Here is a 61,000-nt window from a genome sequence, read left to right on the forward strand (position 1 = left end):
TGTTGCTATTCCTTTCTTCGATCTCCTGTTGAGTTTGTAGGTGTTCAGAATGTTTTGATCCCTATCCAGCTGAATTCCTGAGAGGAGACGAAATCCAGGTCTCCTACTCCTCCGCCATCTTGCTCCGCCCACCCATATCAGTTGTTTGAGTTTCTTAAAATGCTTTGTCTTCTTTGTTTAAACCAAGTTCTGGTTCAAACTGAAAGCATAGCCTCTTTGGGTTGTCAGACCCCTGCCCACTCAATTATAGATGAAACACACTTGCACTCATTTTGAATCTTATAATGGAATTCTTTGCTCATGGAGAATCGAAAATGCTACATATGAATAGAGAGGCAAGGAACAGTAGACAGATACGCATATTGCACAAGCCCCCTCTTCACATACATGCTGCCTCGTCCCACTGGACTTACAAAATGCAAGTTCAAAAAAAAATTACCAAGAATGTCAAGATGGGAGTAGAGGAGGCTTTGCACTAAGCATGGGTTCTTTCTGAGCCCAGGGCCCCGTACTACTTACTGCATTGGTCACACACCTGTGAAGCTGATCCTGCCTGGGGCTGACCTGAGGTCCTGTGCCTCCCTTTTCTTAGAAGCTCCTTCTGGCACTGACAACTCTGTTGATAGGTTCTCATTTCTTTTCTAAACTATTTAGTCTTGTTATCAGTCTCTTTCTGGCTCTATCTTGGTCTTCTTTGCTCCTTTAAAATAAAATGAATAGAATGATTCTCCACCTTCTCCCCTTCTCTCCACATTTGCCTCCAAAAGAAAAATAACAATTTCAGCAATAGGAAATAAGGCAGAGGCTGGGAGCCATATTGTGCTCTGTGAGCAGGAACCTGAGTCTGAAGAAATCTATGAAGCAGAGTAGATGGTTTCTGTTGTAGAGATGACAAGTACAATGAAGTCTTGGGAAAACAAAATTGGCTAAGAAAAGACTGGGATGTGACTTTAATCCTACAGAATATTGGAAAGGGGCTGGATAGAAATTAAATGATTTTAAAGTTTTGTTTTTGTTTTTATTTTAAGAAATGCCTGAGAAGGGCAGAGGTCTAAAGAACTGATGATCAGATTGTCCAGAAGTGCTTTAAGAATTAAAACTCTCACTTGAGGCAAAGGAGATAGTCATTCTGCTTAATTGCATCATCTAGGACAGTAGTTTAAAAAAAATTTTTTTTAAAGATTTATTTATTTATTTGAGAGAGCGAGAATGAGAGAGAGAGAGAGTACATGAGAGGGGGGAGGGTTAGAGGGAGAAGCAGGCTCCTCACCAAGCAGGGAGCCCGATGCCGGACTCGATCCAGGGACTCTAGGATCATGACCTGAGCCGAAGGCAGTCGCTCAACCAACTGAGCCACCCAGGCGCCCTAAAAAAAATTTTTTTTTAATGCCACCCATGGTAAGAAATAGACTATAATATCCCAATCACACGAACATATATATATATATAACCAAAACAAGAAGTTCCATGAAACAATATATTTACCATGTATAAAGTATTCTGACATTTTCTATTTCTTTTTTTTTTTTGGAATGCGGTTGTGACTCACTAAGTTGATTGCACAACCTAATAATCATCTCAACCTACAGTCTGAAACACACTAATCTAGGGGAAATTAGTCTAGAGGGTTTTTACCAAGGAGATTGAGAGCAAGACCCACATTAGTGGTTCCTGGCTGGCTCAGTCGGTAAAGCATGAACTCTTGATCTCAGGATCATGAGTTCAAGCCCCATGTTGGATGTAGAGCTTACTTTTAAAAAAAAAGGGGGGTGCCTGGGTGGCTCAGTTGTTAGGTGTCCAGGGTCCTGGGATCTAGCCCCACATTGGGCTCTCTGCTCAGCGGGAAGCCTGCTTCTCCCTCTCCCTCTCCCCCTGCTTGTGTTCCTCTCTCGCTGTCTCTCTGTCAAAATAAATAAATAAAATCTTTTTAAAAAAAGTGCTAGGTGGTCTCTTTAACCATAAAATATAGCTCTAGGGGCGCCTGGGTGGCTCAGTCGTTGGGCTTCTGCCTTCGGCTCAGGTCATGATTCCAGGTCCTGGGATCGAGCCCCGCATCGGGCTCCCTGCTCGGCAGGAAGCCTGCTTCTCCCTCTCCCACTCCCCCTGCTTGTATTCCTTCTCTCGCTGTGTCTCTCTCTGTCAAATAAATAAATAAAATCTTTAAAAAAAAATATAGCTCTAACACTATAAAATTTGTAACTTCCCCTACTTTCATTTATTACCTGGGGGTTTCCCCTGTTAGGTAGAAAATGACTATCATTTTGGTATTGAACTGATGGATTTCTAAAAAGATTCTTGGTATTTTGTGGTTCTTTTCTGATACAGAACAAAACTTTAGATGAATGAAAGCAGATTCATTTCACTTTCCCTGCTTCAGTTACCCCAGGCTCATGTGAAATTTAACAAGGTGGGTGATTTCTGTTATACTGTGTGCAACAAGTTGAGGGAGTGTGTATGTGTTTAATTCCAAAACCATTACATTGTAGGTTGTCAGAAAGTCATTGATTTTGAGTATTGGCCATTATTTGTTTTTTTTTATTTGAGGCAACATTTAAAACTGCTAAAATTTTTAAAATTTAAACTGCTAAAATTTTGTATAAAATTTTTTTGCCGGGTTGTTTTTGAAGTTCCAGGGTGGTTGGTTGCTACAACTTCAGGTGTCACTTTCAGTTATGTCTATGTGCAGAAGGAAATCATCTCTTCATGTGATTTTCTTTCTTTTTTTTTTTTTTAAAGATTTTATTTATTTATTTATTTGAGAGAGAGAGAGAAACAGCATGAGAGGGGATAGGGTCAGAGGGAGAAGCAGGCTCTCCGCCGAGCCGGGAGCCCAATGTGGGACTCGATCCCAGAACTCCGGGATCATGACCTGAGCCCAAGGCAGTTGCTTAACCAACTGAGCCACCCAGGCGCCCCTCTTCATGTGATTTTCTTAAGACCGAGAAACCTATCCCAGCACCCCAGCAGATTTCCTTTCAGGTTTCACTGACCAGAATTGTGTTATGGGATCGATCCTAAACCAGTCACTGCAAAGGGACAGGAAAATTGTTAGTTAGATTAAGCAGGGCCTTCCTCTGGGGCTCTGAGCCTCCTGGAGGAGGGATGCATTCCTGAACAAAAATGGGGTTCTGTTAACAGAGAAGAAGGGGGGAATGGATGTTAAATAGAAAACTACCAGTAATTGTTACAGGGAAGGAAAATTAATGAATAAAATGCAATCACAAATTGTGGAGGAACTACATAGAAGTTAGCTTTTGCTGCATAACAAAACATTTCAAATTTTATTTAACTCATGGTTCTATTTTGGCTGAGCTTGGCTGAGAGGTTCTTCTGGTCTTGACTGGATTCACTCCTGTCTGGTCAGCTGCAAATCAGCTTGGTAGCTCTGTTCCTAAGGTTTGACTGGTTGTTGGCTGAGGCACAAGGGCCAGGTGTCTTTCATTATCCAGCAAGCAATCCTTGGCTTGTTCCTGTGGTAGACTGGCAAAGTTCCAAGAACTAGAACAGATGCTTGCAAATATTTTTGAGGCCTAGGCTTGGAACTGGCACATCACTTCTGCATTCTTTCCATCAAATCAGATAAGAAGGCCAGGAGGGTGAAGAAATAGATTCCATCTCTTGATGTGAGAAGCTGCAAAGTCATGGGCACAGGGAGAAGAAGAACTTGTGCTATTTTTGCAATCTGCTATAGGTGATAAGATAGGCAACGGGAAAGCCACTCAGATCTCCCTTCAAGAAAGAACTTGGAAAGTTTGAAATCACCAGTATGTCTCTTTCTGAGCTGACATTCTTATACCAGTGTGATTGTTACTGATGATTTCCTGATTGTGTCTGTTTTAGGCATCAAAGGTTCGGAGGCTGTGATGCTGGTGTTTTAAAACAATAATGTTAAAGAGACATAAAATCATGGCATATTCAATGCAAGGAATTTTAGAGATTAGTCCAAGTCCTTCATTTTTTTTCACTTTTATAAAATTAGATTTTTTATTAAAATAATATAGGCACATAGTTTAAAAAGTGAAACAGGGTAAAAAGGCTTTAAAAGCAAAAAAACAAAAAACAAAAAACACAGTAGTTTTCTGCTCAATGTTCTATTCCACAGACGCAAGCACTATGTTTTTAGTTGTTTCTTCTTGTGTTTACCTTATCATTCTAATATGCAATTGCTGTTCTCTTTTGATTCGTTCATTCATTTTAATATATATTGAATATGAGGAAGATTTTAGCTGTCCATACCTCTTCTTCCTCTTCTCTCATCTTCTTAGTGTAGTTAAATAATAATTTTTATTTAATCCACATTTGGAGTTTTTATTAAAATAGTATAGTAGGCTGAATAATGCCCTCCCGAAATAGTCAGGTCCTCATCCCTGGGACCTGTGAATGTTACTTTATATGGAAAAAGAGGCTTTACAGGTACGATTGTTGAGGCTATTGAGATGGGGAGATTTTTCTGGATTATCCTGGTGGATCTTAAATGCAATCACAAATATCCATATAAGAGGAAGGCAGAGTGATATTTGACAGAGAAGAAGGCAATGTGAGGACTGGAGCAGGGTGCTACATTGTTGACTTTGAAGGTGGAAGAAGGAGGCTCTAAGCTAAGGAATGGAGCTCTAATATCTGAAAAAGACAAGGAAATGGAATTTATTCTAGAGCCTCTGGAAAAACTGTGGCCCTGTTGACATTTTGTTTGTGGCCAGTTGAAACTGATGTCTGACTTCTGACCTCTACAACAGTAAAAGAATGTGTGTTCTTTTAAGCCACTAAATTTGTGGCAATTTCTTACAGCAGCCATAGGGAACAATACATTCATGTATATATTGTTTTGTGCTATGTCACTTTATTGTACAATTTTATTTCTATTGGCCTAAATAATGGCCTCTTTTTCCATTTTAGTTTGACTATCTGACTGAGGCTAAGTCTTCATCCATCCACCACACCAGCTCCGTAAAACACCTCTCTGTATAATTTTTCATGTCAAAAGTATCAAATAGTAATCTATTCCATTTTTCCCCCTGAAAAAACAAATCCCTCTACAGGCTCACTGGATTATAGCTCTCTGCATATGTCCTGGGACTTCTTTTTGCCATCACCTTTGAAATTCTCTTTATCACTCCCCTTAGTTGACTATCCGGTACTCTGAATCTCATTTCATGTCTTCTTCTTTATTGTCTTTTTTTTAAAATTAAGTAGGCTCTATGCCCAGCATGGAGCCCAACATGGGGCTTGAACTCATGACCCTGAGATCAAGACCTGAGCTGAGATCAAGAGTCAGATGTCTAACCAACTGAGCCACCAGGTGCCCTCTTTATTGGTTTTTATTGGGAGGAGCACATCCAGTAATTTCCTGAGAATAAGGAGGTATTTTTTTTTTTTGAAACTTTGCAGGTCTGAAAATATCTATTCTATCCTTTACTTCAGTGGAATTTTGACTGGATATTGAATTTGAGACAGGAAATAATTTATGCTCAGAAAATTTTGAAGGCATTTTTCCTTTGTCTTCTGGCTTTCACTGTTGCTGTACCAAGGTCAATTCACTTTGGCTCCCAATCCTTGTATGTAACTTTCTCTTTTAGCTTTATGGAATCTATTTAGTTTCAGTATTCTGAAAATTCATAAGGATGAGCCTTGGTGGGTATTGATTTGTATTGCTGGGCATTCAATGAGCCGCTTCTTTCTGGAGACCCATGTCCTTCAGTTCAGGAATTTTTTTTTTAAGTTTCTTTTTTTATTTATGTTTTTAGTAATTGTGATACCCAAGGTGGGGCTCAAACTCAGGATCCCGAGATCAAGAGTTGCATGTTCTTTCAACTGAGCCAGCCAGGCGCCCCAGGAAATTTTTAAAAATAGTATTTTTTTGACAATTTATTGTCCAGTGTTTTCTTTATTCTCCCAGGAATTCCCATATTGAACCTCCTGTATTGATCTTCTAATTGTATTCTCTCCTGATTTCCATTTCTTTCTTTTTGCTTTCTTCTCTGAGATAGTTCCTTAACATTATCTTACAACAAAACTAAAAACTGTCCTTCAGTTCTCATATTTTTAAATTTCATGGGTTCTTTCTTGTTCTTTGATTTTCTACTTTTATAGTATTCTATTTTTATTTTAATGGTACAATCTCTCTATTTCTCTCTCTCTCTCTCTCTCTGTCTGTCTTTGGATAACACCATAGGGTTTTATTAATTTTTTTCTGCATCTTGTATTGTTTTTGTATTTACTGAATTCCTCCCCTGATTCTTTACTTTGGTCACTCTCTCTTTTTTTTAAATTTAAATTAAATTAATTAACATATAATGTATTATTTGTTTCAGGGGTACAGGTCTGTGATTCATCAGTCTTATAATAATACCCAGTGCTCATTACAATACATACACTCCAGTGTCCATCACCCAGTTACCCCATCCCCCCACTCTTGTCCCCAGTCACTCTCTTTCTTGATAGTGGTTTTCCTCAAATGTCTGGTGATCCTTAGTGGCATGTTCTATTTATAAGCAAAAAATATGGGGAAAGCTGTTAAATGGAATGTTTCACTACAGTAGGATTAGGCAGCCTATCAGTTTTGTCAACAAAGATTTCAAGATAACGGTATCTCTGGAGTGTTCAGTTTTTCCTGAGAAGGATCTCCCAGTCTTCTACCTGGGGGATATGAGCCTTGAAGGCAGTATTGTGGAGCTAGGAGCAGGAAGGCTTTCATGTAATTCCTCTATCCCATTCCAGGATGGCCCACTTGCTCATAGGCACTTTTACATAAATTTTTTTGATGCTATTATAAACTGTACTGATTTTATTTTTTTATTTTTTCAATATATATATATATATATATATTTTTTTGGACAGAGAGTCACAGCAAGAGAGGGAACACAAGCAGGGGGAGTGGGAGAGGGAGAAGCAGACTTCCCACGGAGCAGGGAGCCCGATGCGGGGCTCGATCCCAGGACCCTGGGACCATGACCTGAGCTGAAGGCAGATGCTTAACGACTGAGCCACCCAGGCGCCCCAAATGGTACTGATTTTAAAAACGGTTTTATTGAAATATAATTCACATACCATACAATTTACCTACTTAAGATATAATTCAATGGTTTTTAGTATATTCAATATACAAGCAACTATCACTACAGTCAATTTTAGATCACCTCCATCACCTCAAGAAGTCTGGGGGAGGGGAATACGGAAATTGTTTAACAGGCATAGAGTTTCAGTTTTGCAAGATAAAAAAATTCTAGAGATCTGTTGCAACAAGGTGCATATAGATAACACTACTGTCCTGTATACTTAAAAAATGGCTAAGTTGGTAAAAAAGAGAGAGAAACTGTATTCTTTAGTTATCTATCATCCCTATCTCCACATCCCCACCCACCCCAGTCCCAAGCAAACACTAATCTACTTTGAGTCTCTATAGATTTCTCTATCCTGAATATTTCATACAGATGGGTCATATAATATATGACCTTTGTGGCTTTTTTCACTTAATATAATGTTTTCGAGGTACATCCATATTGTAGCATATATCAGTACTTCACTTTTTCATGGCTGAATAATGTTCTGTTGTATGCATATACCACATTTGTTTATCCATTCATCCATTATTGGACATTCCACTGTTTCCACCTTTTGGCTATAATGAATAATGCTGCTATAAACATTTATGTACAAGTTTTTATATGAACATTTCTGCTGCTTTAAGCCACTTAGTTGTTCGTAATTTGTTTTGACAGCTCTAGGAAACTAATATAAGATCCTTTGTCCATTTTAAAATTGCTTTTTAAAAAAAATTTTTAAAAAATTTTTTGAGCTGAAAGAATTCCTTATGTATTTTGGATATGACTCCTTTATCAGATATATAATTTGCAAATATTTTCTCCCATTCTGTGAGTTGTCTTTTTTTTTTTTTAAGATTTTATTTATTTATTTGAGAGAGAGAGAGAGAGCATAAGCTAGGGGAGGAGCCCCAGGAGAGGGACAAGCAGACTCCCCACTGAGTGGGGAGCCCAAGGCCGGCCTCCATCCCAGGACCCCAAGATCATGACCTGAGCCAAAGTTAGATGCTTAACCGACTGAGCCACCCAGGGGCCCTTAGTTCTGTCCTCTTTAGTTACAAAGAACTATTGTATGTAGAAATAATGGAGTTTGGTGAATAGAAGGCTGGCTTTTATAGTCTGGAGAAAAGATATTAAACCCACTGCTTCTAATTCTTTGTCCAATGTTAGAACTAGACTATTCACCAGCAAAATGGAGAAAAGTCTGAAATCCCACATAACAAAGACTGAGATAATTAATAAACAGCAACTTTAGTTCATAAAAAATAATTTCTAAGCTAGCCAGCTCTCAAACCATTAAATAAAATTGTTGTGTAAGATAATGTGTAACTAATTATCAGGTAGATCATGGAAAGATTCCTGAAGAAAATATTTTGGGGTGCCTGGGTGGCTTAGTTGGTTAAGCATCTGCCTTTGGCTCAGGTCATGATCCCAGGATTGAGCCCCGCATCAAGCTCCCTGCTCAGCATGGAGTCTGCTTCTCCCTCTCCCTCTGCACCTCCCTCCACTGATGCTCTCTCTCTCTCTCTCACTTGCTCACTTTCTCTCCCTCAAATAAATAAATAAAATCTTAAAAAAATATTTTGAGACAACTGGGAGGTTGTATAAGTTGCCAAGTGAATATTATAGGTAGGTAAAACAAGTTGTGTAAGCACAAAAAGATTGAAAAGTATGAGTTGTTCAGACAATCAAATGCATAGTAAGGGTATGTAAAAAAAACCAAACCTGATGTTTCTTCTATGTTTCTCCTTCATTCTCACACTACTACCATACTCACAACACTTCTGACACCAAATGTGTGGGGTTTTTTCCCCCCCACACCAAACAATTCTGTGACACGAGCTGGGTGTCCTACAATTTAACTCAATCCTAATACTACCTGGAGATAGCATCAGATCCCACAGGTTAAGTCCCATGAGACTCAGTCCCATGAGACTGCCCCCCACTTCAGATGCCAATTGCAAGTAATACGTCCAGGTTACCCACAACTTCTGTCTGACATAGCTAAAACTGGAGGTTCCCATGACCTCCTCTCCCTTGGATTCAATTATTTGCTCACAGAAGTCTGGGAAACACTTACTTACGTTTACCAGTTTGTTAAAGGATATGATAAAGGATACAGATTAACAGCCAGATGGAGAGATACAAAGGACAAAGTCTGGGAGGGTCCCAGGTGCAGGAGCTTCTGTCCTTATGGAGTTGGGGTGCATCACCCTCCTTACTATTGGCGTTTTATGGAGGTTTCCTCACATAGGCATGATCCAGTATTAACTCCATTTCCAGTCCTTCTTCCTTCTCTGGAGAATGGGGGGTGGGGCTGAAAATTCCAAGCCTCTAATCATGGCTCGGTCTTTCTGGCGATCAGCCCCCAACTAGGAGTCTACCCAGAGCCACCTCATTAGAATAAAAAATGCTCCTAGTGCTCTTATCACTTGGGAATTTACAAGGGTTTCAGTGTCCTGTGTCAGGAACTAGGGGCAGAGACCAATATATTTATTTTTATTTCTATGAAGACAGAGGTAATAATGCTAAATGCCAACATTTTATTAAGCTATATTCTGGCTACTATTTAGTACTTTTCATGCAAGAGCCTTCATAACAACCATATGATGCAGATACTATTATTATCCCATTTTACAGATGGGGAAAATGAAAAATGGGAGTGTTAGGTTAACTAGCCTAAGATTATATAGTTAATAACTGACAGAGATGGGCTCTGAACCCAGGCAGTGTATCTGCCCCTCATGAAGTGATATTATCATAAATGGTCTTTCTATTTTGAAGGTTCTAGGACTCTTTAGGTAGAAAGTTGGAGACATCGATAGAAACATCTTCTATCTCTTCACCTTTGGCTTGGCTATCTAAAAGGAATATCTGAAATAATATAAATGGTCACAGTTTATGGAACCAGAGTGGAGGCCAGAGGATTGTTACAAACTTTTTGATCCTCCTTTGGAAGGACAGACCTGCTGATGACTGATGCCCTAAACTCATATATTTCAATCAGGGCAGAGACTGTTGGGGAGGGGATATCCTACCTTTCTATCTAAGAAGATAATTAAAGCTGTGAAAGGAGAATGAGTATTGGTGTCAATCAGTAGTTGATGCCAGTTCTTTTGGCTATTGTTTTTTATTTCCTATGAACCTCTACTGCAAATGCATATAGAAAAAAAAAAGACATTTAAAACCCCTATAATTAACTGCTGCCACTCTATCCTGTTTTATATACACTAATTCATTTTATCCTCTCAGCAACCCTATAAGATAGGTACAATTAATTATTATTCTTATTTTGCAAATGGAGACATTAAAGCACAAAGTTATAAAGTTATTATAATATCTTGCTTACAGTTTTACAGAAAATAAATGGGGGAGTTAAGTGAAGCTGAAAAGAACTACAATAAAGTTGTCAGTAAGTACTAAACGGCTGGTTAAAAATTAGTACTTTTGAGATACCACGTAGGAGAAAGAAGCCTGGATTTGGATCAGGACTTGGATTCGGGCTCCAACATTTTGTGCTGTGTAAAGATTGGGAGCTGGTCACTCTGGGCAATTTCCTCGCATACCTCCTAAGGGTTTTGCCAAGACCTAGTGAAGTGATTATTGTAAAGCGCACTGTAATCTCTAAAATGTTACACAAATGGGAGAAACATCTACTGGCACCGATTTTGAAAATCTGGGATCTGGACAGTCAATCCCGAAAGGTAAATCCTCTTGACTCTCCTCCCGGAAGCCGGCGCAGGGCAGTCTGGGACTTGTAGTCTTGTACTGGCTCTGGCTTGACTTTCTCCCTTAGTTGGGGAGGCTGGTGTAAGCCCCGGAAGTACTCGCTACCTGAGAGGCGTGCTGGTTAGGAAGTGGGGTCAGAGGGCGCGGGGGCAGAAGGCGTTTCTGCCGCTGGCCTAGTCGCTATGTAGTGGAGGGGCTGGCGTCCTCCTGCATGTTCTGGAAGGTTCTTGTGCTCAACTAGGGCAGTAGCCGCAGGACTTTTAGTCGCCGGCTTCGGGTCCCTGCCGGCTGAGCGGAGTCGCCGCCATGTTTGGCTGCTTGGTGGCAGGGAGGCTGGTGAGGATGGGGCCGGGTGGTATCAGGAAGGGGGCAGGACACCCGAGGGCGAGGCCTCGGGAAGGGGAGGGTGCTCGGGTGCAGGAGATGTGGGGAACACCCCCCCAAGTGTACTTTCCAGCTAAATGTGAGGGTGGAGATTGGGTGCTGGGGTGTTCGTTCTCTGCCCTCGGCTCTTTTCAGTCATTTGAATAGTAGCCACGTTAGCTACTATTTATCGAGTGTGCATTATTTGTGTGCCTGGCAGTGCACGCCTTTTGTCTATTTCAGATAATTTTCAGCCTTCTAGGTAGCTTTTATTTAGCACCTCAAATTTAACCCTCCTAACTCGTGAGGTGGTTATTTTAATTTTTATTTTGTAGTTGATGAACTTAAGCTCAGTCGTCAGTTTAAATACTTGCCTGAGCTCATACAGTAACTTAGAGGTAAACCTGGCATTTGAATCGAGTCTGTAACACACTATTTCCGAAAGGTTAAGGTGCTGGGGCAGTGTGTACCTTTGGGGTCCTTTTGGAAGGACCCCGGTAAAAAATATGCTTAAAGTAATTGGAAGTTGGCTGATAGAAACGCCTAAACTTAAGTGTGAGTCATGGCCGAGATACCCCAGAAGGGTATGAGCTGCGAAAATCTTTATTGGTCAAAAGAGATAATAACCTGCCTTGCCAGATACTAGAGTTAAATGAGATCAGCACCTGGAATTGTTCAGGAATAATTTAGAGGATGAATCTTGCTTGCCTCTTTAGAAACCACCCAGAAGTCCTTTTTAGACTTAACTCCTTTCACCCAGAGTTCTTTTTCTTTTATCTACTTGCTTTGTTAAATTTTGCAGCCCATTTGTTGAATTAAATTGTTAATCAGCTTTTGGTAATGTATTCTGTACACAGTTGTAAGAAACCACAAAGACTGGGAGGCCACTTTGGTGATGGTGGTAATTGGTAATATTGGTGAGATAACTTTGAATTGCCCCTGCTGTTCGCAGGGAAAATGAAAGGACCAGCCTGGGCAAAAGTGTGGGACTTGGATGAGTGAGTGTCATTAATGAATGACATTTAAAATGTGTGTGTGTTTTATTTTATTTTTAGTTATTTATTTTTAAGTAATCTCTATGCCCAACGTGGGGATCGAACTTACCACCCTGAGATCAAGAGTCATACTTTACGACTGGGCCAGCCAGGTGCCCCTGTGTGTTTTTTAAAGAAAAGGCCACATGGATTCCATGTATCTCATGTTGTCAACTAGCATGGAAATTTAATTATAACAATACCTGTGTCTACTTACCTAACATCTAACCTCTGTGATAGATATCTAGTAGAGTTTCTTAAAGATAAGACTTTTAGGAGGTGTCTGACTCTGTTAACCAGAGAACATGTTCATCAAAATGAAGGGCAAGTAGACCTGGAGACATCCAAAACTTCATTATTCTCTAACTAGAAAAGTCCACTTACCAAAGTTATGAACTCAGTTTCATTCCTTGAAGGTTTTTTCTTAAAGAGTTATCTTTTTCCCTAAGGTTAAGGATTAGTGTGTCATAATACAGATTTATAAGATGTCTGGTGCTTGGTAGAGTTGATGTTTAACATATTTATTTTGCCTTATGGTTGTTTCATGGCTTGTGAATACCATCATTTTAATATGTTTTTTAAGATTATGTGCATGCCCAAAACTGGTGAAATTGAATTTAATACTAATACAGGCAGTTTGGTTTTATATTTATGTTTTTCTTTTGTTTTATTCTCTTTAAACTGGACAGTTTTTAATGAGGTTGGAAAACTTCAGAAGAGAGAATTAGAACTTGATTTTAAGAACATTCATTCTTGGTCTCTTGGGAATAAATTTAGGACAATTCATATACATAGCTATGAATTTTTTAAGTTTCTTTGTAGTAGTAGCTAGGATATTATAAAAGAAAAAAGTAAGCATTTTAGTAACAACAGCAACTATTAGCAAAGGAAAAGAAGTTGCATTCTAGGTAATAAGATTTGACCATTTAAAGTCTTAAAATACTGGTAGTAATTCAGATTTGGTGTTTTGGTGAATAGAGGGGCAATAGCAATTAAAAAGAAAACCAAAAAACTGTGCATCATGTAAACTCTTGACAGCCTTTTGACCTGAGTGCCCTCAGAATTAATACTTCTTTTTGCTAATGGATGTGATATAGCAATTATCATTAATTTTCTGAAAGTGGATAAAAGGAATTTTCTCTTTGGAAGTCGATTTCTCAAACTTCAAAATAAGATAAGATCTCATTCTAGAAACTGACATTCAATTCTAGAACAGAAAATTAGATTATGAAATGAGTCAAGAGGAGACTTTTACAGGTTCCCACTTTGCACATTCAAGGTAGGATTTTTGCTTTTTATATACAGTTGATTCTCGTTATTCACAGTAGTTCGGATCTATGAAGTCAGTGTGAACACTCAATTCCTCAGTTGGTAAATACTGAATCATTGCCCTTAGGGGAAATACAGAGTTAGGTTTTTTCAAGCCTCTGATGACAGTTTTTATCAGCCTATCATTACATAACTGTGTTGTCTGTATGTTTCTGTTTAAAGACTCTTATTTAATTATGTGTTGTTGATTCATAAACATTGAACTTAACAGCCAATAACACCGTAACTCATTTCTGAATGAAACTTATATTTTCTCAGTAAGGCACATAACAACCGTTTCAGACTTAGGAATATGATCCAGCATTTCAGCTTGGCCATTTTAAACATCAGAATCACCAACAAAAAGCACAAAATACAAACAAACACGGCAGTGAATTGACTGGAAAAAACACATTTATGTACAGCATGACAGCTGAAAGAAAGAAGGCATAGCTAACTTTTCTCCACCTCAGCTGGGAACCTGTGCATTAGGCAACTCAAAATTTTTGCTGCTCTGCGCATGAACATGTCCATGAATGACCACCAGAGTGCAATGAATATTGATTTTGTGCTTACAAATAAATTTTAGTGACTAAGCAAATTAATAAATATGGAATCTGCAAACAATGAAGATTAATTCTTTCTGGACTGCTTACCCATTTTAATTTCCTCTACTTTGCATACTGAGGATAAGGCTTTGGTGGTGTGGTATTTTGCACAACCTTTCATTTTTTTTAACATTCTGAAGCTGTAGTGATTTACTTATATAAGTAAATTCCTTTCAGGGCACTTCTGAAATAATTTAGTTCTATTTTTTTAAAGGTTGCATTCATTAAATGATCATTTTAAGGCTGAATATATATATATTTGGATTTTCTTTTTAAATTTAACACTGCTATATTTGGAAATTCCATATAGACTATCAGATTAACCCAAGGTTATACTGGGTATAATGAGTATAATTGACTATACTTGATAACAGCTTACAGGAATACGTAAGGGTTATAGAAGCTCATCAAACTATTGAACTAAGTCGAGTTTCTTATTTTCTAGGTCCAAACAGCTGCACAGCAAGTGGCAGAGGATAAATTTGTTTTTGACTTGCCTGATTATGAAAGTATCAACCATGTTGTGGTTTTTATGCTGGGAACAATCCCATTTCCTGAGGGAATGGGAGGATCTGTCTACTTTTCCTATCCTGACTCAAATGGAATGCCTGTATGGCAACTCCTAGGATTTGTCACAAATGGGAAACCAAGTGCCATCTTCAAAATTTCAGGTCTTAAATCTGGTAAGAAATAATATTAAAATGATTACATAATTAAGCTGTTTTCTTAATAGCATGACATAGGATATGGCTCTTTTTTTTTTTTTTTAACTTTCCATTATGTTTTGCTGGTTTCTAAAGTGATATATTATTAAAAAAATTCAGATGATAAACTGATACATTTGAAAAGTAATAAGCGAAAGATCTCCTCAGCTTCTCACATTTCCACCTTCTGTCCCTGGAAAGAGCCATTTACTTTTGTGTACAGGTTTTGTATACTTTTATAAAGGGATTTTATTGGGTGTTCTAACAAATAGTGACAAGGAATCTTCTCAGAATTTGTAATATGCACTTCTGTGTATTAAATAAACAGATAAAGCAAGTAGATTTGTATAGGAATTAAAATGAGAGTCCTTTTTTTTTTAAATGAAGGTTTTTGAACTCTCAGATTTGATTACCCCTCCAGTGTTTTTGAACTCTTAGATTTGATTATCCCTCCAATGTTTTTTTCTTAGTTGTATTGACAGTGCAGGCATCAGACCTTACAGGGGCATAATCATTGCATTGATGGTTTCAAGTATTTTGTGGAGAAATGTGAGAACAAAACCAGGTGCCGTTTACTCCCATTGAATCTCTGGTTTCCTTGAAAATCTACATGAAAACACATAATAATGTATCTACTATGAGGATTTAAAAATAATGATTAAGTTCTTACTTAACTGGAGATAACTCATATTCTTATAAAGGATGATAGTTTGTAGACCACTGATTTGAAGGGTGAAATGTAATCGTGGATGTTTGTACAAGATGCTGAGAGAGAATAGAAAGGGGAGCAACTAACTCTCAAGTGGGTTGAGAAGGTTTCCTGAAGGAGGTGATATTGGACCTCTTGGGGAGTAGTTAATTAGGCCTGTGAGAGGCCTGTTGGGCATTCTTTTCTGGGTGGAGGTAGTATGTGTACAATGAAGAAATTTTGAAAGCATGGTGTGCATAGGATGGTACAAGGGTAGGTTAGGCAGGCATGGATCAGGAAAAGCTTTATGTGCCATACTGACTCATTTGAATTTAAGTCAGCAATTTTTAATGTACTTATCTAAGTGATCTCACAGACCTCTTGGTGGTATTATAAAAAATAAGTGTAACATAATGTAAATACTCAAAAGTTTGCATGTACTTTAAAGCCCGTCCGTGTATCCCTCCCCATAAAGAACTGCTCTTATAGGTGTAGAAGAGCCAGTAAACAATTTTGGGTAGGGGAGGTGATATGAACAAGCTTTGTTTTTAGCCTGAGGGCTGTGTGAAGAATGAACTGGAGCAGTTCTGGCTGGATGATGGACTGTTAGGCGCAGTTAATAAATGGAATTCTAGAAGAAGAAACGGGAGAGAATTTAAAGCTAAATTCTGTTTAGAATTGATGAGAAATACTAATCTCTAGATTTAAGAAGCAGGACAAATCCCTGTGGTCCTTATCAACTGGGGTTCCATGAGATAAATTATCCCAATCCCTAAGACAGTGACTCTTTTTTTTTTCAAGATTTAATTTATTTATTTGAGAGAGAGAAAGTGAGCAAGAGAGAGTGAGCACAAGCTGGGGGAGAGTCGGGGAGAGGGAGAAGACTCCCCACTGAGCAGGGAGCCTGATATGGGGCTCCTAGGACTACGGGATCGTGACTTGAGCTGGATCATGACCTGAGCCGAGGGCAGACACTCAACCAGCTGAGCCACCCAGGTGCCCCAAGACAGTGAATTTTTTTTTTTTTTTTAAAGATTTTATTTATTTATCAGAGAGCACAAGCAGGGAGAGTGGCAGGCAGAGGGGGAAACAAGCTCCCTGCTGAGCAGGGAGCCCGATGCGGGACTTGATCCCAGGACCCTGGATTCATGACCTGTGCCGAAAGCAGACGCTTAACCATCTGAGCCACCCAGGCGCCCCCCAAGACAGTGATTCTTAAACCATGGGTAGAGTCCAGTTCCCCAGGTGTTTTGCATGCTCAAGTTTGAGAACCACTACCCTAGGTCATCCACTAAATGTAGTGAATTAATGTCTCATACCTTTAGCATGGAGTTAGTTTTGAATAATCTTTGGGAGAATTAAGAAAATAGTCATTCTCAAATCACTTTTTTATGTGACCGTGCCTAAAAATAAATAATCTATAAGTAGAAGGAATATAAATGGACAGTTCCGTACATTCTAGTTAAATTTCTGGGCATTTAATGTAAAGAGAAAGTAGTAAAGGAACCAGAGAGAAAGACAAGTCAGTTATAACTGGATGGCAGTTAGTTTAGCATACTTACTATCATGAGGATGAATAGAGGCCAAAACCAATAGATTAATATCTTCAAAGTGCCAAGGAAAAATAAAATAACTCTCAAAACTGTTATTCTAAAGTGATGGAGAAATAAATATATTTTGCAGATGGAGATGGAAAGTTTACTACTACTCATAGACCATTACTAAAAGAACTACTGAAGGTAGCTGTACTTTATAAGAGGAAATTGAACCCAGGTTGTAGAAGAGCACGCAAGATGCAAAGTTAAAGAATTGGTAAACATGGGACACCTGGATGGCTCAGTTGATTAAGCATCTTCCTTCAGCTCAGGTCATGATCCCAGGGTTCTAGGAGTGAGCCCCGCATCGGGCTCCCTGCTCCCCGGGGAGCCTGCTTTTCCCTCTCCCCCTTCTTGTGCTGTCTCTTGTCAAGTCAATCAATCAATCAATCAATCTTAAAAAAAAGAAAAGAATTGGTAAACATGTAGCCTAATCTGGCAACCTGATTGTATAAAACAATACAATAAATAACTTAAATGCACAAGAATTAAAGATTGTCCTAGAAAGTAATGCATAAGACAGGAGGGGTACTGATTAAAGCTTTCTGAGGTCTTATTCTTTAGAAAGAGAATAATAATACTAATTCTACTTTCAGGTAATCTTGTTAAAAGTTTAAGGAAAAGTTAAAGAAAGGAAAAGTAAAGTCATAGTATATAGGCATAGTATATTAAAAATAAAATAAGATGGTGAAAATAATTTCAACTCTATCAGTTATCAGGAGAAATGTAAACAGAGTACACTTGCCAGAGAAAACATGGAGACTCCAGGATAGGATTTCTTTTAAAGAGAGCAAATAAATAATTACATTGCTGCTAATGATTAATGGGTCTAAAACATTTTAACACAAGCAACCAAAACAAAACTGTCATACTTACTGGCTTGGGAGATAACAGGATCACGAAGGTGGTTTTCCCAGGGTGAGGCTTATCCATTGTACTCTGGATGTTCTGACCCCTGCGATTTCCCCAAATGTGGGAAACTCGACTGCATAATTTGTGGTAGGGGGGGACTGCATTTGTGCTTTCCCCTACAAAAAAAAAAAATAGCTGTCATAGGTATATTAATTTTATGAAAATTTAGACTAAGACAAAAACATTATTAGGGATTAAGAAATTCATTCAGTAGGAATGAAATAATCCATTAGGAAAACTAAAATATTTCTAGGAAAAGATAAGTCATGAATTTGTGTGTATGTATAACTTCAATATATATTTTAAAAATTGACATTTAGAATGATAAATGCTGTTAATATTTTAGTTACCTCTTGATAATATACTAAGTAAATATTAGTAAAATGGAAGATTCGAATAAAAGAGTTAACAAGTTTGAGCCAATGGACAGTTATAGAACCCTGCACCTAATTGTTAGATCATATACATTTTTAAAATTATTTTTTAAGATTTTTGTTTGTTTGACAGCGCACACACAAGCAGGGGAAGCAGCAGGCAGAGGGAGAGGGAGAAGCAGGCTCCCCTGCTGAGCAGGGAACCCAGCACGGGACCCAATCCAGGACCCTGGGATCATGACCTGAGCTGAAGGTAGACGCTCAACCAACGGAGCCACCCAGGCGCCCTAGATCATATACATTTTTAAGTACATAGAACATTTATGAAATTTGACCACGTACCAAGTCATGAAGCAAGTTGCAGTAAATGGCAGATAATCAGTATGCAGCCTACAGTGCTATGTAATTACACGTCAAAAGATAAAACACTGTTATGTGTAGGAATCCTCCCTTCAACATGTAGCTGTCAGGCCCAGAGGGTTTTACAAAATTCAACTAAACCTTTATGAAACAGACTGTTCATATCTTATATAAACTTTTAGAGAATAAAAGAAGATCGTTACCCAGTTTATATTTCTAACCAAAAAGGACAAGGACAACATAAGAAATGTGACCTATTTATTTAGGATTTTTATATCAATGTGCATAAAATAGTTACAAAGTAAATTCAACAAGGTATCTTATTTTTTATTACTTTTCATTATACATAAAGTCCAAGTATACACCCAAAACGACCAACTCATGGATAATGTTATTTTTTAAGATTTTATTTATTCATTTTTAAAGATTTTATTTATTTGAGAGTGAGAGAGAAAGAGCAGAGGGTGGGGGTAAGGGCAGAGGGAGTGGGAGAAGGAGGGAGCCTGATGCGGGGCTCCATCCCAGGACCTTGAGATTATGACCTGAGCTGAAGGCAGAGGCTTAACTGACTGAGCCACCCAGGCACCTCTATTTATTTATTTTAGAGAGAGCGAGCGTACGCACAAGTGGGGGAAGGGGCAGAGGGAGAGAGAGAATCCCAAGGAGACTTTGAGCTATTGTGGAGCCCAAGGCAGGGCTCGCGACCCTGAGATCATGACCTGAGCTGAAATCAAGAGTCAGGTGCTTAACCGACTGAGCCACCCAGGCGCCCCAGTGTTACTTCCTTTTTTTTTTTTTAAAGATTTTATTTTATTTATTTGACAGAGAGAGAGAGAGACAGCTAGAGAGGGAGCACAAGCAGGGGGAGTGGGAAAGGGAGAAGCAGGCTCCCGGCCGAGCAGAGAGCCTGATGTGGGGCTCTATCCGAGGACTCTGGGATCATGACCTGAGCCGAAGGCAGACGCTTAACGGCTGAGCCACCCAGGCGCCCCCCAGTGTTACTTCTTTTGTATTCCCACTCACTTCTCCGTTCTTGTATTATTTGGAAATAGATTCCAGAATCATAACATGTAATTTATAAATACATTAGTATGTGTCTTTAAAAGACAAGGTCTTTTTTTTCTCTCTGCTTTTTTAAATGTAACTATAATGTTGTTATCACATCTAAAAACAAACAATAATTCCTTAGTAGGGAATTGAATGTCTAATTAGCGTTCAGATTTCCAGTGATCTGAGAAGTTTTTTGTTTATATAGTTTATTTTATTTTATTTATTTATTTTTTTGTTTGTTTATAGATTTTAAAGTTGTATTTTCAGTCAACATTGTACATTGCAACTGGTTGATGTCCCAAGTATCTTTCATAAAAATTAAAGGTAAAAATGTATTCTCTGTCCTCTATTTCCAGTAAATTAGTTGGACTTAGAGATATGATCAGACTTCGTTTGAGTTTATTTTGAAAAAAAATTTGGTGGGATTATTATAGACAATGGTATATTCTTTGATCAGGAAGTATATATATGGTTATCTCTTTTTGTGAAATTAGCAGCCGTATATATGCCATACCTACATTTGTTGATTCAGTAGGGGTTCAAATGATCACATTCTAATTGTTTCACTTATTAGCTATAAAGAGACCCTCGAATACACTATTTGGTTACCCAGAGGTAGGGTCATAGGAAAGGCATAACAGTGCTTAATTGTTCCTCTTCATATACCAATGTTCAAAAAATGAGTTGATTCCCTAACATTCTCCTAAAGTCATAAATTTCTTTTAAAGGATTATAAAATCATGGTGGTGTGTGTGTATATATTTGTTTTATGTTTGATGTGTTCTAACCATTGGTATACCCTCAGAATCCATTGGACCTAATTAAAAAAATTTTTTTTAAGATTTTAATTTTTTTTAATTTTTAAAAAAATTGTATTTATTTGAGAGAGAGAAGGGGAGAACACAGAGGGAGAATGAGAGGGAGAAGCAGAGGTCCTGCTAATCAGAGAGACCCACACGGAGCTCCATCCCAGGACTCTGAGATCATGACCTGAGCCGAAGGCAGACGCTTAACTCATTGAGCCACCCAGGCGTCCCTGAGATTTTTTTTTAAAGTAATCTCTGCATCCAACATGGGACTTGAACTTACAACCCCAACATCAAGAGTCGCATGCTCCACCTACTGAGCCACCCAGGTGCCCCCTAATTTTAATTTTTCATTTTCTTTTTTAGGCAAGTGCTAATATTTCGTAGTTTTTATCGTTTCTTAAGAAATCTTATAAAGAACAGAGAAAATTTACTTTTTCTTAACAATTTTAATAATTTATTGAGATATAATTGACATACAATAAATTGCACGTATTTAAAGGGTGCAGTTTGATGAATTTTGATACATGCATACACAGCTGTGACATACCACACTGAACATATTACCCCTGAAGTTTCCTAGTGCTCCTTTGTAATCCTTCCTCTTGTCTCCTAGTTTGTTTCACTAAAAAATAGTTTGTATTTCTAGAGTTTTATATAAATTAAAGCATGCAGTATGCTTTTTTGCCTAGCTTCTTTTATTCAGCTGAGTTATTTTTAGAGTCATCCATGTTGTAGTATATATCAGTAGTTTGTTCCTTTTTATTTCTGGGTAGTATTCCATTGTATGAATGTGCCACTATTTGTTCATCCATTCACCTGTTGATGGATATTTGGATTGTTTAAGGGTTTTCATTCATAAAAATAAAACTGATATATAAACATTTGTATATAAGTCTTTGTGTGGACACATGCCCTCCTTTCTCTTGGGTAAATGTCTAGGAGTGGAATGGCTGGATTATATGGTAGTTGTATGTTTAACTTTTTAAAAAATTGCCAATCTATTTTCCAACACGGTTGTTCCATTTTACATTCAGCCAGCCGTGTATGAATGTTCTAGTTTCTCCACATCCTTGCCAGCGCTTGGTTTGGTCAGTTTTAGGCAGTCTAATAGGTGTGTAGAGGTATACACTGTGTTTTAAATTTGCATTTCCCTAGTGACTATGGATGTTGAGCACTTTTTCATGTACTTATTTGCATATCTATATATGTTTCTTGTTGAAATGTCTGTTTAAGTCTTTTGTCTGTTTTTTTTACTGGGTGGTTTTTATTACTGAGTTTTGAGAGTTCTGTATATCTATATTCTTTTTTTTTTTTTTTTTTTTAAGATTTTGTTTATTTGACAGAGACAGCCAGAGAGGGAACACAAGCAGGGGGAGCAGGAGAGGGAGAGGGAGAAGCAGGCTTCCCCGCAGAGCAGGGAGCCTGATGTGGGGCTCGATCAAGGACCCTGGGATCATGACCTGAGCTGAAGGCAGATGCTTAACGACTGAGCCACCTAGGTGCCCCGAGAGTTCTGTATATATTCTCGATACAAGTTCTTTATTAGATATGTGATTTGAAAATGTTTTTTCCCCAGTCTTTGACTTGTCTTTTCTCTTAACAGTGTCTTTGATAGAGCAGAAGGTTTTAATTTTGATAAAGTCCAGTTTTTCAATTTGTTCTTTTATGGATTGTGCTTTTGGTACTGAGCCTAAGAATAAGAAATCTTTGCCTAATCCAAGGTCAACAAGGTTTTCTCTTCGTATTTTAGTTTTAGATTTTATACTTCTATCTGGGATCCAGTTTGAATTAATTTTGTATTTAGTGCAAGGTATAGATTGAAGTTCAGTTTTTTTTTTCAAATGGATAGCCAACTGTTCTAGCACCATTTGTTGAAAAGACAAAAGTAATGGCACATTTTTCTGCATCCATTATCAAGCATGTTCACTTTGATATTCATTTGGGGGCTCCCAAAGTGCTCCATTTTAAAATACGAACATACATAAATGAATATTTATATATTGATTTAAAATGACAAAGAAATGGAAATAGATACTATTATTTTTTTTTAAACAATAAATTACTAGTTTGAAGACATGCTAGAAGATTAGATGGATACTGGTAAATATTTAACAATATAGGAAGAGGAGCAGCTAATTGAGGGGAAGAGAGGTGATGTTTTTGGTTTGGGTTTCAGGAGCCTCTGGGACATGATAGCAGTGCCTCAAATATAAAGTGGTAGGTTTTGTTTGTATAGCAATAGGCTAGTAGCCAGCTAACTGTTAACCGTTTGCATAGTTGGAAAGTGCAGGTCTGTTTTGTACGCAGACTCATATGCATTGATTAAGGTCAGCCAGTAGACCAGGACCCATTGTTTGTTTTGGAGACATACCAATTATATTGTCAATTTAATGCCCACCTTTTTCTCTCTTCTCTTTGCCCCAACTTTGCCAACATTTTGTATTTCTTTTTATTTGTGATCATCACTGTATTCCTTGCAGGACATGGCTTTGGGAATAGTGAGGCGTGTTTTCTTTTATCCTTTTTGCATTGCCTTTGGCTGTCTTCCCTTTTCTCTTGTGTTAACCAACACGTTGGAGCTTGGGGTGAGGGTGGCATTTGGGGTCATAAGAACCCAGACATTTCCTTATTGTGTTATTTCATCGAATTTGGAGAATATTCAACAGTCAAAAATGGGTTAATCCAATTGCTATAACTGGGACAGTAATAACTCAGTGAGATATGTTTTCTGTTTTGGAGTTAGGTAAAATAGTCTAAAACTCAATCCCAGAGTAATACCTGATTCAGTACAAGAAAATGGATCCATTATGATAATAAGATTAGTCCTTTATTCTCCTGCCTTTTTAAAAATAAATGATCTGTCATCATTTCCATTATAACATGGCTATTGATAATTTTATCCATTAAAACATTTTCAGGGCAGTATTTATGATGGATAAAGCACAACGTTTTACTAAAGAAAAATAAAGCAGCTTAAATGTTTAGAGATTTAGTGCATATCAACATTAAGCAAATGATAAAATGCTGTTAAATATTTTTGGTTTTTTACTAGTAAGTTTGGAAAAGCACTTTTTGGATGTCTAAAGTATCAGGATTATTATTTTTTATTATTATTTTTATATTAACATATAATGTATTATTTGTTTAACGGGTACCAGTCTGTGATTCATCAGTCTTACACAACACCCATTGCTCACCATAGCACATACCTTCCCCAGTGTCCATCACCCAGCCACCCCCATCCCCCCCACCCCCCACCACTCCAGCAACCCTCAGTTTGTTTCCTGAGATTGAGTCTCTTATGGTTTGTCTCCCTCTCTGGTTTCTTCTTGTTTCATTGTTTCCTCTCTTCCCCTATGATCCTCTGTCTTGTTTCTTAAATTCCACATTATCAGTGAGATCCTATGATAATTATCTTTCTCTGATTGACTTATTTCGCTTAGCATAATCCGCTCTAGTTCCATCCATGTCGTAGCAAATGGCAAGATTTCGTTTTTTTTCAATGGCTGAGTAATATTCCATTGTATGTGTGTGTATATATATATATACACACACACACACATATATACACCCCACATCTTCTTTATCCATTCATCTGTCGATGGACATCTGGGCTCTTTTCCATATTTTGAAAAGCCATGAATTCTATGTGCTGTATTCCCCTAGTGCTGGGGTTTTGCCATTCTCATTGATGGGTAAACATGGTCTTGGCTGGATGTTCTTGCTGATCTTCTGGGGGAGGGGCCTGTTGGGTTGATTCTCAAATGTCTTTGCCCCTGGTGGAATTACATTGCCCTTGCCAGGGGCCAGGCTAAGTAATCTGCTTGGGTTTGCTGTATGTGGCTTTTGTTCCCTGCAGGCTTTCCAAGCAGCTTTAAAGGATGAGAATGAAATTGGCAGCCTCCCAATCTCTGACCCTGGAGCCAAAAGCTTGGGGCCCCACTGCTCAGTGCTCCCTCAGAGAAAAGCAGTCAATCACTCCTGTCTCCTCGGTCTCTGGCCGCACTCCGTGTTCACCCGGCCTGTGACCGAGTGTTTCTATCTCAGGCACACGACCCCATTTGGAGTCTCAAACCGAGCAGATTCCTGTGGTGTGCTGCCGTGCCTCCCGGGGGAGGAAGGGGAGTCTCCCTGGATCTGCTGCTTGTTGGGTCCCTGCTGGAAGAACAGTGGTCCGACTGTGCCACGGAATACGGGGTTTATGGCAACCCCGAGCTGAGAGCCCACTCCTCGGCTCCGTCTCTGCAGCCGGCTTCCCTGCTTCGATACCTGGGAGCTCTGCCGCACTGAGGCACCCCAGGTCTTTCTGTGACCTCGAGGGTCCTGAGACCACACTGTCCCAGTGAGGGTTCCACCCCCCACTTAGCCACTGGAGCGACGTCTCTCAGCAGAGCAGACTTCTGAAGTTCAGATTTTGTGCTCCGCTGCTCTATCAGTTGCTGGTATCCGGCTGACTACTTTGTAGATGTCTAGGTTTAAGATAGCTGCTGCTCCTTTTGTTGCCCGTTTCACACTGTGGCTCTCAGTTCCTTTTTCAGGGACTATCTTGTATTCTTCTTTTTATTGAATACTAGTTTTAGGTGTAAAACATAATTGATTTGACAATTCTACACACTACTCAGTACTCACCATGATAAGTGCAGTCACCATCTGTCACCATACAGTGTTACTACATTACTGACTATATTCCTTATGCTGTGCTTTTCATCTAGAAGCTTCTTATGGAAGCAACCCAAGTGTCCATCAATAGATAAAGATGTGTGTGTATACACACACAATGGAATAATGCTCAGCTATAAAAAAATGATATCTTGCCATTTGCAAAACATGGATGAACCTAGAGGGTATTCTGCTAAGTGAAGTAAGACTGAGACAAATACCATATGATTTCACTAATATGGGGAATCTTAAAGCACACAACTGAACAAACAAAATGGATTCTTAAATATAGAGAACAAACTGGTGGTTACCAGAGAAGTAGGTGAAGGGATGTGCAAAATGGATAAAAGGGATTAAGAGGTACAGAATTCCAGTTATAATAGGTCGCAGAGATGAGAAGGACAGGATGGGGAATATATAGTCAATAATTCTGTACCAGGATTTTCAAGTTGTCTATTTACATTGTGAAAGTTTGGGAAATACACCAGCAATTACTTTAGGCATTTCTGTTAAATAAATTACAGAAAAGTACCTGCTTGTGTAGTTTAGACTTTGTTGTATATCCTGTTCCTCAATTAATTATTAAAAATCTACTTCACTCTTAGCAGAGTGTCAAGTTGACGACTGTTCTGTTAGGTTGTGTGTGTGTGTGAATGTGTGAATATTCAAATCACTTCAAGTCAGTGTTCAAAGGAAACAGATTAGTAAACTGAGATACTTGAAATGGCTTTGTGGAAGATTAGTCTGCAGTAGGTATTTGAAGTATGAATAGATTTGGATGGGATGGCAGTGGAAGGATGAGAATTGCATTTGGAAATGATCAGTCATAGGGCGCCTGGGTGGCTCAGTTGGTTAAGCAACTGCCTTCGGCTCAGGTCATGATCCTGGAGTCCCGGGATCGAGTCCCGCTTCGGGCTCCCTGCTCAGCGGGAGGTCTGCTTCTCCCTCTGACCGTCTTCCCTCTCATACTCTCTGTCTCTCATTCTCTCTCTCAAATAAATAAATAAAATCTTTAAAAAAAAAAAAGAAATGATGAGAGTCATAAAGGTAATATGCACTGCATCTCCAAATGGCAGTGAGGAGGCAGACTTTTAAGGGTGGCATGATAAGCTCCTATTTGAGAGGTATGGAGGGGCTAAGGTTTTAAAAGTAAAGTAGAGCTGTTGTGTGGTGGTTAAGCTATATGGGGTTTAAATTTTTTCTGGTAGGCAAGTGTTTGAGCAAGAGAGTGATACTATTTAAAATGATATTTTAGGAAAATTATTGTCCAGAATGGCTTGGAGAATCTGTTGAGATTAGAGCCAGAGAATTCAGTTAGGAAGATTTTATAATGATTGAAGGATAAAGGAAAGAGTTACATATACTGAATATCTGCTTGTGCAGGGCATTGTACTAGGCTTTGATGTGTTTAAATAGTTAATACACATAAAAGCCTAGAAGTGGGTATTGTTAGTGTTCGGTTCTTAAGAGGCTGGATTTCAGAGAAGTTACAATATTTTGCTCAGAGAAGAGAGTCTGTTAACTTTTAGGTATTATGTGTAGATCAGCCTCTTTGAAACAGTTGAATGTTGTATGGCAATACCATCATTTGTTTAATTCTCAATTGATGGAAATATGGGTTGTTTCCATTGTTTTAAATTGTTTTATTACCAATGCTACAATAAATATTCTTACAGATATCTTTGTACATATTTTCTAGCACTGTATTTCTGTAGGAGAAACTCCTAGAAGTGGAACTGAATGCCTGGATTAAAATGGCCTTTAAAACAAATGGTATAGGAGGCCTGGAGAAAGGGTACTGAATGTGGATAATGGATCATGATTTTCATGGCAGTTTTTAGAGAGTCGTAATAAAGGTACAGTGTACTTGGTACTACATAAAAAAACTAATAGAACATATCCTTTCCAAGTATAGTAACAGAGTAAGCCATGGGGTATTAGAATGGAAGGCCCTAAAAATAATTTAATCTGGGGCATTTAGGTGGCTCAGTCAGTTAAGCATCCGACTCTTGATCTCAGCTCAGGTCTTAATCTCAGGGTCGTGAGTTCAAGCCCCTCATTGTGATCCACGCTGGGCATGGAGTCTGCTTAAAAAAAAATTAATCTACTCCTTAGTTTTACTGTTGAGAATCTTGAGATTTAGAAATTTTATAGCGTTTCTAAAATAGAGGAGGAATTAGGATCTAGATACTCAGATTTTTAGTTCACTGTTCTAAGTATAGTAAGTCTTTTCTCCTCCCAAAGTAAATTTAAGGAGAAAAATACATTCAAATTTCCATTGTCTTACATGTATATATATAGTTCCTATGCCTGTAACTACTGTTTTCTGCCATTTTTATTTAGTAGTATTTCATAATGGGTTATGAAATTTTGATGTGTTCCAAAAGTATGAAGTGTTTAGTTTTTCCTTCTTTTCCATCCTTTTTTCCCTAGTAACCAAATAAAGTGAGAAACAGACACATTCTGATCTTCAGATGAGCTGGACTGGTAATAGAAGATGAGATTTTTATATTTCTTTAAAGGGATAAGGTGACATGAGTTAAAAGGCTCTCAGAAACACTGATGTAGAGGATATGGTTTTTTTTTTTTTACTTGTTTTAAATGATAGTATAGTACTACATTTTGTTGATAAGTTATGGTTTGATTACTTATTCCTTGTTGGACATTTTGGCTTTTTTTAAAGATTTTATTTATTTGACAGGGAGAGATAGCAAGAGCAGGAACACAAGCAGGGGGGAGTGGGAGAGGGAGAAGCAGGCCTCCCACTGAGCAGGAAGCCCGATGCGGGGTTCGATCCCAGGACCCTGGGATCATGACCCGAGCTGAAGGAGACACTTAACGACTGAGCCACCCAGGTGCCCCTTGGCTTTTTTTTTTTTCATAAGTCTCTGAACATCCTGTAAATTTTCACTTGTTTTATTGCTAGTATATGGAAGTACAACTGATTTTTTTAAAAGACTTTATTTTTTTTAGAGCAGTTTTAGGTTTACACAAAATTGAGAAAAGGTACACCGATTTCCCATATACCCTGTCCCCACCCAGGCATAGCCTCCCCCATTTTAACATCATTCACCAGAATGGTTTTTTGTTTTACCAAGGATGAACTTAGACACATCATAATCACTCAAGGTCCAGTTTACTTTAGGATTCGCTCTTGGTGTTGTACATTCTTTGGGTTTGGATAAACGTTTAGTGACCAATATCTATAGTTACACTTTCACACAGAATATTTCATTGCCTTAAAAATCTGCTTATTCATCTCCCCCATCTCACATTCCCCCTAACCCCCGATCCTGGGCAGCCACTTAACTTATATTGTCTTTCTGATTTTGCCTTTCCTCAGTGTCATGTAGTTGGCATCATACAGTATGTAGCCTTTTCAGATTGGCTTCTTTCACTTGATAGCTCATTTCTTTGTAGTGCTGAATGATATTCCATTGTCTGGAATAACCACAGTTTTATCCATTTACCTACTGAGGGACATCTTGGTTGCTTTCAATTTTTGACAGTTATGAATAAAGCTGCTTTAAACATCCATGTGTAGGTTTTTGTGTGCACTGAAGTTTCCATCTCTTTTGCGTAAATACCAAGGAGCGTGATTGCTGGATCTTATGGTAAGAGTATGTTTAGTTTTGTAAGAAGCTGCTAAACTCTCTTCCAAAGTGGCTGTGTGTGTTTACAGTCCCACCAACAAGGAATGAGTTTCTGTTGCTCCTCATACTCAACAGCATTTCACGTTGTCACACAACTGATTTTTGTATATTGACTTTGTATCCTGAAGGATGAAGGAAAGGGTAACATATACTGACTATCTTGCTAAACTCCCTTATTCTAGTGCTGCCCAGGATTTTCTATATAGATGATGCCTTTGAAAAAGACTTTTTACTTCTTTCCTTCCAATTTTGACGCCTTTTATTTCTTTTTATTGCTTTAATGCATTGCCCTTATTTCAAGCACCATGTTGAATACAGGTAGTAAAGAGTGCAGTGAGACAAGAAAAAGAAATAAAGGACAACAGTTGTTCTCTCTTCCTGTTTTATGAGTGTATAAAATTGGTGAATTGGCCCTTTCATCTATATAAAATGCCCTTTATCTCTGGTAATGCTACTGTCTTGAAGTCTACTTTGTCTAAAATTTATATAACTTTTCTGGCTTTCTCACGGTTAGTGTTCACATGCTATATTTTTTTCTACATTTTTTACTTTCTGACATAAATCTGTGCGTCCCTTATAAAGAGTATATAGTTAGGTGCTGCTTTTTAAAAACTTGTTCTTACATTCTCTGCCTTTAAAATGAGATGCGTAGTCCATTAATATTTAACGTTATAGATAATGCTAGGTTTAAATTTTTACCTTGCTCTTTGGAGTTGTTTTTTTTTTTTTAATCCATATTTCTTCTGTTAGTTTTTTGCAAAGGTGTATTGTTTTTCTTTTTTTTTTTTTTTAAGATTTTATTTATTGGGGCACCTGGGTGGCTCAGTCGTTAAGCATCTGCCTTCGGCTCAGGTCATGATCCCAGGGTCCTGGGATCGAGCCCCACATTGGGCTCCCGGCTCGCCGGGAAGCCTGCTTCTCCCTCTCCCACTCCCCCTGCTTGTGTTCCTGCTCTTGCTGTCTCTCTCTCTGTCAAATAAATAAATAAAATCTTTAAAAAAAAAAAGATTTTATTTATTTATTGGTGGGGGAGAGAGCATGAGTGGTGGGGAGGGGCAAAGGAAGGGGGAGAAGCAGACTCCCCACTGAGCAAGGAGCCCGAATTGGGGCTTGATCCTAGGACCCCAAGATCATGACCTGAGCCAAAGGCAGATGCTTAACCAACTGAGCCACCCAGGTGCCCCTAGGTGTATTAGTTTCTTAGTGCTTCCTCTAGGGATTATGATATGGATTGTTAACTTTTCAGGTGTACCGTAAATTAATATTAACAAAGTAAACATCTATAATTTGACAGCTATGAAACTGGATCTTGCCATTTTTATAGGGCTTCATCTCCAGTTTTCCTTGCTATATTGGTCTGATTAGTGAAATTCTGAATATAATGATAAAAACCGTATGGCAAAAATCACATTTTGGTGATTTTTTTTTTTTTAAAGGTTTTATTTACTTGGTGGGGGGGGCAGGAAAGGGCAGAGGAAGAGAATATCCAAGAAGACTTCCGCTGAGCGGGGCTTGATCCCTCGACCCATGAGATCAGGACCTGAACCCAAGTCAGTTGTTTAACTGACTAAGCCACTCAGGTGCCCCTTGGTGATTTATTGTGAATTAAAGATATTTATCTCCCATTTTTATCATCTTCATACCACAGTTCAACATTGCAACTCTTTTTTTTTTTTTTTTTTTAAGATTTGTTTATTTGTCAGAGAGAGAGAGAGAGCACGAACAGGGGAGAGCGGCAGGCAGAGGGAGAAGCAGGCTCCCCACTGAGCAAGGAGCCTGATATGGGACTCAATCCTGGGACCCTGGGATCATGACCTGAGCCGAAGGCAGACGCTTAACCAACTGAGCCACCCAGGCGTCCCCAACATTGCAACTCTTAATAGCATGTGAGTCAGATCTGGATAATTGGAAGCCCAAAGGTCTGTTGTCAGTACTCTGTATATTTTCCCCAGAGTTCAGAATTTTCACATTTTTCAGAGTTGAATAGAAGAGGCAAACAGGATTATTTACTCACCTTTGCTTTGACTTAATCTGGTTGAGAAAAGTATTCCATGATCAAGTCCAGGTTGCAGTGGAATTTTTTCTTTTTTTGTTTTCCCTCCAAATTTTTTTAAAATTCTAGTTAGTTAACATATAGTGGAATATTGGAAATTTTTTCAGTAGACTGCATCTTTAATTTTCTCAATGAAGTCTTTTGTGAGATAGGCTATTTTTATGTTTTTGATGTGTGTCCATTTCATTGGAAATCCCATTTTCCACGTATACTAAAGTATTTCTTTCTAGTTCTTTATTAATATTGTCAGATTTTACAGTGCTTTTTGAATTTTTTTCTTAAATTGTCTTACTTGAATTCTGAAAGTGTTATCTAGTCTTAGTAGGATCATTAAACTGTAAGAATACTAAGAAAACTTAGCATTCATATAGTATGTGCTCGTGTCCATTTATAATGACTTAAACATCTGTTAAAACCTGTAATAAGTGTGAATAATGAGATGCCATGTAATGTTAACTTTAAGAAGTTTTGGTTTACAATATATAAGGAACATGAGTACACTATCTTTTAAATAAAGGTTTAAAATTTTAATTCTGCATTTGGAAGGTGGAAGCAGTTTTTCTTACCAAAAATATGTAACTGAAAGAATTTATATTATGCACATTTATGCATACTTATATACATGTCTGTCAAAGGTTTTTGTGGAGATCATATATTATTTGAAGAGTTTGTTTAAGCCACATCCACATATTCTCATACACACAGAGTTCAACTTAAAACCTTCCTTTTCTCTGTAGGTTAACTATTTGTAAAGTGTTTCACGAGACAATGAGGAGGTGGTTCAATGCCTCAGTCAGGGAGAATTCCAGTGACATCTGCAGTGGAGAATTATATGGAGAATGGGAAACAGAAGAGGCCAAGATTGGAATAGCAGGTGGGGGAGTAGGACATTAGGTCAGATATAATAAAAACTTACGTGGAACTTGACAAGTATTTTTTATTGTGTCTGTAGCACTTCTAACATGTGATTGTACTTAATAGAAGAATAAGAAATAGTTGTTCAAATCACCTGTGGTATAAAGAAGAGAGATCGTATATTTATATGAATAAAATAGAGTATTGACTGTAGTAGAGTTTTGTAGAATACTCTTGTTAGGAAAAAAGGTAATATTTTAATGATTTAGGCCTTCAGAGTAAATTGGGCACCTTGTATATAGAAGGGTTATAGAAGGGTTTTACCTTTTTTCTTTCCCCTTTCTCTTTTCTTCTTCTTTTTTTTTTTTATCCTGGCCCTACTATGAGGTAGTATTAGTTTGGAATGAAATTCTGAAAGTATCCCCATTCAGATATTTAAAAATTCTCTTTTGCATTAGGGATTTAAAACAACTTTATTTTGAAATAATTTTATTTACTTATTTATTTATTTAGAAATAATTTTAAAATTAGAGGAAAATGACAAGAATAGTGTGAAGAATTCTTACATTCTCCCATATTCATCAATTTTGCTACATTTTATTTATCATTCTCCGAGATCTTTAAATGTGCATGTATGGATATATTTTTTTTTCCTGAAACTTTGAGAATAAGTTGTAGACATTATGTTCCTTGACTCCTAAATACATCAGAGTGTATTTCCTAGAACGAAGGTACTCTTATATAATCATAGTATAATTATCAAATTCAGCAAATTTAGTATTAATATAATACTCTTGTCCAAAATACAGTATACATAAAGTTTTGCCAATTTTCTTAATAATGCCATTAGTAACAGGCATTATTCCCTCCATCTAGGATTGTTAGGATATTTAATTGTCTTTTGTCTTTAATCTGGCACAGTTGCTCAGCTTTTCTTTGTCTATTATGACAGTGTCATTAAAAATAACCATATAAAAAGGCTTAGCACCCAAGAGGAATTTTTTTTTTAATTTTTTTTTTTTTAAGATTTTTTTATTTTTTATTTGCGAGAGAGACAATGAGAGACAGAGAGCATGAGAGGGAGGAGGGTCAGAGGGAGAAGCAGACTCCCTGCTGAGCAGGGAGCCTGATGTGGGACTCGATCCCGGGACTCCAGGATCATGACCTGAGCCGAAGGCAGTCGCTTAACCAACTGAGCCACCCAGGCGCCCCCCAAGAGGAATTTTTAAGAAATGTTAAAATTAGAGTTTATTATAAATCATCATTTGATTTTCTTCTTTATAATTCTCTTCTTTTTGGGCTTGCTGCCATATTTTAATGTCATCACTTTGGCTTTCTCTGCACATGACATATATAGTCTCCTCTAATTTCATTTAACTCAGTTGCCAGGAAGAAGCTTTTAAACTTATTCTAGTTTTTGTTTTAAAACTGGGTTGAGCTTGTCAAGGGGATTAGGAAGGACAACAAGAGTCCAAGATGCTCCTCAGTCTATTCACATGAAACAGAGCTAGTGAGCCAGAATGGGAGGGAACCTTTTACTTCCTGACATTTCTTGGCTTGCTTTCTTGAATGGTTTATTGTGAAGTAAGTAATGCATAAAAATCAGTGAAGAGTTCATATCATGGAATTTGGTATAAACCGATAGGATAATAAACAGAATGAGCATCAGCTTTAGAGCTTGATAGACCTATTTTGAATCCCAGTTACTGCTGTGTAGTCTTGACCAAGTTATTTCACCTTAGAGGGGATTACAGGCAAAGTGGATTTAATAATACCTATAGTGCAAGTGTTTTTGCAAGCATTAGAGATAACGAATGCAAAATGTATAATAGTGCCTGGCATATAGTTGGTACTCAAGGAATAGTATGTTTTTATAAAATCATAGAAAGATTAGGAAAGATCTTATGAAGAAAGTGAAGCCTATTCAGAAAGGTTAAGTAACTGTTACTGTTACTTAACTGGAACTGGAACTGTTACTGTTCCCATTAGAATGTAAGCTCCTTGAGAGTAGGGGCTGTTTGTGTCTTTTACTGTATGTTCTTTAGAATGTATAGAGCACAGTGATGGACTTTTAGGTACTTGGTAAATATTGCTTGTTTAAATACATTTTAGACATTCAAATTCAAGACATTGTAATGTCAGATACATTATCAACTTTATCTGGTTTAAAATATTTATTGTTGATAAACCTTTGGTAGTTACAGTGCTCTTGAACTATGCATGAGTAAAAAATGTAATTTCAGGCTTATCAGGCTTTCAATAGAAATGAAGTAAAGAGGTTTTAGAAATATATATTTGATTTGTAATTCAATACCAAGAAGGCTTTTATGCAGGCATAATTAAGCTGTTTTATGTAGCTTTTTAGCATATGTCATGTTTAAATGCCAATTTATGGTGAATTACTTATTTTTGTCATAAGTGTTTTCTTTAGTCATCTCTGCCATGCACACATGCAATATCCTCACCAGTGGACTCACTTTTAGGTTTTTTAGTTTCTTTTGGGGGGCCATTCATAACTCTTAGAAAGACTGATATTTCATGAGTTTTATTCTTTTGTAGAAGTCTTCTAAAGAATAAAGAGAACATTTGCTTGTATATTTTTATTTATTTTTATATTTTTATTATTAAGATTTTATTTATTTGACAGAGAGAGACACAGGGAGAGAGGGAACACAAGCAGGGGGAGTGGGAGAGGGAGAAGCAGGCTTCCTGCTGAGAGGAAGCCCGATGCAGGGCTCAATCCCAGGACCCTGGGATCATGACCTGAGCTGAAGGCAGATGCTTAACAACTGAGCCACCCAGGTGCCCCTTGTATATTTTTAAAAGTCATTCTATCTTGCAATCAATTACCATATGGGTCTACTAGACCATCTTACAAATCTAAGATGCATTTGATGATACCAGTAATCTTATTTTTTCTATATTGTGAAACATTTTGCTATTTCATCCAAGGAATTATTTCATCATTACTCATCAATTGCTCTCAACCTTGCAAAAAAAAAGTTTGAAATAATAAGAAAATGGAAGAATGACGAGCTTAGAGCAGAGGTTGGCAAACTTTTTAAAAATATATATATTTTATATATTTGAGAGAGAGTGAGCATGAGCGGGGAGTGGGGGGGAGTGTCAAAAAGAGAGGGAGAAGCACACTTCCCACTGAGCAAGGGGCCTGATGTGGGGCTTGATCCTGGGATCATGACCTGAGCCGAAAGCAGACGCTTAACTAACTGAGCCACCTAGGTGCCCTTGGCATAGGTTTTTGTAAAGGGTAAGATAGTATATATTTTAAGCTTTGTGGGCCACATATGGTCTCTGTAGCATATTTTTTAAATAACCCTTTAAAAATGTAAAAACTATTCTTAGCTCACAGGTCATATGAAAATAGGTTGTGGGCCAAATTTGGCCTGTGCACCTTAGTTACCATTGCATTATCCTAGAGTCTTCATATTGCATTGTTTTTAAAAGATTATGTCATCTTTCAGGAAAGGTAAAAGGAGATTGGAGACACCATCTTTATGCTGGTATTCTTTCATGTTTTTGCTTTAAAATTGACTGGATACAGCTTCTAAGTGGACATTGCTGAAAATGGGTGTGTGTAAACAAAGGCGATTAGAAGGCAATAGGTGTAGAAATGAAACAGATTAATTGGATTGTTTATTCTAAATAATTTTATAAATCTAAAAATGACAGTGTTTTGCAAATTATGGATCAAAGAAGATGCCTGTCCAAATTATGAGCCATTAAAAGTTTTCAAAATTTCAGGGTTCGAAGTATTGAATTTTGATAATGCAGTTGCTAGAAAAAGAACCAGAAGTAATAAGTTAGAAGCTATTAGAAGATGTGTTAAAAAAAATCAAGAGTCGGATTTATATGATGGATATATTCCACATTTATTCCTGACAGTGAACAGTGGTATTCAGAGAATGTGGCTCATTTTGGTTCTTTGTAACTTAAAAACCTGGGAAATGTGCAATGAATATTTGGATTTATTGAACTTCAGTACTTACTAAAAATTCTAATAAAGTTGTTTTTCACTGTCTTCCTTCTCGTGAAATTTTTTTTCTAAAATGACTTAAAATGTATATATTTTTAAAAAGTCCATTAGACCCAGACAGTAAGTGATGAAGACTGCTTTTCCTTGTGTACTAGCAGTAAAAGACTAGTTTGTAGGATTTCTTCCTCTGAGGTGTGCCTTATGTTAGGTTCTTGACTTGCATTGAGGAGGGACCCTTTGAGGAACACCTTTGAAAGATTTTCTGCTTTTACTATTAGAATGATTATTGAGGAATTATTCTAATTTTGTTTCTTCAAGACCAGGTCAGATGTTTTACTTTCCCTGTTTTTGTTTAATTTTTTGACACTAAGACTCAATGTAATTGATCATGTTTTTCTTTCTTTTTTTTAAAGATTTTATTTATTTATTTGAGAGAGGTAGCAAGAGCAGGAACACAAGTGGGGGGGGGGTGGGAGAGGGAGAAGCAGGCTTCCCGCCGAGTGGGGAGCCCGATGCGGGGCTCGATCCTAGTACCCTGGGATCATGACCTGAGCCGAAGGCAGATGCTTAACGACTGAGCCACTCAGGCGCCCCGATCATGTTTTTCTTTTTACTTTTGCTGTCATGAATTCAGATCCAAAATTAAACACTAAGTTTCTATATATATATTTTTTAAAGATTTTATTTATTTGACAAAGAGAGAGACAGTGAGAGAGGGAACACAAGCAGGGGGAGTGGAAGGTGGAGAAGCAGGCTTCTGGCCAAGCAGGGAGCCTGATGCGGGGCTTGATCCCAGGACCCTGGGATCATGACCTGAGCTGAAGGCAGATGCCCAACGACTGAGCCACCCAGGCGCTCCTGAACACTAAGTTTCTATATTATGTTCCAGGGTTTCTTCCCAGTATTTTATGGTTTACAAACAAGAAACTTTGTACTTGAAGGTTATCAACTACTGTGTCAAGCCCATTTTGAGAATAAGAGTGACTGAAAGAATGATTTAATTGAACAGTGGATCCCTTTGAAATACGAAGATTGCTGAAGACTTTTGAGTCTTTTTTTTTTTCTTTTAAGTTGTCTTAGTCCCAGAGACCTTTAAAATGAAGTCAGAATATTTCTGTAGTCCCATCTCTTAAAATGGGCCTTAGCCAGTTTTACTTAGTAATTTGCTGGGAGCTTGCATTTGATAAAAGAAGGGGTTAGAGATGCTTGGGCAGATCACTCCCTGAGTAGTTAAAACTAAGGCAATAAAAGGTTGTATTGAACATTTTTCCTTGATTGAGGTCATTGAAGCCTGTTATACAGAAAAATAGCAGTACATTTTCTGGCCTTAGCATAATTCTAGGTTTAAAACAAAGTTTTAATGGAGTAAGGAACTTCACAAGTCCATCTCTTCATAAAAGCAACAACAGCAACAAAAACTGGCAAAAACGTCGGAATCTTTTTCAGGACTCTGGAAACTAACCAAAACTTTGTAGCAACCAGGCAAGCATTTAATTAAGAAAACCGCTAAATCTTGGTAAGAACAGTGAGCTTTGTAACATTTTAACTTACCTTGGACCCATCCCCTGTTCCTTAGTTCAGTGGTAGCCTTGGAAATAATAGCTCATGTTCTTGGTACTGGTACCAGAGGGAGCAGAATGGACCTCATTCACAACAAATTATAATTACAGTTGACCCTTGAACAACATGGGGTTGAGGCACCAATCTCCTGTGCAGTTGAAAGTCTGCGTATAACTTTTGACTCCGCAAAAACGTAACTGCTAATAGTCTACTGTTGACTGGAAGCCTTACTGAAGACATAAAAGTTATGTATGTAATGTGTATTTTGTATGTTAAATGTGTTACATATACCGTATGTATAATAAGAGACAAAATAAGCTCGAGAAAAAATATTATTAAAACCACAAGGAAAGACATTTACAGTATTGTACTATAAAAAAAATGTGTATAAGTGGACTCACATAGTTCAAACCTGTGTTGTTAAAGGGTAGACACTAATTTGTTTTGGTTTCTCTGGTAGTTCCCTTGAAGATTAATTGAAAAGACTTTCCTTTATCTCAGTAAAGTGACAGCCTGGGAGTGTTTGTCAAAAATATTTACCTGTGAATGTATGTATCACTGCTGCCTGATGCACTGACAATGATTGGGGCAAAAATTGACTACAAAGCCTGGGAGGGAAGGCTGGGAATAAGATACTTTGTGGGTTTTTTTTTTTTTAAGATTATTTGAGAGGGAGAGAGAGTGCACGAGCAGGGGGTAGGGGCAGAGGGAGAAGCAGAGTCCCCTGCTGAGCAGGGAGCCCAATGCAGAACTCGATCCCAGGACCCTTAGATCATGACCCATGCCAAAGGCAGACGCTTAACTGACTGAGCCACCCAGGAACCCCGGAATAAGATACTTTGGGGAATAAGGGCTTTGAGTTCTTGGACCTGGAAATTTTTGGAAACTCAAAGACGGTATACAGTCAGGGCTGTGCACATGTTCAGGAAAGAACTAAGAAGGTTCTAAGTTTTCACTTCTGGCTGACTTTGGGGCTCTGCGTAAGCAGGAAGTGAAGACTGCGTAAGCAGGAAGTGAAGACTAAGTTGAAAACTACCTGGCTAGTATTAAAGGGATATCCCAAACACAACCGACCTGCAAAGACTGGGAGAATTTTTGGGTTCCAGGCTTTTAAAGAAATGTTTTTCCAATCAGTAGCTGACCACTAAGCTAATAGAAATGTCACTGGTTGCACATGACAAAAAATACAGACTTCAAAGTATTGGTTCAGAAAAGTTATTAAGGAAACAACAAATACTAACAATAAACCCTGAGGAGGGGAAAACATCTGATTTCTAGATTTGCTGCATTATAATATTCAGCATCCAGTTTTCAATAAAAAGGAAGCGTGCAAAGAAATAAGAATGTAAGGCCCTTTCAGAGAAGAAATGAACAGAAACTGTCCCTAGGGTTAACATTGGATTTACTGAGAGTTAAAGGAAACCAGGAGAATGATGTGCCATCAAATAGAAAATAGAGAAATTATAAAAAGGAACTAAACAAATGATAGAGCTGAAAAGTACGGTAGCAAATGGAGTTCACTAGAGGGCTTCGATAGATTTGAGTAGGCTGAAGAAAGAATCTGTGAACTTGAAGAAAGGTCCATTGAAATACCTACTTTGAAAAGCTGAAAGAAGAAAAATGAACAATGTCTGAGATACTGCCAAGTATACCAACATGTGCACAGTAGGAGTCCCAGAAGGTGGAGAGAGATGGGGTGGACAGAATATTTGAAGAAATAATGCCCTAAAACTTTCTGAATTTGATGAAAAACATTACACACTTAAGTTCAGTAAACTCCACGTAGGATAAACTCCATACCAAGACATATCATAATCAAACTGTCAAAGAGAAAATGGCAAGAGAAGCAACTCCTCAAATAACAAGGATTCTTAGATTAACAGCTGGTTTCCATTAACAATGAAGTCCAAAGGCAGTGGGATGGTATAAAGCACTGGAAGGAAAACTGTCAATTCTCTATTGAAAGTATCCATCAGGAAGGAGAAGGGTGCCTGGGTGGCTCAGTCATTTAAACATCTGATTCTTGATTTCAGCTCAGGTTATGATCTCAGGGTCGTGAGATCCAGCCCTGCATTGAGCTCCACGCTTAGCTCAGAGTCTGCTTGAGAATCTCTTGCTCTGCCCTTCCCCCCACATGCGTGTGCTCTCTCTCTCTCAAAATCTTAAAAAAAAAAAAAAAATGAAGACATTCTCAGATAAACTGTGGGGGTCATTACTCAAAGACTTAGCCTACAAAAGATACTAAAGAGAGCCCTTCAGGCTGAAAAAAGAGGTCATGAGACAGTAATTTGAATTCCCATGAAGGAAAAAGGAACACAGGTAAAGGTAACTAGTTAATCATAAAAATCAGTATAGTACATTTTGTTTGTAACTCTTTCCCCCCCATTTGATATAAAAGGCAACTTCATAAAATGGAAACTGTAGGGTGCCTGGGTGGCTCAGTCGGTTAAGCATCTTTGCCTTTGGCTCAAGTCATGATGATCCCAGGATCCTGGGACCAAGCTCTGCATTGGGCTCCCTGCTTGCTCAGTGGGGAGTCTGCTTCTCCCTCAGCTCCTCCTTCTTTCTCTCTCTCTCTCGCTCACTTGCTCTGCTCTCTCAAATAAAATCTTAAAAAAATGGAAACTGTAAATCTATGTTTATGGGCATGCTATGTATAAAGAAATAATTTATGACAACACATAGGGAGAGAAATTACATAGCCAAGTTTTTATGTACTACTGATATTAAGTTGGCATTAATCCAAACTAGGTTGTTATAATTAAGATGTTTGTTAATCCCTACTGCAACAATTAAGGGGATAACAAAAAATATATAGTAAAAGAAATGGTAAGAGAATTAAAATGGTACACTAGCAAGTATCTATTTAACACAAAATTAAGTTCTCCAATTAAAAGGCAGAAACTTGCAGAATGGATTAAAAAAAAACATGATCCAACTATTGATTGAGACACAAAGTGGTTGAAAGTAAAGGATGAAAAAAGATACATGCAAACAGTAACTAAAAGTTTGAGTGGATGGACTAAAATCAGACTAAATAGATGTATGACAAAAATTATTATGAGCGATAAAGACATTATATAATGATAAAAGGGTCAATCTATCAGGAAGTTAATGACAGTTATAAACTTGTTTGCACCTACCAATAGAACCTCAAAATACATGAAGCAAAGCTTGGCAGAATTGAAGGGAGAAAATAGTTCAACAATAATTCTTGGAAACTTTGATATCCTACTTTCAGTAATGGATAGAATGACTGGACAGAAGGTCATCAAGGAAATAGAAGACTTGAACACTATAAACCACCTAGGCCTAACAGACTTAACACAGAACATTCTACCCAACAGCAGGATATGTTCTCAAGTGCATATGGAGCATTTTCTTGGATAGACCATATTTAAAGACTGAAATCATACAAAGTATGTTCTCTGACTGCAATGATAGAAATAACAAATCTGGAAAATTTATTAATATGTGGAAATTTAATAAAACAGTTAATTTAAAAATATTAAAACTATTTTAAGTTAGTCCTATTTAGTGAGAGGTGTGTGTGTGTATTTTTAAATCACAGAAAAATACATTGTAAGTTTTTATTCATATGCTTGAAAATTTAAGGAGAGTTTTGATATTTGTAAGGAGTATTCTAGTTATTAGGAATATGTGTTGCTCCAGATTTTTGTTCTTCAGTATTTGATTAAACATTTTATAGTCCTATGAAAACAGCAGATAACCAAAAATCTATTGTATGGTTTTTTTCCTTCAGACTAACTTTTCTGATTGTCTTATGTGGATTAAAGAAATTGGCCTCTATTTTCCCCATAGAAGTTAGATGGCATTTATAGGCTTGGGTGTATACTTAATGACACATTGATTTTGAAAGGGACAAAGTTACTAAGTATTTCCTATGATAAGCTTTTTTTTTTTTTTTAAGATTTTTATTTATTTGACAGTGAGAGACAAAACGAGAGAGGGGGCACAAGCAGGGGGAGTGGGAGAGGGAGAAGCAGGCTTCCCGCTGAGCAGAGAGCCCATGGGGCTCAATCCCAGGACCCTGAGGTCATGACCTGAGCCGAAGCCAGGCCCTTAATGACTGAGCCATCCAGGCGCCCCTATGATAAGCTTCTTTATTGCCTGTTTGATGACATAACATCAAGTGTTATATGGGGTGATCCGTGACATTTAGTAAAGTATGCCATGTCATTTATCAGTAATAATGGTAATTTAAGATCTTTCTTTAGTGGAGTAATAAGAAAACGCTAAAACTAATTGTAAAACTTAAAGAATATCCTTCCTTTGGAGCTAGCTTTGAGAATTTTTAAATGTAATTAATGCTTATTCATTTATTTTTCTCATTCTGTTACTTTCCGTTTCTACCCATAGTAATTTTAATGTTTGAGAAGTAACAGCTGTTTTTCTGGTGGGGAAAATTTTAGTTTTCTTACTCTTTGTTAATGTGGTAAAACCTAGCATTTTACATTTTTTTTTAAAAGAGACAAACGTTCATATAACAACTTTTTAGTGCATGTAGATCAGAAGCTTTTCACATATTTACAAAGGAATTTGTATGGCTACAAGTTAAATTTGAAATTTGTGGTACATGTTAATTTTTTTCAGGAGAAGGAAGCCAACACCCTTTTGGAGCCATGAATATTGTCCGAACTCCATCTGTTGCTCAGATTGGAATTTCAGTGGAATTATTGGACAGTTTGGCTCAGCAGACTCCAGTAGGCAATGCTGCTGTATCCTCAGTTGACTCATTCACTCAGGTAATGCAATACACATTATTTTCTAAAAATATTTTAAAACCAAATTCTATACTTCATTTTTTTTTAAAGATTTTATTTATTTGAGAGAGCACACGAGCAGGGGGGAGGGGCGGAGGGAGAAGCAAGCTGCCAGCTGAGCAAGGAGCCAGATGTGGGGCTTGATCCCAGGACTCCGGGATCATGACCTGAGCTGAAGGGTAAGTGCCTTACCGACGTGCCACCTAGGCACCCTCCAGATTCTATACTTTAAAAAATTAGCCTGGTGGTAGAAAACATGTAAAAATGAAGGTAAAAACATGTATGGCGTAAGTTACTAGCTTCCATGGATAATTTGGCTTGCCTGCTTTCTTCTATAGGTATTTTAAAATTTGTAAATGCTTTGATGAGACTTGTTTTTATAGTGATGAAATAGCTCAAAGTGATTTAAAAATGAGATTAAATATTAGCTTTTTCTTTTTCCCTCCCACAGTTAGTATGCTAGGCTGTGGGTTTATAGTTGTTATCTGGATAAGCAAGATCCTTGTCTTCATGGAGCTTAAAGTGGCATAATTCCATGATGGTTGACTTTTAACCTCTGTATGGCAAAGGCCTGAAGAGGAGAATGATGGAGGCAGAGGTGTAACTAAAGCAAAGGCCCTGAGGTAGAAATCTGTTGTTTGAAGAATAATATGAAGGTCTTTGTGACTGGAGTAGAGTGAGCAAGGGTGAGAGATGGGAGATAATTGGGGAGGGGGCTGTAGGATAAAATCATATGGTACCTCGTTGGCTTTTATAAGGACTTTGATTAATTAATTTATTTTTTTAAGATTTTATTTATTTACTAGAGAGAGCATGGGCACACGAGAGCACAAGCAGGAAGAGGGGCAAAGGGAGAGGGAGAAGCAGACTCCCCACTGAGCAGGGAGCCCAGTGCGGGGCTCAATCCCAGGACCCTGGGATCATGACCTGAGCCGAAGGCAGACGCTTAACTGACTGAGCCACCCAGGCGGCCCTATAAGGACTTTGACTCAAATTCTGTTTGGAAGAGAAGAAATAAGAGAGTTTTGAGCAGGAGAGTAATAGGATCTAACTTATATTTTAAAAGGATCACTTTTGCATTTTTGGACAGACACTGTAGTGGGAAGGAAGAAGATCAGTTAGGAGGCTCTTGTGAACATCTAGATGACAGATGATAATGACTTGAACCAGGGATGTTTGGGAGGTGGAAGTGAAGGTGATTAAAAGTACTGGCATACCTCGTTTTATTGCGTTTCACTTTATTGAGTGTTGCAGGTATTGTGTTTTTTACATACCAAAGGTTTGTGGCAACCCCAAATGGAGCAAATCTGTTGGCGCCATTTTTCCAGCAGCATTTTGCCACTTTGTGTTTCTGTGTCACATTTTGGTAATTCTTGGAACATTTCAAACTCTTTCATTATTGTATTTGTTATGGTGATCTGTTATCAGTGATCTTTAATGTTACTATTGTAATTGTTTTGGGACACCACAAACTGCGCCCATAAAAGATGAAGAACTTAACTGATAAGTGTGTTTTCTGATTGCTCCACCTACCAACTATTCCCGTGTCTTTTTCCCTCTCCTTGGGCCTCCCTATTTCCTGAAAAATATTGTTAACAACAATATTGAAATTAGGCCAGTTAATAACTCTACAATGGCCTCTAAGGATTTAAGTGAAAGGAGGAGTCAATCCATGAGGCCAACTTCATTGTTGTCTTATTTTAAGAAATTGCCACAGCCACCCCAACCTTCAGAAACTACCACCCTCATCAGTCAGCAGCCATCAACATCAAGGCAAGACCCTCCACCAGCAAAAAGATTACGACTCGTTGAAAGCACAGATGATGTTTAGCATTTTTTAGCAATAAAGTATTTTTAATGAAGGTATGTACATTTTTTTAAAGACATAATGTTCTTTACCCACCTAATAGACTACAGTATAGTGTAAACAAAATTTTTATGTGCACTAGGAAACCCAAAAATTCATTTGACTCACTTTATTGCAGTGGTTTGGAACTGAACTGCATTATGTCCGAGGTATGCCTGTAGTTGATTTCTGGAGAAAATGTGAAGATGGAGCCGATAGTGTTTCATGATGTGGATCACATGAAAGGTCTGAGATTAAAGAGAGACATCAATTATAGCCCAGGGATGTTGGCTTGAGGAACTTGAACACAGGAATATTATGAAAAGAGCAAGTATGGGCTGGGAGTGGAATCAGGAGTTGGATTTTGGTTGTACTATGTTTGGGATACCTGTTAGACATCCACCTGGAGATGACAAGTGTAGAGTTCAAGAGAGAGGTCTGGGATATGGATAAAAATGTGGGAGTCATCAGTATCTAAAGTTTTGAAGGGTGTATGATTACTAGAGAAGTAACTAAATGGAAAAGTTGGCCAGTGACTGAGCTCGGGGCCATTTCAAATTTGAGAAGCTTAAGAGATGAAGAGAAAGAAAAAGAGCAGCCTGAAGTAGAAGGAGACCCAAAAAGTGGTGTTTTGGAAGCCAAGCAAAGACTTTTTTTTTTTTTTTTTAAGATTTTATTTATTTATTTGACAGAGAGAGACACAGCGGGAGAGGGAACGCAAGCAGGGGGAGTGGGAGAAGGAGAAGCAGACTCCCCGCAGAGCAGGGAGCCTGATGTGGGACTTGATCCCAGGACCCTGGGATCATGACCTGAGCCGAAGGCAGTCGCTTAACGACTGAGCCACCCAGACGCCCCAAAGACTGGTTTTTAAGAAGGAGGAAGCCTCAGTAGTATCACACTGCTGATGTCAAGATGAGGGCTAAGAAGTATCCACTGGATTCAGCAAGATGGAAGTCATTAAAAAGTTAGAAGAGTTCAGAGAGTAGAAGGGGAATTTGGAGTGAGCTGGAGAGGAGGAAGTGGAAACAGTGAATATAGATGACTCTTGATGAATGTAGTTACAGAGGATAGCAGATAAATGGTTTGGTTGCTTGAGGCAGTGGGGACAAGGAATTTTTTTTGTTTTTACTATTTTTAATGGGAGATATTACATGTTTGATGAGAATGAAGCATTAAAGAAAAACTGATAATGCAGGAGAGTGGGGAGAATTGCTGAACCCCTTGAGTAGGAAATGAGAGCACAATAGGTTGGATAATGGACAGTATTCATAGTAATGGCTATATGGATACAGATGCAGGAGGTTGATAAATGTGATGAGAACTTATGCACGTTCTCTCTTGATACCTTCTCTTTGCTCAGTGAAACAGGAAACAAGGTCATCAGCTAAGATTGAGGGGAAAGGAGTATTGGAAATTTAAAGAAAAAAGATTATTAAATAAGTCCTCTGGGGGAGGAGGAGGGTGAATGGACTGGGAACCCCTTATGAGTTTGCTGGGCAGCATACTCATGAGGGTTGTGGCCATGAATTTAAAGTCAGACTTGTCAGATGATCTCTTGAGAACAGGCTGAATTAAGAATGACGGAGTCTAGGTCTTAATGTTTTTTTTTTCCCCCAGTAATTAAAAAACTGCTGTACTGAAAAAAGCAAATTGTAAAGCAGTAGTTAATAGTATCCCATAATGACTGTATTAGAAAATGTCTGAAAAATACATACCAAAGTGATGTTATCCCTGTAAAGGGGCAAGGAGACTTTATATATTTATAAATTATTTGAGCTTTTAAAATAAAGCATATGTATTTTTTATTAAACATTTTATTATGAAATATTTTACATATCTAGGAAAGTACATTCCACCAGTATTTATTGTATGCCTACTGTGTGCCAGGAGTTTTCTAAGCACAAATAAAAATAGGTAGACAAAATAATAGTTATCCTTGTGGAGCTCTCTTTATAGTGCAATATAAATGAAGACTTCTGAGTGTCTTCTGCCTAGATTTAACTGATATTTGCCATATTTGCTACTAATTAAAAAAAAAAAAGTATTTCTGATACACCTTGCTGGCCTCACTGTTTCTCTTCTTCCAGTTCTTCCCCAGGTAGCTACTCTTCTAACTTCATGTATCTTTGCCATCCTATGTTAGTACTTTAATAAACCTTTTTTTTTTAAGATTTTATTTATTTATCTGACAGAGAGAGACAGCAAGAGAAGGAACACAAACAGGGGGAGTGGGAGAGGGAGAAGCAGGCTTCACGCTGAGCAGGGAGCCCAACGTGGGACTTGATCCCAGGACTCTGGGATCATGACCTGAGCTGAAGGCAGACACTTAAAGACTGTGCCACCCAGGCGCCCCCTATGTTAGTACTTTAAAAGAAACATTCATATATATCCACAAAATATGTATGGCCTTATTTGTTTAAACATGTTTCTAATACATACTCGTAGTTACTCTTATTTGATTTTGTTTTTATTAATAATATATGTACGTGGCTTAAACATCAGATGGTTTTACATGCAAAACAGTTGTCCTGTTATACTTCTTATATTCTGCTCTTATTCTGCTCCTCAAAAGCAGTCAATTTCAACCTCTCCCTCATTTTTTTTTCTTTACCTATTTCTTCCTGTATTTACTTCCATGTGTCCGAAAAAACTTGCTTAATCTTAACCAGTTTATTTGTTGTAGGTGTTTTCCATCAACTTTCCAATACCTAATGTGATTTAGCACTCTCACTCCTCTGCTTTCCAGCATACAGAGTTGTCTCTTCTTCCCACCTTTTGTTTTTAAGATTTTATTTATTTATTTTTTTAAAGATTTATGTATTTATTTTAGAGTGTGAGAGAGAGAGAGAGTATGTGCGGTGGAGAGGGGCAGAGGGAAAGGGAAAAGAGAGAGACAGAATCTCAAGCAGGCTTAGTGCAGAGCCTGATACAGAGCTCAATGTCATGACCCCGAGATCACAACCCGAGCCGAAACAAGAGTCGGACGCCTAACTGACTGCACCACCCAGTGCCCCTAAAAGATTTTATTTTTAAATCATCTCTACACCCCATCGTGAGGCTTGAACTCACAACCTGGAGTTGCATGTTCTACTGACTGAGCCAGCCAGGCACCCCCACACCTTTTTATTATAGATTTTCACTAAATTAATATTCAGAGTTTTCAGTATTATGATCAGGTAAATATTTTTCAGAACTGAGCCAGGTGTAGTACTATGATTACATTTCCTTTCTTGTATGACTTTTTATTTTTCTTGGTTAATAAATGCTTCATTTTTTCCTTTGCATGGATTTCTGTTTCCATGTCTAATTGATGCCCAAACTCTGCCAAGTATAAATTCCTATTCAGTATATTTTTAAAAAGCAATTTTAAATTTGTTTTGGAAACATCCCTCTTGAAATTCTTCTTTGTTCTTCGAAACTCTTTTTTGTTCTTCTGTGGACTCATTATTTTCTGGGTCTGTTGCATAACTGTAGTCAAGGTATTCTTTTCTTTAACCATTATTGTAGAAACTCCTTTTATTTCTCTTCTCTTTTCCATTCTTGTTGACTTACCCCTTTGTGTGTTTTTAAAATAATTATAAATGGTATACTGTACAAATTTCTACAACTTGGTGTTGTTCACTCAGCATTATTTTTAAGACTTACTTGTGTTGATACATGGAATAAATCTAGTCTTTTAATTGTTGTATAGTATGTCATTGTATGAATGAGACAGTTTTTTCATTTCCATATTGATAGATATTCTCACTAATATTTAAGACCTTAAATTTTTACCTAACTGTTGGATGAAATTTGAATATCACTATTATTTTGGTTTGTATTTCTTGGCCACTGGTGAAGTTGAACATCTTTTCTCATTTTGACCTCATGTGTATTTTTTTGTAATTGGAATTGACTGTTTATATATTTTGCCCAATTTTTTCCCAAAATGAATATGTTAGGAAATTAAAATTGTTAAAAACCACAGAAATTCTTTGAGATATGAAGAAAGTACTAAAGGCAGATTGTTAAGATTTTGTGTCACAGTGTCATTTTATGACTTTCTTTAACTTGCGGTATTAGACTGTTTTAGAACTCACAGTCCTTAAAACCAATGCAGGAACATTTTTAATTAAAAATGTTAAGGTCTAAGTGGAATATTCAGTATAATTCATTAATCTACTCATTATTAACTTTCCAGTTCACACAAAAGATGTTGGACAACTTCTACAATTTTGCTTCATCATTTGCTGTCTCTCAGGCCCAGATGACACCAAGTCCATCTGAAATGTTCATTCCAGCAAATGTGGTTCTGAAATGGTATGGGACATTTTGTATCTCTAATATTAAGGCTTTTAGTAACCATATATATTTTTTGCCGGTGAATGTATTTCCTCTTTGACATCTAAACATATTCTTTTATTGTGAACATCAGCATACGTTTACAGTGGCATGCCATTAAAAAGTATACTATGGAGTTCACATCAAGGAATGTTCTTACCCTCAATATTGTTATATAGTAGCCATTTTAAATTTATAAAGACAAGAAAATACAATTGCCTATGTGTAGGGACCACAATTAAGGCTGTAAATTTTTTAATATTTTTATTTATAAGTAACCATATATGAGTCTTGAAATACAAAGCAGTATTTTTTTGTAAGTTTAGAAAGCTTGGTCTAAAGTAGATATACATCAGGCATCAGGATGATATATACTGTACCTTGTACTTAAATGATTAGTAAAATTTATTTCCCTAGCTTTCCCATAATTCTGTTTTATAGGTATTCTTTTCACTTTGAATATCCCAGTGGTGGGGGATACATGAGAATTTGTTGAGCAGTGGTAGCATGGTGTAGCATGGATAGCTCTGGAAGGTATTAGGTTTGAGCTTTGTTAAAATGTAAGTATATGACCTTGAGCAAATTCCTGTCGTCTACTCATCTGTGAAATGAGGGAGGAGGAGTGAGATTTGATTTTTTTTCTTAGGTCTAGCTGTCAGGCTTGCAGAAGGTAAAAAATTAATAAAATTTATTATGATTTGTGCTCTCTAGTACAAGCCAGTCATACTTAAATCACAGTGCTTACTGTCCTTTTATAAGAATAATTAAACTTCCAGATTAACTTTTTAGCTTTTTTGGCTTTTTATCTTAGCTTTTTAGAAGTGACATTTAAGGTTGTATGCTTTTTGAGAAGTCATTTGGTAGATTATGAAAGATTTAATTTTCTTGTTAATATGTTTTTTTCTTTTGTAGGTATGAAAACTTTCAAAGACGACTAGCACAGAACCCTCTCTTTTGGAAAACATAATTTGAATAAAATAATTTTTAATGGATTCTGAAATTTGTCATGTTTTGAAGAGAAATGCCTCCATTTAAAAGTATGAAGTCAAAAGGATCATGAAGCCTAAGTTTAAAAACTGCCTATTGACTGAAACTTAATGAAAATCTTTATAAAAAATTAAAAATATGGAAAAATGAAAATATGTTCCTTATTAATGAGTTTTTCTCTTAAGCTTAAAATATTCAGAGGCAAAACACTTTGTTTCAGCTAGGATTCATTTTTTACTTAAAAATAAAGCATATTCACAACAATAGTGTGCCACATGCCATTGCATTTATAATCTTTCATTTATTTTTATAGTGGTTTGCTAGAGTAGTTAACTTAAAATCAACTATATCAAAATTTGGGGGCCTTTTGGAAAACATATCAAATATACATTTTTATGTACAGAGAAATTATATTCAGTTAGTATTTCTTAAGATTACAAGTTTTTCCATTAACACAGGTTGGTTGTCAGTTATATATCTGCAAATTCATACATTATTATTTGTTTAACAAAATTGCCATGGTTAATACTGATAAGGTTTTATTTAATACTGGTAATGTTGTGAGGCATTTGTGTGTAGAATATAGGATTTAGTACCTTTGCCTATTAAATTGAAGCCATTGTGTCTCATTCAGAAGGGAGCACTTGATTCATTTATACTAGTGACATCCATTGACCAAAAACCACCCAGTAATCAAAGCTAGGCTTATTAGCTTGCTGCACCAAGCAAGTACAAATACCAGAGGAACTGTGGGGTGTCTCCAAAGGAAGGGTACATATAGGAGTTTGGGGCCTCAGGTTAGTTTTGAAACATTTTGGTAAGGATTGGTGAAAATTTGGAAACTAGAGAGTTGCTGGTACAGTTAGTGTCATTAGGACACGTGAGCCTGTGCAGAATTACCATTATATCAGTTTGTGGTTTTATCTTGAAACATGTATCTGATTGAACTAGCAGTAAGAGTTTGAGCTTAGGCAATGTCTTTTTTTTTTTTTTTTAAAGATTTTATTTATTTGACAGAGAGAGACAGTGAGAGAGGGAACACAAGCAGGGGGAGTGGGAGAGGGAGAAGGAGGCTTCCCGCGTAGCAGGGAGCCCGATGCGGGGCTCGATCCCAGGACCCTGGGATCATGACCTGAGCCGAAGGCAGACGCTTAATGACTGAGCCACCCAGGTGCCCCGGGCTTAGGCAATTTCTTGTGTTGTCAAAGTTTGGTAGACTTAGGCGTTTTACAAGCTGTACATTTTTGCAAACTGTAGTTTCTCTTTCAATTCTCAATTCTCTTCTGGTCTTTCTTCAGCCTGTGTTGAAGGATAGACGATTATCTTCTGGAGTTGTGATCAAGACAGATTAGTATTGCTCTTTACTGGGTTAGAATTGAGTATCAAGTATCCAATGGTAGTTCTTACTTAGTCTCAGGTCTTCATGTTAATAATAGTTGATTGTTGTTAAATCATGTGACTTGGGAGTAGCTACACAACAGCATTTAAGGCTCAGAACAGAAAGCATCTGCCAACTGTAATAAAATTATCAGAGGCAAAATGAGTATTCTACTAGAATGCAAAGCCAGGAGGCTAGGTTACAAAACCCAAGCTACAAAAACATATTCCAAAGTCCAGGTGGGTCTATTCTATAGAGTCAGGTAGCTTCTTTCTTTAGCTTAGTCAAAGACTATTGTACCTGTCTAATGATTTTTATAGACCTTTATATATAATAAATGAAACTGCCTTGGCTTGCCACAAGGAAATAGAAGACTATGTCATTGCCCATGACAATCCTGGGTAGTGAACTTAAACTGGTTTCTTGGGCTTCCACAGCATGAGTCGAAATTTGAACCACCTTTTCTAGTTGTATTCAAGAGAGTTAACACTTTTGAGAACTCTCCTGTGTATCCAATTCCTGCTTCATTTTGGAAGTCTTTGGTTATCCTTCCAAGGAAACATGCTACCCTGAATAGAAAAGGGCTTTAAATATCTGAAAACTTCTTAACAATTATTCTGTACACAAGATAGGTTTGGGTTTAGGAGGTAGGCAAGAACCTGGTGTAGACCTAATTAATCCCTGGTGAGTTAGAGATAATATTAGGGATATAAATGATATTTATCACAACAGAAATGAGCCAATAATTGTTTCCTTGAGCTGAGCACATTGTGGAGTTTAGTTCCTGCATAGAAGTTTGGAAGATCTTTGGAGAAAATGACTAGTGCAGTGAGAATAGCATTTGTTCCCTTCCCTGGTGAATCTGGTTCTGCTGACAATGCTGTTATGATTATAGTAGAAGCATTTTGTTGACTTGGAGTAAACTCAGTTTTTACAAGAATGAAGGCTGCGGCTACCGATTAAGAGGAAAATTCAAATATCAGAAGAGACTTTTGGGAAGAAATTGGTCTCAGGAGTTTAAAGGAATAGATATTACATCTTTTACGGTGGAATTTGACAGTTTCAAAGAGTAGCTGTGGTCTAGAAAACGGAAAAGTTTTGCATTCTTAAGGTGGCCAGAAAAGACCACAGAGGATTAAGAATAAGATCCTTAAATATGTAAAATAAAATCCTTAAATACATAAGAACATATTGAGAAACCTTTATCTCTAGGAGGTGCCAAACTATAGTAAGCAAAAGAGGGGAAAAGAGCAAAGGTATCAGAAAATTGATCATGTTTTTTGCCTTGGGCAGAAGCAGTTCATTTTCTGTTATCTGCTTGACTTGAGGGTTTGATTAGCAGTTTTCCTTCAAAGATAATGGCTTCTGTAAGGAGGACACTTGTTATGAGTACTGGGTGTTATATGTAAGTGATGAATCACTAAATTCTCCTGAAACCAATGTTAAACTGTATGTTAACTAACTAGAATTTAAATTAAAAATTGGAAGGAAAAAAAAAATACAATGGCTTCTGGAGAATCCCTGAGAATCACTCGCTGAAAGTCTCCTGATCTAGTGGTTGTCCAGCTGTTTGGAGAAGATACTTGTCATTTAGTTGGGAAACATGAATCCAGGAGTCATTGTCTTGGACTCTCACTGCCATGCTAGTTACAGTATCTGATAAGCTTATTTTTCATTGAAGGCAATTTTCATTTCTCTGATGTCTCTTCCAGAAGACTATATTTGCCGAAGATTGAGGATGTTACGAACATTGATGTTTTTGTAGAATGGAGGAGAGTTGAATTCACTGTTGCGGTATAGCACAATTATAAGATTATTGTAAGTTATTATTATTAGACGACAAAGGTATTATGGACAGTGACAGTTTTCTAGGCCTGTAATTTATCCCATAAAGTATATGTTTTTTAGAGACAGTTCTTGTATCAGTCTTTATGTAAGCATATTTCTTTTTACCTGAAATGTACACAGTCATTTGCTATGGTCTGAATGTGTATGTTCCCACAGAATTTATATGTTGAAATCCTAATGCCCAGTGTGATGGTACTAGGGCCTTTGGCAAATGATTAGGTCATAAGATTAATGCCCTTATAAAAGAGACCCTGAAGAGCTCCTTTGCCCCATCCACTGTGTGAGGATACATGGAAAAGTCTGTGACTTGCAAGAGGGCCTTCACTTGACCACACTGGGCACCCTGATCTTGGGCTTCCAGCCTCCAGAACTGTGAGAAACAAATTTTTGTTGATAATAAGCTACCTAGACTCTGGTATTTTGTTACAGCAGCTAGAATGGACCAAGACACCCTGAAACATTTTTATTAACACATTTTACTTATGCATAATTTAATCTAGGAAGGTTGAACTCTTGATTTTCCAAGTTTTTTTTCTTTTGATTTTTAAAAACTTAACAATAGTTTTGAATTAATTAAAATTTGGAGAATGGGCACCTGGGTGGCTCAGTCGTTAAGCATCTGCCTTCAGCTCAGGTCATGATCCCAGGGTCCTGGGATCGAGTCCCACATCGGGCTCCCTGCTCGGCAGGAAGCTTGCTTCTCCCTCTCCCACTCCCCCTGCTTGTGTTTCTGTTCTCGCTCTCTCTCTCTGTCAAATAAATAAATAAAAATCTTTAAAAAAAGAATTAAAATAAAATTTGGTGAATGTCAATTAAAGTTAATTTTTCCTATTATTCTTTCTTCTATAAAGTGAAGGAAACCCAAAGAGTTCATGCAAAAAAGACATCTTAACAGTTTTATTATGCCTGAATTTGGGAAAGGCAAAATCATAAAGAGATGTCAGAGGAGACAAGATATGAACATGAGTCAAAAATATCCAAAGGCAAGAAATAATCTCAGCCAATATCTATATTCAGTATACTAGGAAAAAGAGTAACACCATTTACCATCTGTGCCCCATAAATACTTCTAAGTCACTTGAACAGATAAAAGGATGGTAAACAACTTTATTAGAATTTTAAATAATGAGAAAGTAGCAAACTATGTTTCATATTTTCATAGATTTGATGCCATATGTACCTGATAAGGGCATTGTCTTCTAAATGTAACTCAGTTGTTATGTATGAACCTGGAACATGTCCATCTTGTAAATGTTGATTTTAGATTTCAAATACATCTCTAATAGGGTCTACCTTATCATTACGTTCTGGTTCTTGTATCAGCAAAATGCAAATACTTGAAGAATTAATCGAAAACTGACAGCAAATGATTTTGTTGAAAAGAGAGTGGCTGTCTTCTTAGCTCCATAGTTATAAGACATTATCATTTTTAGATTTATAACTACATGTTAGAATGATCAAATAATTTTTCATTCTGTGTCTCCTATTTCTTTCCATAACTTTGTGTACACATCTATTTCAGCATTTGCCTATTTAAAAAAAGAGCTTTATTGAGATATAATTCACATACCATCACATTTGCTCAAAGTGTACAATTCCATGTACATGTTGTGCAACCACCATCAATCTAATTTTAGAACATTTTCATATTCCCTAGAAGTTCCATACCCATCATTAGATTCATCCATGTTACAGGATATCAGTACTTCTTTCCTTTTTATTGCTGATATTATTCCATTGTATAAATATATACATTTAATCTATACATTAGTCGATGGACATCCCCCCCTCCATTTTTTGGCTACTATGAACAATGCTGCTTTTAACATTCATCTACAAATTTTTTTCTTTTCTAAGATTTTGTTTATTTGAGAGAGAGAGAGCATACAAAGGGCAGAGGCAGAGGGAGAAGCAGGCTCCCCACTGAGTAGAGAGCCCAGCATGCGGCTCGATCCCAGGATGCTGAGATTGGGACCTGAGCTGAAGGCAGATGCTTAACCAGTTGAGCCATGCAGGTGCCCTTGTCTACAAGTTCTTATGTGGATTTATGCTTTCATTTCTCTTGGGTATAGAAGAGTGGAGTAAAAAAAAAAAAAAGTTACTGGATTATATGATAACTGTTTAACTTTTTAAAGAGCTGCTGGACTGTTTTCCAGAGCATTTGTACCATTTTACATTCCCATGAGCAATGTATGAAGGTTTTGATTTCTCTACATCCTGTTAACACTAGTTATTGTCTCTTGATTGTGGCCATTCAAGTGGGTATGAAGTGATACCTCATTTTGGTTTTGATTTGCAATTTTCTAATGACTAATGATGTTGAGTATTTTTATGTGCTTATTGGCCATTTGTTTATGTTCTCTGAAAAAAATATTCAAATTCCTTGCCCATTTTTTAATTGGATTGTTTTCTTACTGTTATATATTCTAGACACAAATCCCTTATCAGATATATGATTTGCAAATATCACCTCCCATTCTATGGATTGTCTTCATTTTCTCGATGATAATATTAGTTGCAGCACAGAAGTTTTTAGTTTTGATATAGACCAATTTATCTTTTTTTTTTTGTCACTTATGCGTTTGGTGTCATATTGAAGAAACAAAGGACTTACCCACGGTTGTAATGATTTATTCCTACGTTTTCTTTTTTTTTTTATAAAGATTTTATTTATTTATTTGACAGAGAGAGACACAGTGAGAGAGAGAGAGCACAAGCAGGGAGAGTGGGAGAGGGAGAAGCGGGCTTCCCCATGGAGCAGGGAGCCCATGCGGGACTTGATCCCAGGACCCTGGGATCATGACCTGAGCCGAAGGCAGACGCTTAACAACTGAGCCACCCAGGCGCCCCAATTCCTACGTTTTCTTTTAAGAGTTGTATAGTTTCAGCTCTTCATTTAGGTCTTTGATCCATTTTGAGTTAATCTTTATGAACGGTGTTGGGTAGGGCTTCAAGTTCACTCTTTTGCAGGTGGATATCCAGTTGTCCTAATACCATTGTCTACTTTTGCTAATTTTGGTGCACAAGCATAAAAGATGAAAGAATAGGTGACTAGGATTATCAGGAACTTTAATCTTTTCAAAAGTGGGTAGCTTTTTTCAAAAATGATTTAACAGTGTATATCAAAGTGCTCATAGAATATTTAGTGTTAAAAGAAGCCTCATTGATCTCAGCACAGTGATAGCTTTGCTGTTTTACCAGAAAGAAAATCCAAATTATAGTATTACTCATTTTATTTTTTTTGTAACAACACCTAGTAACGGCTTCACGAGCCTGTCATGAAGAATTTTTGTAAGGGGGATGCCTGGGTGGCTTGGTCAGTTGAGCATCTGCCTTCAGTTCAGGTCATGATCCCAGGGTCCTGGGATCAAGTCCCACATCAGGCTCCCTGCTCAGCGGGAAGCCTGCTTTCCCTCTGCCTCCCACTCCCCCTGCTTGTGCTCTCTCTCTGACAAATAAATAAATAAAATCTTTAAAAAAAACACAAGAATTTGTATAGGTAAGAGGATGTACATGTAGAGTAGTAATGAACACTTTTTCTACCTAGATAAAAAAATTATTTTGCTCTAAAAGGAGTCTGGTTGTGTGAGGTTATAAAAGAGTACTTTTTTGAAAGACAAATTTAAGAGTGTACAGAAAGTGTAGAAGGTTTGAGGGGTAAACTTTATTCATCTGGGTTTATAATGAGGTACAAGTAATAGTTCGGAAAGGATCAATGAATGTGTTAAAACTTTTGACAAAGTTGGTTAAATGTAATGAACGTATTCACAAGCCTGAGATTATGACCTGTGCATCCCCCCTACACAAATTCTTTTATATTCCTTCAAAATGAACATAATCTAAAGGCCTACTCCATTTATTAAATAAAAGCACATGTGGGGCACCTGGGTGGCTCAGTTGGTTGGGCATCTGACTCTTGGTTTTGGCTCAGGTCATGATCTCAAGTTCGTGGGATTGAGCCCTGCTTCCGACTCTGTGCTTTGTGCCGAATCTGCTTGATATTCTTTCCCTCTCCTTCTCCCTCCCCCTCTTCTCCCCCCCAGCCCCACTGCTCGTGTACTCTCTCTCATATAAATAAATAAATTAATTAATTAAATAAATAAAATTTATAAATAAGCACGTTTGGCAAAATTATATTGCCTAGTTGTTAAAGATTATTTATTAATTAAATATATATTTATATTCTTAAAGTTAACTAACACTCTGGAAATCACAAATTAAGCTGCTGGAGGAAGTCCTTTTGGTTGTAGCATAAGAATTCCATAAATTTAAAATCTCTAAAAAGACTTTTATTATATAATTTCATTTTGTTAGACACATTTTAGTTTTTTGTAATTTAAATGACTTGTGGAAACGATGTTAACCCATATAACCTTTATAATAAATTTATAAATAATATAAATGATATAAATGTATAAATAATAAACCTATATAATAAATATAATAGACACTTTAAACTATGGGAGGAAAAAACCCTAAGCTTGTACCAACTAGAATATATTTCTTTAAGATTTTATTTATTTATTTGAGAGAGAGAACAAGCATGAGGGGGGAAGGGCAGAGGGAGAAGCAGACTCCCTGCTGAGGAGGGAGCTCAACGTGGGGCTCCATCCCAGGACCCTGAGACCATGACCTCAGCCCCTTAACCAACTGAGCCATCCTGGCACCCCCCAACTAGAATATTTTTACATTGTGGTAAAGTAAGGAAGAAAAGTGATATTAACTCAAGTTTGTACAGAAGCATCTATATTTCAAGAATATTAAATGAAAATTTTCTAATGTAATTTATAAACCTGTGTTCATAAATCAAATTTAAAAGACTTTAAATTATGGCTAAAAGCTCTGCCTTGCTTTTCTTTTTTCTCATAACTATTGGCTTAACTAATGACAGTTAAAATCTTTTTTCAGAGCTGCAGATGTAACAGATGTTTTTCCTTAGAAGGACCAAAAATGTAAAGAATTAGGAGTTCCCCCCCCCCTTTTTGGAGTTTCTTGAATTATTTCTTTAAATTTATGTGGGTATTTAATATAAACCAATTAGCACAGGAGCTTCTGTAGATTTTTAAAAAATCCCTTATTATCTGATTCATTCCTCTTCTGATTTAGGGTGCTTCTCAAATAAACAATTTTGTTCATGTCAAAAATTTCCCTAAGTGGCCACTTGTAATTCCAAATTGCCTTTGGTGAATTTGTCATTGAGAAAGGTATGTGCAAAAATGAGAACATAGAGGTCAGAATTCTGCCAAGAGGTAGCTCAAGTGTTTTGCTGATGAGCCATAAGACAACCAGGCTGACTTAGGTTGAAAGGGAAAGTTTTGCTTGTGTGAGTCTCTAGGGTCATTGCTCAACAGCCTCCTGGCAAGTGGAATATTAAGAGAGTATCTTTCCTAAAGCCAATATTTCACACAGACAAGACTAAAGAGCATTCTTATATGGTCTTAAAAAGGTTAAATTTTAAGAAGTTTGCCTAAATGATGCCAGATTATTAAGACCTCGTGAATTCATGAGTCCTTCAGAGGGAAGTTTGGAAGACAGATTTAATGGATCTTTAACTGTCCATGAACTTCTTTTTTGGACATGCAACAGTACTATAAACAATAGACAGGCAAAATGGCCAATGATAAATCAAAGATTTGTCAGACCTTTACCAAGGAAAATGATTAAATATCTAATTAGCTAGCCAAGGAGTCCCAGGGGAATTTCTTCCCAGGACAAAACCCAAAACTCAACACTGAATAACTCATTGAAATAACTGGAATGTAATTTCAGCTCAAGATTGACTCTGAGCAAGGGGAAGCTAAAGGGGGTTCAGACGTGCACACTGCTACCAGTTGATGGTCCACACCACGATACCAAGGATCTCAGGGGAACCTAAAACCTATTAAGGTCTATAATACAAAGACCACTAGGCATAAACTCTTACTCAAAGTTAGGTTTATTAGGTTGCTGTAGCAAGGGAGAGTGTACACTAAGAGAACAGTAGGGCATCTCAAATGGGAAGAATTGGGAGGGGGTTTTGGGAGCTAGAGTTAGTCTTGGATTATTTTGGCAGGGACACATTGTTGAAACAGTGGTCTTTCGAGTGTTGTATGTAAGTGATGAATCACAAAATTCTACACCTGAAACTAATATACTGTATGTTAACTAACTGGAATTTAAATACAAATTTGGAGGAAGGAAAAGTCAGTGGTCTTTAGAACACATGAACCCAGGTAAGGTTAATGTTACACCAGTTTGTTTGAGGTCTTAGAATATATAGGTCTGTATGAGCTTAGATGATTTGTTTTGCATGTTAAGGTTTGATACAGTTTCTCTCTTGAGAATCATGTATATATGTTTGGCAAGTTGGAGTTTCTGTTTGAATTCTCAGTACTCCAAGAAAATATCCATAGTTCAAAAAGACAACATTTATAGACTAAGACACTTATTGCATAACTTAGAGTGGTGGTCTTTAGCATATTTTTTTGGGTATTATTTTAGTCTTAGTTTAGATTTTCAGTGGTATCTTAATGCATCAGGTCATGGAATTATGAACATTTGTTGGTGACATTTGAGGATATCTCCTTTGGTTTCATTATGTGCATTTTCTCTTTATAGATTCTATTTTTTTTTCTTTTATTTGAGAGAGAGACTGAGATAGAGAGAGCATGAGCGGGGGAGGGTCAGAGGGAGAAGCAGACTCCCCGCCGAGCAGGGAGCCCGATGCGGGACTCGATCCTGGGACTCCAAGATCATGACCTGAGCCGAAGGCAGTCACTTAACCAACTGAGCCACCCAGGCGCCCCTAGATTCTATTTTTCTTAACTGAGATTTGTTTTGTTATTGAAGCTAGTTTATATTGATTTCAGGGTTTTTCCTATGATCATTACAATAGTCGTCAGGTATTAAATCTAGACTAAAAGCATGTGAAATTGGTTAGGCTTATGTACTTTATCTTCCTTACTTGATCTCTGGCCTGCATTAATGGAAATGGAGAGAAGGACTATTATTTCAGTGGTGGCTATGTTTAAAGAGCCTTATAATGTTGGCAGAATTGTCGTGTCTGCTGCTTACCAATTCTTGTATGATTTAAAAGATCCTTTCGTTACTTAAATATTGAAATCAATCTAATCTCTAATTAGTCTTTGGGAAAACCACAGAATGTTATCCTCCTTCACAATTTACCATGTATTGCATCCTTTCTTGCTCAACATTAAAAGGAAATAAAAAATTAATTTCACTAAAAATATTGTTTCTTGAAAGTATAGTGAGATAATATTTTGCATTACATTGTGGCCTGTAGAGTTAGATGTTTTCAGACATTTTTTTACTTCAACTGATTATTTGGCATATTCAGTATCTCAGTACCTTTGTCCCATTCCTTTTCTATCACCTATCAACCTGAATTCTGAATAAGTCCAATATATGTGCCTTTTTTTTTTTTGTAAAAGGCAGTGAATGTTGTATAAGAAAATCTGTAACCACAATCTCTAACTTATATTTTTTGATAAACTTTTATCTCATTCACCACAACCATTATTTTATCCTCTGGCTGCTTTTAAGGTTTTCCCTTGTCTTTTGTTTTCAACGGTTTGCAAATGATTTGCCTAAGTCGTTTTTTATTTTGTTTTTGTTTTTTTTTAGTCCTGCTTAGTGTTTTCTGAGCTTCTTGGATCTGTGATTTGATGTCTGTAATTAATTTTGGAAAATTCTTGGTCAGTATTATCTTTCAATTTTTTGTCTCGTTCTTTTTTTTTTTTTTAAGATTTTATTTATTTGTCAGAGAGAGAGAGCACAGGCAGGAGTGGCAAGCACAGGGAGAAGTAGACTCCCTGCTGAGCAAGGAGCCTGATGTGGGACTCCATCCCAGGACCCTGGGACCATGACCTGAGCCAAAGGCAGATGCTTAACAACTGAGCCACCCAGTCATCCCTGTCTCGTTCTTTCTGTGATTCTAGTTATGTGTGTGTTAGACCACTGATTTTGTCTCACAGCTCTTTTCTGTTTATTTTCACGTTTTTCTCTCTTTGTGTTTCAGTTTGGTAATTTTCAACAGACCTATATTCAAGTACACTAAATTTTTCCTTGGCTTGTTAAGTCTACTAATAAGCTGGTGGAGGCATTCTTCATCTCTATGACTGAGTTTTAAATTTCCAGTATTTTCTTTTTTTAATTAATTAATTATTTTATTTTATTTTATTATGTTATGTTAGTCACCATACATTACATCATTAGTTTTTGATGTAGTGTCCCATGATTCATTGTTTGCGTATAACACCCAGTGCTCCATGCAATACGCACCCTCCTTAATACCCATCACCTGGCTAACCCATCCCCCCACCCCCTCCCCTCTAAAACCCTCAGTTTGTTTCTCAGAATCCATGGTCTCTCATGGTTCGTCTCCCTCTCCAATTTCTCCCCCGTCATTTCTCCCTTCCTACTATCCTCTTTTTTTTTTTTTTTTAACATACAATGTATTATTTGTTTCAGAGGTACAGGTCTATGATTCA

General features: G+C 37.3%; 1 protein-coding gene and 1 non-coding gene across 4 annotated transcripts; both read left to right on the forward strand.

Moving 5' to 3' along the window:
- Positions 1-10,896: 10,896 nt before the first annotated feature.
- HIKESHI (heat shock protein nuclear import factor hikeshi) lies at positions 10,897-49,290 on the forward strand. 3 transcript variants are annotated; one of them, XM_081798979.1, is made up of 5 exons: positions 10,897-11,105; positions 14,528-14,765; positions 41,963-42,114; positions 43,838-43,995; positions 44,118-47,081. In XM_081798979.1, exons 1-4 carry the CDS (start codon positions 11,076-11,078, stop codon positions 43,961-43,963), a joined length of 546 nt encoding a protein of 181 aa, XP_081655105.1. In that variant the 5' UTR covers positions 10,897-11,075; the 3' UTR covers positions 43,964-43,995; positions 44,118-47,081. The 3 variants fall into 3 exon arrangements, with proteins under 3 accessions (XP_081655105.1, XP_081655104.1, XP_006736271.1); XM_081798978.1 differs by lacking the exon at positions 44,118-47,081 and adding an exon at positions 48,159-48,277 and having other exon boundaries at positions 10,898-11,105; XM_006736208.3 differs by lacking the exons at positions 43,838-43,995; positions 44,118-47,081 and adding exons at positions 48,159-48,277; positions 49,211-49,290 and having other exon boundaries at positions 10,902-11,105.
- LOC115941927 (U1 spliceosomal RNA) lies at positions 17,938-18,100 on the forward strand. Its single transcript, XR_004076589.1, has one exon. It is a non-coding gene; the product is annotated as a U1 spliceosomal RNA (small nuclear RNA).
- Positions 49,291-61,000: the final 11,710 nt, after the last annotated feature.

This window comes from Leptonychotes weddellii, chromosome 11 (assembly GCF_054177405.1).
Source record: "Leptonychotes weddellii isolate Sample4059 chromosome 11, ASM5417740v2, whole genome shotgun sequence".
In the NCBI taxonomy this organism is placed as follows: domain Eukaryota; kingdom Metazoa; phylum Chordata; class Mammalia; order Carnivora; family Phocidae; genus Leptonychotes; species Leptonychotes weddellii.

Excerpts from the sequence above, each read along its gene's own strand:
- HIKESHI (XM_006736208.3), top strand. The coding sequence starts at position 11,076 with ATGTTTGGCTGCTTGGTGGCAGGGAGGCTG. Across the intron at positions 11,106-14,527 it reads GCTTGGTGGCAGGGAGGCTG|GTCCAAACAGCTGCACAGCA; the intron begins GTGAGGATGGGG and ends CTTATTTTCTAG. Across the intron at positions 14,766-41,962 it reads AATTTCAGGTCTTAAATCTG|GAGAAGGAAGCCAACACCCT; the intron begins GTAAGAAATAAT and ends AATTTTTTTCAG.